The 72089-nt window shown below is 41.4% G+C and overlaps 3 long non-coding RNA genes across 4 annotated transcripts; 2 read left to right on the forward strand and 1 right to left on the reverse strand.

The window, feature by feature from the left end:
• The first annotated feature begins 6455 nt into the window (after nt 1–6455).
• Nucleotides 6456–45160, forward strand: LOC134807125 (uncharacterized). 2 transcript variants are annotated; one of them, XR_010146774.1, is made up of 6 exons: nt 6456–6865; nt 12961–13098; nt 29900–30056; nt 33092–33530; nt 36537–36717; nt 43985–45160. It is a non-coding gene; the product is annotated as an uncharacterized LOC134807125 (long non-coding RNA). The 2 variants fall into 2 exon arrangements; XR_010146773.1 differs by lacking the exon at nt 33092–33530 and adding an exon at nt 32849–33053 and having other exon boundaries at nt 6459–6865.
• LOC129136242 (uncharacterized) lies at nt 18607–33427 on the reverse strand. The gene is made up of 3 exons (XR_008537654.2): nt 33247–33427; nt 22891–23023; nt 18607–19152 (listed from the first exon to the last, which is right to left on the reverse strand). It is a non-coding gene; the product is annotated as an uncharacterized LOC129136242 (long non-coding RNA).
• Nucleotides 45161–55308: 10148 nt separating the features above from the next.
• LOC134807126 (uncharacterized) lies at nt 55309–65484 on the forward strand. The gene is made up of 6 exons (XR_010146775.1): nt 55309–56018; nt 60711–60812; nt 61705–61758; nt 63657–63743; nt 64043–64178; nt 64636–65484. It is a non-coding gene; the product is annotated as an uncharacterized LOC134807126 (long non-coding RNA).
• The last annotated feature ends 6605 nt before the right edge of the window (nt 65485–72089 follow it).

Genomic DNA, 72089 nt, shown 5'->3' on the forward strand with positions numbered 1-72089 from the left:
GAGATGACAGAAATGATTTTTAAATCTGCTGGTTTTTTTTTTTATTCCCCAACAGCTAATTTGGTGATAGAACTCAATTGCATTTTCATTTATTTTTAGGTATGTGGGAATTTTTACATTTTACATATTTTTTTTGAAAAAAATATGCTTTTATATCAGTTGCTTTTTCATCAGTGGGGGAAATTTTGCCCCCCCCCCAGGAGGTATTTGGAAATGTTTAGTGATATTTTTGGTGTCAGAACTGGGAAAAGGATGCTTCTGGCATCACGCAGGTGGAGGCCAGTGATAGAGTATCTGACAGTGCACAGATAATCCCCCCCAAGGAGAAATCTCCTGGTTGCAAATGATGCCAGTAGTGTTGGCGTTAAAAAATCCTGACATGCATGTGAGTGTGTGTGTGTGTATTACATGATGTGCATATATATATGTACAATATACATCTGTAACTAATGCATATACATACATATAGCATATATATGAAATCATGTATGTGATATTACATGTATTCATACGCATGTATATCTGTGTGTACAGTATACATATATAACTCATGTATATACATACATATGTATATTTGGAAGAGGGAGGGAGATTGGAAGCCCCGTTCTTCAACTGTCCATGGGTCCACAAGCAAGTGCTAAATTTTATTTCCTGAGAAATTAAAACATCCTAAGTTCCAAAATAGCGGGAATTAAGAATAGAAAAAATACAATGTGCACTTCAAATTTTTTTTTTGAGATGGAATTTTGGTCTTGTTGCCCAGGCTGGAGTGCAGTGGCGTGATCTCAGCTTGCTGCAACCTCCACCTCCCGGGTTCAAGGGATTCTCCTGCCTCAGCTTCCTGAGTAGCTGGGATTTCAATTTTTTTAAAAATTAATTCAACAAAAGCCCAGACAAGAGAACTTTAAAAAGTACGAGGCAAGGGCCCGCGATCGGAATCTCAGAACCCTCCCTGGCTGCTTCACCCACCACCTGTTCTGGGAACTCTCACCTTCTGAGCCTGGGATGCTTCCCTTTTAAAATGACGCAAGTAATGAGCATCAAATTGAAACAAAAGTGGGCAGTCACTTCCTAAACCCCAATGTACTTTAGAAAGAAAATATTCAAATAATCAGGGAGTGACGAAAGTTCAAGGAAAAGGGCTTAGGAGGGAATCAGAAGACTAATAATTTTACCGAAGAGTGAGAAATTTTGAGATTTTTTTTTCTATTTATTCATGTATTTATTTATTTTCTGAGACATGGCTCACTCTGTCACCCAGGCTGGAGTGCAGTGGTGCGATTAGGGCCTACCGCAGCCTTAACCTCTTGGGCTCAGGCGATGTTTCCATCTTGGCCTCCTGAGAAGCTGCAACTACAGGTATGTGCTACCATGCCTGATTAATTATTATTTTTTAAAATTTTTAGAGATGGCTGGTGTTGAACTCCTGGGCTCAAACAATTCTCCTGCCTCGGCCTCCCAACATGCTGGGATTACAGGCCTGATTTTTTTTTTTTTTCTACAGTTGTTGCTGAAAGACTCTTGAACTCCCTTTTAATTTTTCAGAAACAGTTTCAAGAAAGAAAATTTATTTCTAGGAATAATCTTTTAAAACCTTTGCCTTTATTACTGTGTTTGTTTCTGGTTCCTTTAATTTTGGCGGGACCGTTTATCTGCCTGGAGCTGCCTTATTCTAGGGACCTGCAGTGGTGCTCCCCAACTTAGGACAGATGTTCCTTCATGAATTCGAAAGCAAGTAGGGGTGATCTCAGAATGGGTTTATGGGCCAGGCACAGTGGCTCACGCCTGTAATCCCAGCACTTTGGGAGGCCAAGGTGAGTGGATCACCTGAGGTCAGGATTTCGAGACCAGCCTGGCCAACATGGTAAAACCCCGTCTCTACTAAAAATACAAAAATTATCTGGGTGTGGTGGCGGGTGCCTGTAATCCCAGCTACTCGGGAAGTTGAGGCAGGAGAATCGCTTGAACCCAGAAGCAGGAGGTTGCAGTGAGCTGAGATGGTGCCACTGCACTCCAGTCTGGAGTGCTCCATCTCAAAAACTCTGTCTCAAACAAAAACAAAAACAAAAACAAAACAAAACAAAATGCGTTGTGATTGAAAAGTAAGGAAACTTGACAACAGTAATTTAATGTGCCAGTTTCCCTCCTTCCATCTCAAGAGAAAACATATCATCAAGAGTTACTAACACAAATGCTCTCAATCATTTATACTATCGCAAATCCTCACAATCATTTAAAAATAAAGTTGGAAGTGGCATTCTAACACAATCCAGGCTTCCTCATTAGCACAGTCACTTGGTTTACCGCTGTGGTTGTATGCAGTCTGTGCACACCACGGGGCTCTGCACATATGCTCACACCAGAGCCTGTGCTCTGAGGTGCAACTTTCAGAGTAGAAACTCACATTGCCATAGTGCTTAAGCCCTCCCTTTTCTCCACATCCTCACCAACACCTGTTATTTTCTTTTCTTTTTTTTTTAATAACAGCCATTCTGACTGGTGTCATACGACATCTCATTGTGGTTTTAGTTTGCATTTATCTGATAATTGGTGATGCTGAACATTTTTTCATATGCTTTTTGGTCATTTGCGTGTCTTCTCTTAAAAAATGTCCGTCCACGTCCGTTGCCCACTTTTCAATGGGATTATTTTGTTGTTGTTGTTGAGTTGTTTGAGTTCCTTGTAAATTCTGGATATTAGTGCCCTATTAGATGCATAGAGTACAAGTATTGTCTCCCATTCTGCAGGTTGTCTGTTCACTCTGCTGATTATTTATTTTGCTGAACAGAAGTTTTTTATCTATTTTTGGTTTTGTTGCCTGTGCTTTTGAGGTCTTACTCATAAATTCTTTCCCTAGACCAATGTCCAAGAGAGTTTTCCCTAGCTTTTCTTCTAGTATTTTTATAGCTTGAAGTCTTACATATAAATCTTTAATCCATCCTGAGTCAATTTTCATAGAGGGAAAGTTTCAGGGACCAATTAAGTCATAGGATGGAACCGAGAAGACTGTCTGCAGAACCACTAAATGGGAGAGAAGGTGAAGAAAGCAATAGCCCAGAGTGAAACCAAATATAGAAGGAACTGATTGAAGGTGAGGAGAGAAAATGGAGCCCATATTGAAAGGGTAGTAGCTCAGGTGGTCTCAGCAGTGAGAGAGGATGAGAGATTTGAACTGGTGCCACTGAAGTTAGGATGACTGAGGCCAAGTCTGAGCACCAGAGGTTTAAATTTGTGTACCTGCGGATTTTTGCCAGATAAGGCCAGATTCCCAAAGGAAACAAGGTGCCTGGACATTGACTTGGTCTAATGTTCATTCTCCAATGACCTATTGGCGAACACCCAAAGGGTAAAGGAAGAAATGGGAAGATGATTTTTCTAACAGTGGACAATTAGAGACAAGTACACAGTCACAAACCTGAACATGTTGGCCATTTACATTTTTGCTATATCTTTAGATATTTACTTAACTTAAAATTGTTTCTGATGATCAGTCAGAAAGGGAATAAATAAAAGACAATCTTTACTTCCTCTAACTTGTCAATTCCTTGAATTTGTTATTATTCCATCTAGGCCTAGATAAATAATACCTGTAATCAGAATGTTTCCTTTGGGGTAATTTCAAAAATTCCATAAAAATAGAGCAATTGTAACACAGCTCAAAAACACTGAAAGTTTCTTAAATTGGCATCAGTATCCAAGTGTTTGACAAACTGAATTTTCTTCCTGCTTTGGACCGGAAAGTTGGGTGGTCTATGAAGACCCTGTCATTTTCCGTGAACGTTAGGAACAACCATTCAATTTTCTGCTTTCTCTTAAATGTGATTTGTGGCTGTCTCTTTACTATATACCTCAGTGAAATCAAATAACCCTAATTTAGATAAATATACTAGCCTAGACCATGATTTTCACTGGAACTGAAGATAGACTATTCTATATTATTATTTGAAGATGTGAAACGGCACACGTAAACAAAATGTGCATCCTAAGTGTTGCACAGTGAGAAACGACACTGTATTCACAGCAGAGGACATTCTGGTTTCCCGGTAAAAAGACTGCATTTTAAGGACTCGAGTCACACAGAGTCTGCTGCTTGCATAAATTTTTCAGTACCCAAATGGTGGTGAAAAAGGAATAATCTGGACATTTACAAGGTGGCTCTGGACATTTCTTATTTAACTAGATTTTCTTTTCTTACAGCCTAGGAATAGGAAAGTTAATTGCGTTCTAAACTGGGCTGTATTCCAGTGGGGTGAGAGGTCATGACTTCTCTAACATTTGTCATATAAACCACAGAAAAGGATACACTAGGCCAGGCGAGATGGCTCACGCCTGTAATCCCAGCCAGGAAAAGCAGATTATTTGAGACCAAGAGTTCGAGACCAGCCTGACCAATGTGGTGAAACCCTGTCTCTACTAAAAATACAAAAGTTAGCCGAGCGTGGTGGCACATACCTATAATCCCAGCTACTCGGGAGGCTGAGGCGGGAGAATCACTTGAACCCAGGAGGCGAAGGTTGCAGTGAGCCAAGATCTCACCACAGCACTCCAGTCCAGATGACAAAACGAGACTCTGTTTCAAAAAAATAAAAAAAAAAAGGAAAGCGTACCCTGAGATAGCTTTATTATTAGAGGATATAGTGGGAAATGGACTAATTTCTATAGGTTTGGAACAAATTAAAATAAGAGCACTTCTTTTGGCAGATAAAAGTAAGCCAAAGTTTCAGGTAATGATGATATAATATAAAAGCGCCTTCTAAAATGGAAAGTCTTTACCGGCAAGATAAAACATAAAGTGTTTTTTATTCGTTGAAATTGTTTTTCTCTATTATTGGACAATGAACAACCTGTGCTTTGGAGAATCTTTTGTTGGTAGATAGAGAAGACTAGTGCTCAGGAGGTTTTATTGGAGAGATCCAGGAAACCATTTCCTCTATATGACAATGTGCCCCTATCACAAATGCCTCAAAATCCACAGCTGGAAATATTCAAGCCAGCAAACAGCTAGTGAATGGCACAGCTGCACACTGAGGTGGGACTCTGCGTGTCCTCTCTCAGCAGCCACCAAGACTAGAACGGACGCTCACTAGACAGCCCACAGGGGAGAGCTGCCATCTCAGCTGCAGAGCTCTCTCAGGACAACACACTGAGCTGCAGCTTCTAATGAGCAAATCGATGGCTTTCCTGACAAAACTGGACAGACGTCTTATGGGGGACGGTGAAGGGGTCCAGTGTCGTCGGCCACAAGAGATTGTTTCCACAGTCTCCTGCTTTATCCTAATATTTCTGCCAAACTTGCATTCTAACTAATAATATAACTTTTTAATTATTAAAAATGTATATATTCTCTAAAACCTCAAGTAAATTTCATTCTCAGAGATGAGATATATCTCTTTTTTTCCACAGTTACGTTTCTTTTTTTTAAAAGGAAACCCATTACCCCTTGATTTTCCAAAATTATCATGATGAAATCGAAATCTATAAATGTATAGGTGCTAAGTGAACGTGTATATGTACAATCTCCAAAGAAAAAAATAAAGTTCTTAAAGGACTGAAATAAGCAAAGCATGTTCTTAGTTCCCTGCCTGTTCCATTCTGAACCGAAAACCCCAGTCAACTTCTTTTCTTACGAATTTCGCTGAATCTGGCTTGAATGGACATTTCTCTTCTGAATGAAGACTTCGACGATGGATGAGTCAGCATTTCATGTGACTAATTGAATGCCACTTAGCAGACACGGGGGTTCAGAATAACAATGTCTCGCAATCAGCGCGCTACTCCAAACTCAAAATCCATTTCGGAGAGCAAGTTGTACGCGCGCGAGACTCAGCAGGCAGAGAAACCATCAGCCGCCATCACCACTGGCACATCGTCTGCTTCCTAATTACACCATAATTAGATCAGGGATAATCACCTTGATTTCTATTATTATTGCTGAATCTTAGAATCATAATGTTAGAAGGAAATTTCATGCTCATCAATTTTAACATCCTTATTCAGAGAAGGTAAGAGAGACCAGGGAGTTTAAGTGACCTGTCCAAGTTAAGATTGCACAGATATTTATTAATACGATTTAAATTAATTAGATCCCTAAATAATGAATGTACTTAATTGGGAACCAGTATTTTGACTGTAGACTATCCACATGCACCTATGTATTGGCCTGTGCAGAGGGAACACCAGCGATTTTCTGTTTTTCTGGCATGCTCCCATCATGCACCGTCTGGTCCCTCAAATTGCTATTTATGCGCTTCTTTCTATTTTAATCCTGCGCACTTCTATTGCAGGGTAGGCTCAGCGAACAGCCGTGCCTCTATTGCATGTTTTACTCTCGGAGTCTCTGTGCAGCGCCTTAACCCTGATGGAAACTTAAGAATCCTGCGTTCAATGAATAGTGAACTCTGTGGTTGTGACATCAGCTCTGGGTCCCAGTCTACATTCCGCGGTAGCCTGGCTCCAACATCCCAGGGAATTGTGTCACTCCCATTGAGCAGGTGTGGGGGCCTCTCCCACATGGTCCAGGTCCACCACTCTGTCAAAGGTCGCACAGCCCAGACAAAAACAGGACACAGCAGTGTGTGAATGAGCCGGGCTTTCTCCTTCCCTCCACGTAATAAAAGGTGCCTGAGGTTGTTGAAACACAGTCCATTTCTCCTGGGAATGACAAGAATTTGAGGGATGCTGACTTTCAAGGAATACTGCATGACAGGCATCAAGATAAACCTGATGAAGAAAACATAGGCCAGAATCTCGGAATCGGGAGCAAAGTAATACAGCTTCGGGGACAGGCACGTAATGAGGTCATGATGTAGCAGACTCCCTGCAGGACTGGCGGCCCCTGTTCCCTGGGCTGTTCTGGCTCTTTCAGGTGAGAGAGAAGGATACAGACAGGAAATGGCACTTCCTAGAAGGGCAACCCTCTGTTCCTGGGGTGTGTGGCATCTTCCAGCGTTGGGTCTGAGGTTCTAGGTAAGCCTTTACCTCAAAGACAGCCACATATTGCTTTCTCAGTTGAGGCCTCCCACGAGGCTGAGAACTGCAATGATTTTTGCAAATATGTCAGTCATTTGGATGGTATTTTAACAGGCTGTTAGTGGAGGGTAGGTAAACCAATGTCTAAATGAAAAGGGAAACTCTTGCTGCTATTTTTAAAGAGATGTTTCCTGAACAGATTCTGCCCGGCTTGCCCAGGAGGGCTAGCCTGGATCCACGCTCCTCAACCTGCTCCTCCTCAGTAAAAATGTTGAGAGAGGTTTATTTTTTTTATGATTGGCCATATGGCTCTATTAAGTTCAGAATCAAAGATATATTTTTTGACTTATCCATAAGAAGCATAAGAAATTTAAATAGGGGCCAGGCGCGTTGGCTCACGCCTGTAATCCCAGCACTTTGGGAGGCCGAGGCGGGTGGATCACGAGGTCAGGAGATCGAGACCATCCTGGCTAACACGGTGAAACGCCGTCTCTACTAAAAATACAAAAAATTAGCCAGGTGTGGTGGCGGGCGCCTGTGGTCCCAGCTATTTGGGAGGCTGAGGCAGGAGGAGAATGGCGTGAACCCGGGAAGCGGAGCTTGCAGTGAGCCGAGATCAGGCCACTGCACTCCAGCCTGGGTGACAGAGTGAGACTCCGTCTCAAAAAAATAAAATAAAATAAAATAAGAAATTTAAATAATACTTAGGTGTTTTAGGTTAAGACTCTGTCCATTTTGCATAAAAAAGGTTCACCTGAGTGTTTTATTGTAGGTAAAATCTTTTTTTTCAGTAGCAAAATATTTAACGGGGTGGGACAATATTATCATGGATTTCTTTTGTTTAATCTGAAAACATAGTTTCACCCTTGCTACCATGATACTTCAGTCCATGCTAGATAGTTAGAAATGGCCAGTGCAGAAACATCTTCTCAGGATGCCTTTGGCTTGAGATCTCTCCAGTGAGTCAGTTTTCATGCTGATCATTTTCAACTTTCTCTTTCTCATCTAATTAGTTTTACTCAAACATTAATATCAATCCTAGCCACTAGACAAACACAATTTGGTACAGTGTAGACCTTGATGATTGAAAATATATTAATTTCTCAAATGTTGAGCTCTCCTTGGTTATTAGGATTCAATTCATTAAGCTGGCAGCCACCTCCATAGGCTTTCTGAATGGACTAGCCACGAGATAACATGTGCGTCCTGAGGTAGGAGATGGGGAGACATTGGGGTAGTTACAGAAAAGAGGTCAGCTACCTTCAACAGATGCTTCCAGACTTTCAACAGCAAGTTAACTCACTCTGGGATATACCAAGAGCCTTTGAGGGGCTGCAGAAATAAACTCAGATACAGGAACACCGAGTGGGATAGGTGGGAATGGCTGTGGCAGTGCATTTATGGCTTCAGTGCAGGGACACAAACACAGGAAGAGCCCCCATGGCCCTCACTGGGAAAGACGGGCTCACTCGTTGCACGTGAGCACTGCAGACCAACAGCATCACAGAAAGGAGGCTCTCCTGCCGTACTTGTGACACACGTCTTAAAGATACCCCAAGAGAACTGAATAAAGCTCTATCATGAGATCCTTCTGAGGAGAGAATAAAAAGGAAATATGTATTTTACTTGTGTACATGGAATTTCCTTTTAATTAAAATCCTTGGTGATTTTAAAATATCAGGTTCCTAGGAGGGTGGCTGTGCGTGACTCGGCTCACGCTGCTGCCGTGGGCTCCTGGGCGCTGGAAGAGCACTTTCAGGTGAAACATCCGAGAGCCGAAGGTTCCAATCCCAATCATTTTTTGTTTTGTGCAGCCCGTGGCTCTGCCTTTAGTCCCTGTTCACGTCTCAAAATGGATAATGAGTGGCTTTCCCCTTCATTCATTTGTAGCAAAGATGTAATAAATTATTGAAATCGGGGGAACTGTACCACTTCATTTGTACTCCCCAGGGGCAGATGCTAGGTGCTGAAAGTACACAAGCATTTTCTTATTGTATTCACATGAAGCATTTGTCATTCTCTGTAAGTACACATTGGAGGAGACATTGCTGCTAATTCCATATTGAAGTGGGTAATACAACCAATGACCAAGTAACCTCGGCAAAGCAGAGACAGCTAGAGTGGGAAGAGTCTTCTCTTCTTGGAAGGAATTTGCAAGGAAGACAGGTCCAAAATTAAGATGAGGAAACGGCCTGCATTTCTGAGGGCTTTATTTGCTTTTTTTTTTTGTTTTAAATCATTGCTGGTTCTACAGGTTTCCCTGTTGGAATTGCCCTTTGGGACTCTCAGGTCTGGATAGTTCTCTGAGGCTGATGAGCCTGCTGGGTGGTGGCAGCCTGGTGCCCCTGGTGCAGGCAGCCGAAGAACTGGAATCTGACTCAGGGGCAGAGAGATGGGTTAGTGGGTGAACCCAACATCTCTGCTCACTGTTGGTCCTTGAAGCTTTTCTTCATCTTATCATGGGGACCTCAACGAGGAAGGTGCCCAAGGCAAGGATGGTGGTGGGGGACCTGAGTGCCATCCCCACTTCTGGATCCAGTGTTCAAACACCCACAGTGGTGACATCATCTCTGCATCTGTACAGTGCACGGGGTGTGTGGTTAGAGCAGGAGTTGGAAGGAACGGGGAGGGAACAGTCATAGCTTCCAGTCCCATCTGCTTCTTGTCTCTATGCCCAGAACCTGACCCTGGAACAGGACTGAGCAGGTGCCTGTGTGCACAGAAGATCTTGCGTGAGTCCTCTGGTACCATGTTTGCTGCACGAATGTCTGAGACACCTCACAGTCGCTTGGTTCAGCCTCTCCCTCCTCTCTCTGCTGGGGAACACCATCCCTCATCACTGGAAGAAATTACAAGGATTGTGTAAACAATTACAAGTATTCTACAAACAGTGAGCATGCTGGTTTGGCCCATCTATTTGTAAGAAAAAACATGGGGTTTTATGGCAATGAGTTACAGCTCTGAACTCCTGGCACAATCACAAATATCCTCAGCACAAAACACCAAGTGTATGTCTCCCTTCTGTCCTAAAAGGGTAGTGTGTGCAACTCATTGATGGGGCTCCCATTTCATTTTTGAAAGATCTGCTCACTGATAATACCAGTGAGATTGTTTTAATCAAGATCTATGACATACAAATAAACTGTTGTTTCAAAAGCATCTAGCGGCCAATTGCTGATCATCCAAGTGACAAAAAGCTATCTACTTCATTCCTAATTATTACTGCACACTGCTCAAAAGCATCTCTCAATCCGTTACCAATTTTATCCTTGACTCCTGATGAAACACAAATCCCTTTGATCAGGTTATCACATGGCATAGGTGAAATGGTGGTTGCTTCAGAGGAAATAATTTAATTCAAGTACTTTGCAGTTTGCTAGGTGCCCTGGGGCATAGTATTCTTTGGGCCTCCTAAGGTTCTGATGGTGATGAACTGATTTAACGTATAGAATAGTTTTTAAACGTGAAGTGCTACAGGGACCACTATGCAGGGAGCTGAAGGGCTATTGAGCTGGACACTTGAGCATTGGCTGCATTGAATGATAAATATTGCACAATATTTCTCTTCCTCAAAATAGAAAATGACAATGGAAAACTTTTAATAATGTCAACATTGGTGACTAGAAATACATATGTGCCTCCTTATGAAAGCAGGGGTGGTGACTGAATAGAATTGTTTTGTTTTTAGAGAACGATGTTTTTCTTTTTGTTTTTTCTTCTTTTATAGTATTTTACTTAAAAATCCAAGTAATAGTATTCTACTGTATTGCCTTGAAGAAGCAAATTGAGAAAAGTCAGAACACTTATGTATTTTTATTTAAAATACATTTTATTAAAATACAATGCAACAAAAGCATACTAGAAATTGCATGTCAGCAATAAAATAACCAGGTTCTTAGAAGGGCGGCCTAAGTCAGCTCTACAGATTCTCACCTTTGCTGATTTAGCCGCATGGAACCTAATTAATGGGTAGATTATACATTTGCTCAACAAGTATTAATGGAGGCACTTGAATGAACTGACAGGGCCCAGCCTTATGCAGTGGTCCTCAAAGGCTTGTTCATGTCTTGATTTGGACATCAAAAGAGAAGGCCGTCGCAGGAAATCAGAGACCTTGAGCCTTTACATGTCCACCTCCGAGACTAGACGTCAACTGCCTGCTAGAAATAGTGGCGTGAGGAATGCGAAAGGGAGAAGTTGTTTGAAGGATCTCAGACTCCATGCCGTGTACTTTGAAGATGAGCTTTAGAAATTGCACATCAATAGTTACTGCAGAAGGAGCGATAGGAACTGAGAACATCTCACGCGGCTTAGTGCGACCGATAAACACCAGCTGAAGCTTGTGTCCTGCACAACAAACCTTATTTGCTGATCTCTGAAGGTGCAAAGCAGGGCACTACTGCTCAGCAGCCACTGATGACGGTGAGGAAGGCAGAATGGCATTGGTGACATCTGCGTCCAGCAGGCCAGGCTCCAGAGATTCATGGTCCCAAGTGCAGATCCAAGTCCAGACGCTTGTATGAAGCCTGCTCCCCGCTGCTGGGAAATCCCAAACTTAATTTTGCAGGCCTCCGAGATTTAGATAAGCGTTTGTTTATTTCAAGTAGCATCCTTAAGTCTGTACTCTGATCGGCACTACAAATATTTTACCAGACAATGATACGCTGTGTTTAAGTTGCATGTAAACACTGTGGAATCCATATTTATTTTAGTTTATTTCTTCCATTTGTTGATAGAGTGATGCAATAGGAAGATTCCTTCTTAAGAGGAAAAAAAATCTTTGAATTTATTTTTATAACTTTAAATTAAGTCCACTTTAATAGAAACAATACCTTATTTAAAACCGTAAGTTATTCTTTGTAAAAATATCCTTCTCTTCATTTTCAAGCAATTGATATTACACACGAGGAGATCTCAAGTTAAACTTTTATTCCAAGAAATGAACTGAAGGGTTATTTAGTTTATTTTAGTTATTTGCTGTTACGTACTATGTGCCTCTGTTTCTAAATCATGATTGCTGCCTACAGATAGAAATATTTATTATAAACTAAGCAATAAGCTGCACAATTTGACCCATTTTGATTTTATGTATCTATTGGAAATGAATGGGATATACTGCCTAATTTGGAGGAAAGCTTGCTGATTAAATTCTAGTAATAGGGACTAGTCAGGCACTAAGAATAATAGTCTATGATAAATATAGAAGAAACAACAATTTTAAAATCACTGGAAGTAAGTTAGTCTTAGTCATTTTTAAAAGGATACCACTAACATCAATTTCTAGTTTGTTGATTATGTCAAAGCAGTTTCCTGTGTCATTGTTGATCTCTTTAGAAAAATAAAGGAAAAAACCGATGTCAGGATATATTTTCAAAGGTAAATTATTTCCTTAATATTTTTGTCTCTTGGCCAGGCACAGCGGCTCACACCTATAATCCAAGCACTTTGGGAGGCAGAGGCAGCCAGATCACCTGAGCTCAGGAGTTCAAGGCCAGCCTGGCCAACATGGTGAAACTCTGTCTCTACTAAAAATACAAAAATTAGCTGAGCATAGTGGTGGGCGCCTGTAATCCCAGCTACTCAGGAGGCTGAGGCAGGAGAATAGCATGAAGCCGGGAGGCAGAGGTTGCAGTGAGCCGAGACAGTGCCATCGCACTGCATCCTGAGCAAGAGCGAAACTCCGTCTCAAAAAATATATGTGTGTGTGTGCATGTGTGTGTGTGTATGTGTGTGTGTGTGTATATACGTATATATATACACATACATATGTCTTTTACTTTTTACCCCATATTAAGCATCCACATTTTAATATGTCAGACAGAATATTGAATGCTTTTAGTTTTTTTCACTTTCTCTAACCCCTACATAAAGAAAAATATCTGCTTTTTGTAATACCTTTATATGTTCAGGGTAAAATAATTATTTAGTTCCAATCATCTTTGTACACAAAGATTTATATGTTAACAAGCTGAATTCCTTCTTCATCTGCAGGACTGCACAGTGTATCTGAGAGAGGATTTTCAGGAGGCCAGAAAATCAAGCTGGAGGGATTCTCAGCGTGTTGGGCGATTGCTACCTGTTTTGAGTCAGACCATTGCCACGTCCTTTTCCCCACCTTGGAGACTTCAGGTAAATTGCTAAATTTCAGGTAAATTGCTAAAATTGTGCTCCATAAGACTTTTCCTACCAGGAAACTGGTAGATTTAATTAACAGGGATCCATAAGGAGATTCTATTCTCACTGGTTTGTGTTTTGAATCTGATGTCCAGTATTAGAGAATCATATTTCTACACTTTTAGGAAGCTAAGCTAAACAAGTTTGGAGGATCTTATTTATCCATTGTTTAAGAGGGTTTCCAGTCAGCCAAGTGTTCAAATCAGGACAGTGAGAAGAGGCAGTGCTGAGGAGTACCCCAGGGGTCAAAGTTTGCATCCTGGCTGGCACTGTGCGTTCGAAATCAGGACCAAAAGACAGCTCTGTGTTGGAATGAAATGTCACTTGGACATTTTATATACTTTATCATATAGAGTTTCATATTATGCATCCTAATGCATAGAGATGGAGGTAGTCAAAGCAACATATTTTTGTAAGTATTTCTATTTCTGTGTTGAAACAGAGTGTTATGAGTCTTAGTAGTGGTAGTATTAGGCTGAGAGTGAGCCGGCAGAAGGTGTGCTAGTCAAGTCTCTTTGGTTGCATATAACTCAAACCAGATCATGTAATGGTTAGCAAAGGAATGGGTCAAGAGAGGCACTGACTATAGGGACAATCAGATGCCAACAGGAATGAGCTGCTGATTACTCAGATTTTGACTTCTGGGTTGGATTTTCTGTAAAACTACATTGGTTCATAGCTGCCAACATCTCTGGACTCCTAAAAGGACCTTTTTTGGGGGATGGAATCTCACTCTGTCACCCAGGCTGGATCTCTGCTCACTACAGCCTCCACATCCTGGGTTCAAGCAATTCTCCTGCCTCAGCCTCCTGAGTAGCGGAGACTACAGGCATGCGCCACAACACCTGGCTAATTTTTTTTTTTTTAATTTTAATAGAGAAGGGATTTCGCCACGTTGGCCATGCTGGCCTCGAACTCCTGACCTCAAGTGATCCACCCGCCTTGGCCTCCCAAAGTGCTGGGATTATAGGCGTGAGCCACCACACCTGGCCAGGACTTCTGAGTTTCAATTTGGAAATTTCAGAAAATCACAGGGCAGCTTCCCACTGGGACATGGCCCTGTGGCCCCTGCAGTGGACAGCTACCTTGGGGAGAGGGGCTGTTACTGCTCTGTTGTATGAAGTGCTTACCTTTCCTCCAATTACTATAGCCAGACACGGGGACAGCAGAGGGTGAGGTGGAGGGTTGACTAGTCCAGTCCGGGATACCAGGACACCCTTGTGAGAAGGGGAGCCACTCCCTCTATTTCTCTCTGCAGCATATCAGAATGTCACTCATCTCCCACCACGCTTACCCAGGATTCACCATGCAGCTTTCTTGCTCCTGGCCTTGCTTGAGCGCTCTCTGGCCTCAATATGCTCAGTGCAGAGCATTAACCCCCATCTTCCAAGTCTTGACCATGCAATCATAAGAGACATGGAGAACCTACCATGAGCCAGACACTTTTTCTACCCGTTTCTGTGCAATACCTCATTTTGGTTTTACAACATTCCTTCTGGGTAGGATGCACAGTTTATTTACATTTTATAGATAAAATTATTGAGGTGTCAAAAGGCTGAGTGGTTTTCCCAAAGCTACAACCTTGTACATTTTGGAGACAGGCCTGAAACTTTGTTGGAGGGGTTCAGAGCCCACCTCCTTCTCTTCAGCATCACTATGCACCACGGCTGGGCCAGCCCTGGTCTTGAGTCTCGTAGAAGGTCTCTATTTGCATTAAATGCTAACAAGAAGCCATCATAGAAGATCCTCCTTCTGTTGGTTTCTTTTCTGCTGGACTCTGGCATAGTAAAAAATTCACACACAACTCATTTTGAAAAACCAAATGAAACAAAACAAAGGTCCTCTTAGTCATAGCATCAAAACTGAAAGTTAGTGAAGGGCTTAGAAATTCACCCTGACTTTACACAGGAGGTAATAGCCACTGGGAAAACTGAGTAACTCCCCTTCCACCCACACCAGATGGTTTCTGGTGGAGCCAGGACAGCGCTCCTGCCCCAGGACCTCAGGACGAGGACGAAGTCCTGGGCTCTGTGGGAACACAGCATAGGATAATTCTCACAGCTGGGTGGGCCTGGGAGGCAGGAGGGAGATGTGTGCTGAGGGCCACCTGCCAGATTTAGAGATGGAGCACGGATGGATTGAGAAGAGGTTCTGAGACATTGCTCTAAGGATCCGGCATAGACAAATAGACCCTCCTTGGAAAGATGAGTGGCCCCGGGGTTGTCCCCAAATCTCTGGACCAGCCCAAGCCTATGACTCCCTGCACAAGGGCACCTGCTCTCACTGCCCAAGGATCTCTGGACTTTCTCCTCCAAAGACCTGCTCCTGGAACACAGAGCCCCTCTTCTCCTTCGTATTGGGACCCGCCTGGCCTCACACTAGGAATGTCCCCTGGACAGCAGTTTGAAGGCCCTATGCTCACTCACTGCACTAAGGATTCTTGAGCGATGGGCGACTTGGTCGACACACAGCCCGGGCCCACTGTGCGGAATTGCGTCGAGTAAGCTTCTCCCTAGGGCAGAGCCCCTGCCTGTCCTTGCCGCCCCCGTCCTGTTCTCGTCCCTCTATCCTCCAACCCTCCCCAAGGCCCTTTCTCCCCCTACTTCAAGGCTGGGGCCCTTTTCCGAGCACTTTGCTCATTGCAAAACATAACCAAATTAAACAAAACAAAGCCCATTTTGGTTTGGGCCTCTAATGTTCTCCTAAATGCTCTCTGATTTTCCATTTGAACCTTAATTTTTCTCAGCCTATTTCTGCAATAAATTATCACTGTGTTTTGAGAAAGTGATAGATTTTGAACCCTTTGGCCCACATTCTTTAATGAATCCTCTTTTAGATTGTAGAGTTTCATCTGAGCTTCCCAACCTTAACTCCTCACTCCCCGCCTCACCCCATAGGGAAGTTAGAAGGATCCGAAGAAGTGGGTTCCTATCAGAGAGTCTGGCGTCTCCACTGTGGACATGCCACTTAACATCACCTGACCTCTGGATGAATCAAGTCAGTCAGCTTAGCAGGCTCTAAAACCCCTTTAATTCAAAAACTTGGAGCCTGTATTTTCTTTTCCTTAGGTGCCCATGATTTTTTTTAAAAATAGGGATTCTAGTTTTCCATCCAAGACCCTTGCACCCTTCAGTACACTTAGTGTGGGGTACACTTTCCAGACCCGGTCTCCAGGTGCTGTCTGCTTCTCCAGTCATGTTAGCCTGAAACGGCGACCGATTCCTGTGCACACTTCGGCTCCCCAGGCCAGAATGCTGTCACTCTGGGGAGGAATTATGGTTTCACTTTTTGCTTCATTCCTGCTGTAGAGAACAGGCACCCAGCAAAGTCCAGAGTAAACAGACACTGTTTCACGTGCAGCAGATGGAAGTCTTTATCCATGATTACTTTTTCCTATGTCTTTCATGTCCCCCTGTTTTTTTGACGCCTCCCACTTTTCCCTTTTAAATACTCTGGGTGATGGTTAAAGGCAAGATGACTGCTGGGTTATTCGTCACACCGGAAGCAAGAAAAAGTTACATGCAGGCAAAGGAGCTGGATGCAGGATCTCATCTGAAGGACAAGATCACTTAGCCATGCACAGGCAAGAAAGAACTGAATGTTTCTGAATAGAGGAAACGTTAGTCCCGGATTTCAACCGAGAGAAGGAATGCTGAGTGTTCTTGACAGCGAGGGCTTCGGCAGGGGTGACACGCCTTTGATTTAGAATGGCTAGCACATACCCACATGCACACATGACCTTCTGCCTTAGTTTCAGGATATGGAAACTTCTTAACAGAATTGTGGGTACAGCTGCATTTACACATATTTACTGGGCACTTATCACATATAGCAAAATATCCTGAAGAGTAAATTACAATCCTCTCCCATCTTGAAGGCACTTATGAAATTCTGTCTGTATTTACACTTTCATTAGGGTTAGTGAGCAGCAATGTGTTGCTGATAATTCTAATGTTGCTCCTGGAAGTGTGTTATTTTAAGAGATTCACATCCTCCATGTGGGGTTGGAAACATCTGTTCAGAACAGAACGTATCAGTTAAGATTATATTTTGCTCCTCCCAGTTTGAGTCCAGATGGTTACATCTACGCGCTATGTACTACAAGTTTCAATTATCTACTGTAATTTAATTTCTTTTCTTTTGTATGTCTAATGAAGCTAATATTTAAAATAACTCCTAATATATTTCTAATGTGCTAAAAGCTAAAGGTCCTTAAGTGTGTGCGTATGTGTGTGTGTGTGTCTGTTAAAATGTTGTAAGATTACTAGATGCTAAGAATGCCATTTTTAGGCCAGGCGCGGTGGCTCACTCCTATAATCCCAGCACTTTGGGAGGCCTAGGCAAGCGGATCACTTGAGATCAGGAGTTCAAGACTAGTCCGGCCAACATGGTGACACCTGATCTCTACTAAAAATTCAAAAATTAGTGGGGTGTGGTGGTGCACGCCTGTGATCCCAGCTACTCTGGAGGCTGAGGTAGGAGAATCGCTTGAACCTGGGAGGAGGAAGTTGCAGTGAGTTGAGATTTTGCCACTGCACTCCAGCCTGGATGATAGAGACACTGTCTCTAAAATAATTAAATGAATGAATGAATAAATAAATACATATTTGTAAAATGCTGTAAGATTACTGTTAAAACGTGTATAAAGCATATTATTAAAGGAAAGGTAAACATTCCCTCCGAGTGGATTTTCTAAATCCAAACAAAGTGAACTTCATCAGAAATAATAGCTTCAAGAAAGAAAATCATTTAAAATGGTGATGAATTGTTATTTAATTCAACAAAATAATACATAGTCCATCATAGAAACATATAATAAAGCGAATTTCTCATTGATCACTATTTTGAGAAAAGTGACAAAGCTATTCAAATGAATAAAAAGTATGTGAATTTTCAGGTAATTTTGTGGGAGAAAGGATGTTTCAGGATGCTTTAGAACATTGATCTCCAAATGTTTGTCACTGTTCTATCCTGTTGTTTTGCAAAATGCAAACTCTCAGTCATTTTTAACGGACATACAAAATTTTTCTTCATATGCTGAAATAGTTGCAAATGACGCAAATTTCAGGATACTATGGACAGATAAAAATGAAACTATGAACTTGTTCTACGAAATGTAGTCAGTGGAATGTCAATAACGAAGTGATTTGATACGACCACCACCTATTAAAAGAAATACACAAACAAGCTCTTCAATTACAGGAAATTGGACATTGTTCCTTTTTCTCTTTGAACTTGTATTCCAATTTTATTTCTCCATAGGTTTTATCTTAATGTAATCTTTACTCAAAACATTCTTATTGATTGTTTCATAATTCCTTCTGTGAAGGAAATACATAAATTGAAAGCAAAATATTTTAATTTTGCCCATGCAGCTCTAAGTGTTACATTTTTCTATATTGGATTGTCATTATAATTACTATTTGTACAAGGCTGATCCCAATAACACACATATACAATTTTATATTTAGCAAATAAAAATATGCAGTTTGATTTGAAATTCCTATCCTAATAAGATAGATGAAATTTTTTTATTAGTTCATACAATTAACACATAGTTAACAGAATGCAGTAAGTGTATCATCAAACCTATTATTGACAACTTTTTAAAATGTAGGCTTTGAGAAAGTTTGAAGTATTACAGAATTTCGCTGACGTATTCGAAACGTTTTCTGAATTAGATAAAAATATCAATCATCCGTTATTTAAAAAATGTAGTCTACCAGCTGACAAGTTGATTAGGTTCTCTTTGAAACCAGATAATCAGAATTACAGAGAGGCTGTGTTATCCATTTATTGGAGTCTCTAGAATGTCTGTATTGTGGGTTGATCATGTATGGTTTGCTCATTGTCTTCATGGAGCTTTATCTCGAGTTCCTCTGTGATATTATAAAGCTTGCAGAGACGGCCACATCTTCCTTCTTTTTCCATCCTCTCTTTCTCCTCATCACCCTCTTCTTTTTCTTTTTATGTTTTAGCTCCACTTGATATTTTTCTAAAATGCTTCCGCTGTTAAGCATTTAATAAAGTGTCACGTATCTCAAGCATATGATAGGTTAAGCAGCTCATAAAAGAGAATTACACTTAAAAAAATCTTTATAGAAAAACATGCATTAGTGTTCTTGTTGATAAGTTCCAGCAGTGATGCTACAATATATCATATTCACTCTAAAAATATTATCTTCAGTCTATTATTTAATGTGAAAATCAATTTGTTGGCTTGGACCAAAGCAGAGATTCTTGTTATATTCACAGCATGGAACTATTTTAACGACTGTTAAAAGCCCTCCCATGGGAAGCAACCATGTAGCTAAATTCTATGGCATCATCCACAAAAACCATTCTATCTAGATATAACTTTTCTATCAACCAGAGACTTCAACCCGACTTCACATGAAAGTGGCCCAGCTAGTCTTCAAATGCCTCGTGTTAGTATTGTGGTGTGTCCCACATCTGCACTACTGTGGGTCTGGCCAGGGGCAGCCAGCCCATCCTCCCAAGGTGAGGATGATTGGAAAGATTCGGTTTGGCTCTGAGGGGATTGAAAAAGGCTTCTCATCTCTCCTTTTTCTTTTTTTTTTCATTGAGTCTAACATCCATATCCCTCCAACCATAACCACTTGGGAAGTATTTTTTTCTCTTATTTTGCCAGATCTTTATTCTTGAATTGCATATTACCTGAAATAAATATGTCTTATGTCCTCATTTTTGTTGCTTTTCTTATTTAAAGAGATCCATACTTTAATAATTTTGCCTTTACTTTAAAAAAAAAAGGAGTTTAACACAGTATAATCTATTTGGGGGAATTGTAATGCATTTTTAAATAGCTATAAAACAGTAAAGTAAAAAGATAGAGTGAAGTAACTCCATTTTCTCCATATATTTTTTGAAAGTGAACCAGTACCTAGTCATAAATGTTACTTTGCACTGTGGATTGATTCCATTTTGTAGGGCCAGAAACACACATTTTTGAGGACCCCCTTTAAGATGACAAAATACTGAAAGCATAGGCCAGGCACGTGGCTCACGCCTGTAATCCCAGCACTTTGGGAGCCCAAGGCAGGCAGATCACCTGAGGTCAGGAGTTCGAGACCAGCCTCGCCAACATGGTGAAATCCAGTCTCTACTAAAAATATAAAAAATTAGCCAAGCATTGTGATGCATGCCTTTAGTTTAAGCTACTCGGGAGGCTGAGGCAAGAGAATCATTTGAACCTGGGAGGCAGAGGTTGCAGTAAGCAAAGATCATGCCACTGCACTCCAGCCTGGGCTACAAAACAAGACTACATCACACACAAAAAAAGTATAAAATAAATTATAAAGTGAAATTTTATTTAGAAAGAAAAATAAATCAAACACATTGCAATCTTTATAAAAGTATACAAATATGACAATATTACAAATTTCAGCAAAGTAACATAATTTTGTAAAAATTAGCTGCCTTACCTAACCGAAGAATTTTAAAAAATTGTTAGAATTCTAATTGAGCAGCTTCTCAAGTGCAAAAGTTTATTGTATCTTTATTTAATTAAATTAATAGTAAAATTTAATTTTTCTGAAGAATATAATATTTTAAAATTAATAGTTTCAAAAAAGTCTTTTAGTTTTATAACTTATTATTGGTAATGGCATGTAAATTTAAGGCTGTTGTTCAATTTGTGAAACCTTCTATCAAAAAACTTATACTACAAGTAAAATATCAGTTATCTGTTATAAAAATACATAATTTATAAGATTACAAGGACTTTCAAGATTTTTTAAAAAGTTTTCATTTACTTACCATTAATTAGATTGATTAATGTGACTCATTAACCCATTTATCAAAAACATCCCATTTCTGGTGGCCTAATATGTTTCATTTTAACTTAGTGCCTGTATTTTATGTAAATTCAGCAAGATTTTAAATCTTTTCACAGTGGGTGTCTATGATCCCCTCCTCTTTCTTCTTATTATTATCAAATAATTCTACAGCCTTTTCGTGGCTTCTCCTTGAAATTTATTTCTCAGCTGCAATAAATTACTGCTTTTGGTTTGATCTGAAAAAATGGGTTTTACATTTTAGTCTCATTGTCAGATGGTAAAGTATTTTATTCTCAACACATATCTTTTTATTTTGTTTTATATTCCATTAATATTGTGCCTGTATTTCTCTCATGTTCTATTTAATAAATACACTTAAAATGGTTGAAACATGACCATTCTATGTGTATAAATAAGGAGCTCATAATTTCCAATTTCATTGCAACTTTCCAAAACATCCTTCAAATTAGATTATAATGGTACATTCAGGCTTTATGTATCTTTCAAATAAACGTATTCCATCTTATTTGTGTTTGTCTTTCTCTTTTAAGTATTAAATATATATTGTATATCTGGGAGTCCTTAAAACACTGCGAAACCCAATTTCTAAGGCTTGAATACTGTAGTGAGCAGGCCATTTTGTGATACTTAGTCTAAAGAAAAATTCAACTGTTCACGTGCGTTTTTAAATCTAGGAGACAACCTCAAAATGAAAACACAAACTTGCAAAATGCTGAAGAGTTCGACACCTTCAGATGCTATTAAAGGGGTTACTTTCTAAACAAGATTGAGAAGCTGAGCTGGGCATACCATGGCCTGCTACACCTGGCATCCTGATGTCAAGTATTTGACATGGTTGTAGAGGGGCACACTTCCGAGGCATTCCTCTGTTATTGCTTGGGTGAGCAATCGCTTATTAGATTTGACAAAGAGCCATGCACTTATATCCTAGTAAAACTCAAACTGAAAGTACCTCTAACTCAGTCTTCCTTCAGCTGGATCCAAAAATGCCTTAAACTTTATAGCTTCACGGTAAAAGTGCCTTTGTTACATCGTGTCCCCCGTTAAAACCCAGAGGCTGACAAAGTCATACGGTTTAGGAACTACGGCCTCAAAACTCATAAACAAGCTGTGATGAGGCCCAAATCATCATTTCTTTTATTCTCAAGGATCTTAGGGGTTTCAGATTAATGATATCACTGCCGGAACAAAATACCAGACTAGGGGGTTGCTTAAACAACATAAATTTACTTTCTTATAGCTCTATAGCCTGAGAAATCCAAGGTCGAGGTGCCTGATAATTTGGATCCTGGGGAGGGCTCTCTTCCTGGCTTGGAAATGGCTGCTTTCTTGCTGTGTTCTCATGTGGTGGAGAAAGAGGGAGTGAGCTCTCTGGGGTCTCACAGGGACACTAATTCTGCTGGATCAGGGCTCCACCTTATTCATTAATTTAACCTTAGTTACTTCCTTATTCCAAGTAGTTACATAGGGGATTAGGGCTTCGACATATGAATTTTTGTGGGGGCAGGGAATTCTGTTTAATCCATACCCCCATGCATATCATAAACGTCTGTAATAGAACACTCTAAAGCCAAATTAGAGATATTCCAGTTTATAAAAATTTGATTAAAATTTATTTCCTTGGCTGGGCATGGTGGCTCATGGCTGTAATCCCAGTGTCTTGCAAAGGTGAGGTGGAAGAATTGCTAGAGCCTAGGAGTTTGAGGCCAACATGGACAACATAGCAGGATCCTGTCTCTACAAAAAGCTTTTAAAAAATTAGCTAAGTATGGTGGCACACATGTGTAGTTCTAGCTACTTGGGAAGATGACTTGAACCCAGGAGTTTGAGGCTGCAGTGAGCTGTAATCCTGCCACTGTATTCCAGCCTGGGCAACAGAACAAAATCCTGTCTCTAAAAAAATAAAAGAAAAAAATAGAATTCTTACCTTGGTTAGAAAAAAAAAAGTATCCTCTTGCATGCAAAATACACTCAACTCACTCTCTTTCCAAATCTCGTTGGTGTTGTTACTGAAGTTCAACTGCTTAGGTTCAGCCTCTCTTGATCTGAAGACCTATGAGCTAGAAGAACAACACAATGGTAATGTATAATGGTGCAAGGGGCACAAAATAACCGCCATGGTACATTTCCATTTACAACACAAGCATATGGCAGCTACTGCTCCATAGCAGTTCTGAAATTTCCCAGGACACATACTGGTGCTTCCTTAAGCAGGTCTCAAGCTGTGTGAGTAATTCCACATGCCTTCTCTCTGCCTTCTTGGATCTTCTGAGTCATCTTTTCTTCCCCCCATGAAATGTGGCCAGTGCTCCAATCCGAGTAGTTTCCTCAGCTGCTTTTTACTTATAGAAATTTATGGGTCTTAAGAAGCCATTTCTTTTTGAACTGACTCTTTCGTTTTCAGTCAAAGCTAGTGGTTCATCTGCTGCTACACTTGTCTTGAAAAATTGTGTGGGTCTCCCATGAACCTTATTGTAGTGTATTCCATCTTACCAAAGCCATACCTAGAAATGTCTTTAAGATAACCCATTTTGACCTTGGCATCCTGTCTAAACTACTGAGGAACAATAGTCTTATGCTCCTTAAAAGCTTTATTGTTTGAGTGAGTGATTTTCTCAGACTTCAACTAGATTTTTCTGAGGCTTTAAAAAGAATTTGAAAACCACACCTGGCTTCAACTTTTTGCCATGTGTTTCTGACAGTACTCTGGGTTTTCTCTTTGCCTGGGAGTCATTTCTTAATTTTATCATTATTTATCATCAGGGGAGGCTGATAATTTTCAAAATTAAGGAGTCCTTGTTTCTTTTTTGGTATCTGTTCTTCCTTTAGTTGATCTCTGTCTTCTTCCAAGAAGCAGCCCAATAGCATTTTGAAAACTCTACCTGGAAATTTTAGCCAATCACCAGATTTATTAGGTGCATTTTCTATTTTTCACATTACTGCAAGTGCAAATATTGGTAAACTTTCTGCCACTATGTGACAAGGATCCAGTTTTCTTCCATTTTCAACAACATTTTCTTCACTTTACATTAAGCCTTCCCCTGTAGCCTTCTCATAGCAACCAGCAGATATTTATTTTCGGTGTTTTCAAGGCTCCTCTGGTTGTCACTTACACGTTCCTCAATATTTTCCCAACTCCTCACTGCTTGTGCATCTATTTGTGCTACCAAAATCTACAATAGTTATCTCTTGCTGCATTAAAAAAATCACCTCAACATGGAGAGGTTTAAAGTTTTAATGCAATTATTATCCTCTCAGTTTCTAAGAATCAGGAGTTCAAGATCAAGGTAATTGGAGTCTCTCAAGACATTGCAGTTCAGGAGGCCACTGGGGGATTCAGGACCTGAAGACCTTACTGGGGGTGGAGGATCAGCCCCCAGGGTAGCTCCTCCCATGGTGGCCAATGTGTGGTGGTTGTTGGCAAGAGGCCCAGTTTCTTCCCACACTGGATTGCCCTTATGGCTTAGCCATGGTCTTCCCCAGACTGTGTTATCCAAGAGAGAACAACGTGAAAGTGACAGCATTGCTGTGGCCTCACTTCAAAAGCCACTTTCACCTCTGCCAGACTCTATTCACTGGAAGCAGGTCACTCAGTCCGGCTCACTTTCAGAGGAAAGGAAAATTAGACTTGGAAAGGACAAGTGTCAAAGAATTTGTATGTGCATTTTCAAACCACGGCACCGTAGCTACATGATTTGTGGAACTGGCAAGTCTCTAGGGAGGACGAGATTCAAAAATGATTTGAGCAGGCACCTGCCACCAGTGCTCTGTGATTCTCATGGATTTGCCAAACCCCATGGAACATCTTTATCCTCATGATCATTTCCCTCATGATGATGAAATGGCTGCAAAATTCCCAGGAATTGCATTTGCATCCCGTGCTATCCAGAGGAAGAGAAAGAACTTTTCTCCTAGAAGTCCCAGTGACACTGGAGAAATAGAACCTTGGCAGGAGACAGAATGATGCTTAGTTGTTTCTGGTCAGGGAACATATACGATGCCTTGAGTAACAAATATATGAACTGTTTACTGTCATCTTTAGGGGGGTCTTATACGGTGAAAACATATTTAATCTTAATTTGTAATGTAAAAATGCAGACAACCTGACTCTACAGTCCTATTTCATAAGGCTGCACTGTGTCTATGTGCTAATAGTCAATTGTAAGGATGAAGATTTTTGTCTGTTTGGCCCACTGTGCAGCAGCAGAGCCAAGAACAAGGCCTGACACAGAAGCAAAAGAGGTGTTGAAATATTCAATAAAGGAAAAGGTATCCATAGATAATAACCATTGCATGAACCCAGAAGCAGCATCTCTGGTACAAATAAGTTGTTGATTATTGGCGACTATCAGCCTGTTGATCACTATGAGCCAGGGCACGTTCAGCATTGGTCTCTCTGGTCCTGCTCTTCTCGTGGACATTATTTACAGTTCTTCCAGCTCCAGGCTTCCTACCTCCTTCCCCTGCGAAGCCCTCTGTGCACCTTATCTTTCTGGAGCAACGAATACAGACACTTCCTTCTCTGCAATAGGAGGAAGTGATTGCATGTGTTGGGACCCTTTGCCAATTGCCAAGAATTTCTAATTCTGTCCCTTTCATTCATCAGTAAGAAATATGAAAAGTAGCAGCACCTTCTGAGCATTTTCTGAACATTAATAACAAATTAGCCTGTTGATGAGGTCACGTTGGTCCACTTGTATTTGGTAAATGAGTATTTTTTAAGAAAAATAAATAAATAACAGGAATATATTGCTTGAGAGTACCTCTGTGATTCAGAAATATCTGGAGTTTCTGGAGGAAACATGAAATCATATTTCTTTCCCATTTGTTGAGCTTTCTAAGGAGGAAGGAAGTGACAAAATTTGGAAAGTTCAGAAAACATTAAAATAAAAATCATCCAATTGTTCCAATGCATGAAAGAAAAGGAACAAAACTAAAATTTTCATCTTTTGATTGTCACTATGAAACACTAATTAGGAGGGAAGTGAAACCAATCCTAGTGTTGGGATACGACAGGTCAAATTCCATTTATAAGAAAAAAAAAAAAAAAAACTTAGCATATCAATCCCTAAGGGTCTCCTTTAAAAAAGACAGAAGTTTCCATACTAGTCTATGGATCAAGCTCAAGTAATTTCTTTTCATTGTCGGAATTCTGATCAACCAATCTGTTCCCAGTTTCCCTGAGGTCTCTCTCCTTGATTCGTGAACAGTGTCTCTTCCTCGTGCCTCTTCCCACCATCTTTCCTCCATGAGTGTCTGTGTCTTAAGCTCTTCTTACAAGGACACCAGTCATACTGGACTGGGGCCCATCCTAATGACCTTATCTTACCTTAATTACCTGTAAAGACCTTACCTCCAAATATAGTCACACTCTGAGGTGTTAAGGATGAGGACCTTTAACACATGGATTTTGGGGAACATGGTTAATTCAGTCCATAACACCAAAAATTATTTTAAATCAGAGTTCTTTGAAAGTGAAAGACAATCTCTTGTTTGAGTCCCCTACCCCACCTCTCTAACCAGGTATGGAGTTTTAGTAAGCCTGTCCTCGTGTATCCCACATGGACCAGAGGTGACTGGACACACTGTAAACAGCATACTTTACTCATGAAGAAGTGCAGCAGCCAGAAGAGGCTGTGGGAAACATTACATCCCTGCGGAACTAGGTCACTTTGGATGAAATATTTATTTTCCATTTTTTCCACCTTCGGAGACATGGAACATTTTTTTTCCTGTTTTTTGTTGGTTTGCTTTTTTTTTCTTTCAGATGTTGAGGTTCTAAAATTTTAAATATCCTTAGCTTAGCTTAGCCAATAGAAAAAAAAGTTTGTTTTTTTTGTTTTTGAGATGGAGTCTTGCTCTGTCACCCAGGCTGGAGTGCAGTGGTGCAGTCTCGGCTCACTACAAGCTCTGCTTACTGGGTTCAAGCGATCCTCATGCCTCAGCCTCTCCTGTAGCTGGGATTACAGGTGCCTGCCACCACAGCTGGCTAATTTTTGTATTTACAGTAGAGACCGGGTTTCACCAGGTTGACCAAGCTGGTCTTGAACTTCTGACCTCAGGTGATCTGTCCACCTCGACCTCCCAAAGCACTGGGATTACAGGCGTGAGCCACTATGCCTGGCACAAAAGTTCCTTTTGAGATCAAAGAAGATAATGGCTTGTCATTAAAATTGTATTTTTTGCATTGAAAAAAAAAAAAAAACTGCTACCATGGATGGAAAACATTCGAATCCCCTTTCCACCCTCACGAAGTATTCAGATGAGGGAAGCAGGCTGGGTATGGGACATCTAAGTTAGAGTAGATTCTGGCTCTGTTGAGACTTTTTCATATTACAATAGCTCTGAGCTTCTGGAAACTTAGGCTAAGGGACCTGATTTTCTAAGACTGCATGTTCTAAATAACAGATAAAACAGCTGAGTCTCCATTTAGCCTGGTCACTTGTGTCTCTTCCGTTTCTTCTTAGGAAATGCAAAATGGTGGTGCTCTAACAAATAGGAAGCATTTTAGAAAGCATAGCTACTCTCAATGCATTAACTAGCAAGATGGAAATAAATACACGCAGCTTGTATCTTCTGATAAAACTCTATGACAGAGAGAAGGGAGCAGGCCTGGGTGCATAGGGAAGTGACACCTCCTGAGCAGCCAGGGTGTCTGATGCTGCCTGAATGTCCGGTGGTCACATGTGATTGGCTCAGGAAAGTCCCAGAATATTTTAGGGTATTTAAGATTTTGACTGGCAAGTAAATTTTTAATAACGTTATTTTCTTACGTGCAGCAAATCATCTTTTGTTTTTTAAAGCATGCCCTTTTAGAAAATAGCAGTTCACTTAAAACTGAACTCATGGCTGGGCGCCGTGGCTCACGCCTGTAATCCCAGCACTTTGGGAAACCGAGGCGGGTCGATCACCTGAGGTCAGGAGTTCGAGATCAGCCTGGTGAAAGTGCAAAATTCCGTCTCAAAAAACAAAAACAAAAATAAACAAACAAGCAAACAAAAAAAAACCTGAACTCACATGACAGATTCGAAATATAGATTCTCAAAATAATTATTAGATATTTCCACTCCGAGGAAGACTATTGCTCTCACCGATGTTTGCATCTTCTTATTTGAAGGGTGACTTTATAGTATCCAAATAAATTGGCTCAAAAAAAGATGAACGTTTAAATCTAAGCTTCCTTTCTGCAGATCTGTATACTACATCATTTTAGGTTATTTCTTACTTTTTGTGTTTTAAGAAACAAATTGGGGTGTAGTGTCTTACTAAGCTATTTGGACTTGTTCCTACAAATACTTATGTAAGAGTTCACCAAAAAGAGAATTTATAGGGAGCGCTGCCAGCCTCCAACATTGCAATGTAGAAAAACAGAGTTACAAGTGAAACTGGTCCTTGCCCTTTGTTTTCACTCTTCTGTTTAATTAGGGGAGGCATAGCTGTGGATAATTTATATTCAGTATCATGCACCCTATTAATTATCTTTTTATTCCCAACAAGGCCTTCAGACAACACTCCCGCACTGGGTTTATGAGAGTAACCCCCACCTTCCCAGGAAGTTGGAAGCATTGCCCCAGCCTTTCCAGAAGCTCTGCCTGCCGTTAGCTTGGATCATGAAAATTGGCTCGGCCAGGAGAATACATTATAAGGCCCCAAACCGCGCCAAATCTTAAGGCCTCAGAGCATAAAGATAAACTGATTTACAATTATTTTCATTAAAATGTCATTTTAGGTATATGAATGAACAAGACCCTGGTAAATATTTACTATCTATTCTGCACTATAAAAAGTAGGGAAAGAAAGACTCACCTACTTTCAAGTTGTATTCAGTATCTGGGAAGATAATTTTAAAAGGAAATCTTTAAAAGACCTTATCTATAGAGGGATGTTTTGGGCTCTGAGCCCCCTGAGAATAAAGGCTGGGTTTGTCTTGTTGACAGCTGGAACCCAACCTGTGAGATACCAGCTAGCACACAGTAAGCATCTGATAGATAACTGTTGGGTGGAGGTTGTTGATGGAATCCTAATAAACAGACCATTACTTTTTTTTTTTTTTTTTTTTTTTTTGAGACAGAATCTCGTTCTTTCGCCCAGGCTGGAGTGCAATGGTGTAATCTCAACTCACTGCAACTTCCACCTCCTGGGTTCAAGTGATTCTCCTGCCTCAGCCTCCCTAGTAGCTGGGATTACAGGTGCCCGCCACCACGCCCGGCTAATTTTTGTATTTTTAGTAGAGACAGGGTTTCGCCATGTTGGTCAGGCTGGTCTCAAACTCCTGACCTCAGGTGATCCACCTGCCTCGGCCTCCCAAAGTGCTGGGATTACAGGAGGGAGTCACAGTACCCAGCCCAAGAGACTATTACTCTTTACAGTTCTGATCTGTAAGTCTTGACTATCACTCTTTACAGTTCTGATCTGAGAGTGGTATGATTGTTGGCAACTTCTAGCTGAGAGTGGTATGATTGTCGGCAACTTTTGGAAGAAGGATCTGGAGAAGATGTGAAATTCTGTATGAGATATTTGTTGTTTTGCAGATTAACCTAACACAGAATGATACGGAAGTATGTTTTATTTAAAATCAAATGGTAAGTATATAGGTAATGGGGAATTTTCAAAGTAACCAAAGATTCCTTTAGGATTCTGCTGATGATTTGTGACCAGAGCCTCTGCTTCCTTTCCCTTTAAGTACGGCAGACTAAACAGACCCAAATAGAGTGATTTATTGATTCCATGGAAAGAATTAAAATCACATATTCCAAGCAAAAAATATCTTTATCATTATGCTAACCACTAAGTTGTGTTATTTCCCCTCACATGATACTCTGAGTGTGTCTTTTTGGTGGAGTGTGCAACTGTCATACCTAGATCATTGCAACACTTTCCCAGATGAATGACCTAACATGGACTCTCCATATTCTTTTTCATTCTATGCACTACAGCCAGACTAATCTTCCTTAGAAATTACTTTCATCTGTCTCCTTGCTCAAGCATTTCCGAAAGCTCAGTGCACTGCACTACGTCAGCCTCTGTGTCCTCCAGGATCTGATCCTGCTATTCTGGAGAACAAACTCCTCCCACCATCCAAGTGCCCCTCAGGTCAGTATGATTTATTCCTGGACTCATCTGACCTTGGCCCAAGAGGGCCTTAGTTGCAATACACTGTCCTATCTCCTCTTCTTATCCAGAGCAATATGGTCCACTTAGGCAATTTGGTCCAGAAGGTCTCCCTGAATCCTGACACCCCAGCTGTCAGTGTTACTTCTCTTTGAGTCCTTAATCCTTCAAGTTCACAGTCATAAAACCTGGATTCATCTTTACCCTCTACTTGTTTCATGAATGTGAGCCTTGGGACCTACGTAAACGGTGAACTCTTAGAAGGCTAAGACCGTGATATTTTGTCTCTTCAATAACACTGATCAAGATAGCAACAAAACAAAAGCTATGACAAAAAAAGAGGTACTTTTAAAACTCTTGGCTTGATACTCAGAAATTACATATTTAACCAATCTTTGACCAATATTCTCAGTAACCTAAAACAGTCTAAATTCAACAACGGGGAAACCAAAAAACTGAACACAAATGCATTGATTTTACAGCCTTGTTTAGGGTTTTTGTAGGCATAGAAATAATATGACATTACATAAGGGTATGGATTTCAGGGATAGAGATCAGTCACCAGCACACCGGGGAACACGTTTTGTCTCATTCCATGATCTATCAAAGAGCTGTTAGAAATCCTAGGGCGAGCACACGGCTGGTGGCCATTCACTGCAAGGAAGGAGAACTGTTCTCTTATTTTTACATGCCAACATCTAATTATGAGAACATTAGCCATTTCACTTATAGAAATCTGTAGATAGTCTTATTTTATTCTCTAATCACAAGTAATATTTCCCATGGTATTAACAGAGTCAAATTAACTATGATTGCATTCTCACAGCCTGGGAGCTAGACTCCACTCGGGACATCTTTGACGGTGCTGGATAAGAGCTGCTTATTCATTCTGCCTTCAACTATTGTCTGCTATTTTGTAAAGTTTCACCGAAAGATTTGAACGTGGTTTTGGAAATGAAACACCTCCATGCTCAAGCTTGAAAGTTTTCAATACGTGCATATGAACTGAGAACAGGGAGCCTAGGAGAGGCTGAGGATGAGGAAGAATGGGCGGTGTCTTCTGTGATCGAGTTTCCTTAGCGGGGCATTTGTTCCTGGGGGCAGAATTTAGGCACCAGATCAGACTTCTCTACAGAATCAGCTAAGCTGGCTGAGCTGATCTTGAGTAAAGTAAATGATGAATTTGTGGATGAGAATCAGCAAATCTAGTCCTACCACTTCATTCCTACTAATCCTTGGCTGGGCTGGGAGGACTTTGTGTGGTAGGGAAACCCATTGCCATGGTCCTAATCCTCACATCCTGGATGTGCATGGTGCATGCGGCTGCCTTGCCTGGAACATGTGTTCATAGACTGTTCCACATCCTTGGAAAGTTAAGGGGGCTTTACCTAGAGTCTTGTGCCATCTGGATGTCTTCCTCTGACTTGCTTCTCTTTAATGAAATTCATGACATGTGAAGTAGTGACCGCCGATTGATGCCAAACAGCAATTTGGGCCTCATTACTGACAATGTTTGTAAAAGCACAAAGTGAACCATTGTGGAAAATTAAGGGAAATGGTACTTATTACGTAATAATAAGAAACTTACACATTATTTTTATTTGGTGGAGATACTTTGGAGGGATTTGTATGAGTTAAAATCACATTTTTCCCTTGACCGGTCTTAATCACACTCCAAGTCTTTGCACTTTCTCATGTTGTCACAGAAGCATCACAGTCATCACTGGAGCAGGCAGGGATTGCTATCCCCATTTTACAGATGATGAGACTGAGATGTGAAGCTCTTTATGAGCATCATAACAACTAGCACTTACTGAGTGCTTATAACACGGGAGGCATTATTCAGAATGCTTATGGGTATCAACTAATGAATGTAATCCCAAGGTCAAACTACGAGGTAGGTTCTAGTATTATTTCCATTTTGTAGATGAGAAATTGAGGCACAGAGAGTCTGAGCAACTTGCCTGTGGTCACACAGCTAATAACTGGAACCTAGTTATTCTGTCTTCGGAGCTTCCATTTTAACCACTTTGCTATGCTGTCTTTGTCATTACAGTTCTATAACTAATACTCACTTGCACTTGTCTGTTTATACATCTGCCCTTCCTTTACAGAATTTGAGCTTCTTGAAGGAGATCATTTGTTTCATTCACATTTTAAAATTTTGGTGTTGACATAGTATCCCGGCAAAAGGCTGGTTTTCAATCTGTGCTCACTTGAATATATAAGAATAATTAATCTGCTGCTGGTTTCCTACGAATAAACATTCATGCTACAACTTGAAATCAGCCTTTTGACTTTTAATGCTTTTGAAATGTGATTTCAAGGTTTATATTTTCTGTCTAAAATAGGTCAAATTGTTTTTTGAACAATGTATTCCTTGTCTCAATTCCAACTGTGAGTATGGGTCAGTTTTCTGGAATGGTCAAGAATAGTTTGACCACACACAAATGTTCACAAGCAAATGGAAATTTGTTTCTAACTTTCCCTTTGCCAAATCACATGCGACACTGTCAGTCCAGACCCTCCTTTTACTTCCTGCTCTCGTTTTCCTCCCCAGCTCCCAGCCTATCTGCTCGAGCTTCTGTGTCCTAAATAACTTGGGAGTTACCAGTCTTCTTTAAGGATCTGGTGTTCTAAAAGGTTTCTAAAGAATTTTATGAGGTTTTTATTACTTAATTGACAAGAATTTATTAGCTAGAGTGGCAAGTAAATAAGGACGTCTTAAAAACAAAAAGTTGTTTTACTTCCCATTTCACTTTCTCTCTCTCTAGCTGTTTTCCTTCACTAATATTTCCAAAACACACGACAACAGTTGGCATCGCTCGCATATAAACAGCTCTTCCATGTCACTGAGAAAACGAGCAAGATCCAGGGAGGAAAAATGGATACAGGATATAAATAGAAAATCCTCAAAACAGGAATTTCAAAATGTCAACAAACAGGCAAAACTTTCTTTCAACAGCACTATTATGACTGGTATGTTTCACTTGCTTTTTTTTTTTCTTTTTCCCCAGCAAATTGCTCAAATGTCGGTGTGCTCTCATGAACAGAAACGATGGCACAGTGGGTCCTGCTCAAGACTTCCTCTCAATTATTCATAGGTCTTGGGGGTTTTTTGTCTGAATATCAGGCAAAGAGGAAGGACAGCTACGATGGAGGAGTCTCCTACCTCCCTTGTGGTCGTCACTGTAGTGCTCAGTTGAATGGTGTGTCCATTGGGGTTGGAGTCCCCATCCTGTTCTGGGTCCTGGCCCCCCACAGGCTCCAGGGACATAACCCTTCCAGTTCAGGATCATGTGCTCGGGCACTGTTCCCTGAGGTGGGACTCTGGGCTGTAGCAGCTGCTTTTGAAGCATGTTCCAGCTGCAACCACGTGCTTGGACGACACCAGCTCTTCCCACATACTCTTCCCCAGCTCTTGTGTTGAGTTTGGCTTCCACCTTCCTTCAGCTGGTAAGGTTCTCTGTTTCTCTTTGATGTGTGGGTTTCAAATCTTGGTCATAATCCCTTCACCTGCCATGCTCTGTTCTACCTTGAATGGGCTTTCATATTTTGAATTCTGGACCAGAGATGGGTTCTTGATACGCATCTTTTCCAGAAAATTTTGCATTGCTTTTGCAAGCAAGCCTGAGCCAACAGCAGAACTCTGCATCGCGCTGTGTTTCAGGGTGGGAAAGCCTTGGCCGCAGGGTAGGGAGTCTCATTCAATATCTGCTGTGGTGACACTGTCTCCCGCCACATAGAGAAGCTGCCAGCATAATGTTACATATGCTGCATGGTTGCACCCACTTATACTGGCAATCAAAACTACATGAATTACTGCAACAAAGAAAGTATTTTTGTCTATTGAATGATCCAAAATTACAAAAAAAAAAGTGAAAAAGTGGCTACACTTATGCATCATTTATGGGAGTGTAAATTATATATATATATAATATATAATTTTATATATATATATATATATATATATATATTAAACAGGGTCTCACTATGTTGCCCAAGCCATTCTGGAGCTCCTGTGCTTAAGTGATCCTCCTGCCTCAGCCTCCCAAGTAACTGGAATTATAAATGTGAGCCACTGTGCCCAGCAATTACAAAATTTTTGGAATGCAATTGGGAAGTACAGCTGAAAAACTTCAGCAACGTGGGCTGTTTGATTGTACAATCGCACTTCTTGGAATTTATCCTACGGAAATCAGTAGTCAAGTTCACAAAAACTGACAATAGCCATTACAGAGAAGCAGAAGAAAGGGAAATAAAAACATTCAAACCTACCAACAGGAGATTGGACAAATAAATCATGTTATAACTATACAATGGGCTATTATGTAACCATTAAAATGATCATCTATTCTAGATCTATACTTATTGCCATATAATAATAACCATAATATATAGTTATTTGATAAAAGAAGGTACTACATGTGAGGTAGTATATCTCATTTCTATTAGAAAAAACTACACACAAACACAAACATCGAAGAAAGGGATCTGGGAAGAGAAGACAAGAAGCTCCCGGTGCATTGCTCGGGAGAAACACAACCTATGTCGTCAGTAACTAATTCCCAGGGCGACATCATTGGCAATTTCACTTATTTATGTTTTTCAATATTGATTATATACATATATATATACACATATTTAACCAAGATATTATAAGATTATTTTTATTTTTTTGATTACCATTTGTGTGATTGTGGTTCCCAAGTGCCAGGCTCCACAGAAAGTTTTACAATCATTTACAGCTGAAGTCTCAAAACTGCCTCAGGTCAGAATCACCGCGATTCTGTGCTTTTATAAATGAGGCATACAAGTTCATAAAACTAGTGACCAGTGGAGCTGGTATTTGAACCCTGACCGTCTTGTATGATCATGAATTATTCTCATAGTCAGAAAAAGAGATGATAAAAATCTACTTATTGAAAAAGAAGAAAAGAAAGTATTTCTCTCATCTTCATAACACTGGACAATACTTAACCTCTTTATTCATAAAATATTAAACAAATGCAAAGTGAAACAAGAGGTTGCTATTTTTTTTTTTTTTTTTTTTTGCTTTTTGTTTTCTCTTTCCACCCAGAGTCTGGAGTATTTCATAGTTAATTTTCTGGTTATTAAAGATATCATCAAGCCAAACATTCTTTCATTACAAGGGATAATCAGCTGATTTCTGTGTTTTTCTTCTCTGTGAGAAACATGCCCACAGAAACTGTTCTTTCCAAATCTACTCATGGACATATCAAAAAGAAGGTCTGCTCCCCTGTTGATGCAAGAGGCCCAAGAGTCCGAATGGCAGACCTGATCAAGTGGGCTTGATCACAGGGGCCTGGCTGCTACGAATGCTTGGTGGTGTCCATAGATTGCAGAGGTAGACAGTGTTTGTGTTAGTCTGTTCTCATACTGCTATAAAGATACTACCCAGACTGGCTAATTTATAAACAAAGGAGGTTTAATTGACTCAGAGTTCTGCATGCTCGGGAGGCCTCAGGAAACTTACTGTCATGATGGAAGGGGAAGTAGGTACCTTCCTCACAAGGCGGCAGAAGAGAGTGTGTGTGCGAAGGAGGAACTGTCAAACGCTTATAAAACCATCAGGGATCTAGTGCAAACTCACTCGCTATCACGAGAACAGCATGGGGGAAACTACCTCCATGATCCAATCACCTGCCTCCCTGGACAGGTGGGAATTACAATTCAAGATGAGATTTGGGTGGAAACACAGAACCAAACCGTATCAATGTTGATTAGCTATTGGGCAAATCCATGGCAGAAAACTTACTATAAAAACCAGATATTCACAACATTTCCAGCTGCACAGAGAACACTGACAGATGCATGAAAGAAATGTTTTCTGCCACCACGAGCTTTCTGCCATTCTGGAAATAAATAACATACACAGAACACACACAAATACACATGAAATACTATCTCATTATTCCTCCCAGAAAATCTTAAGGCTCATATCCACACACATACATGCATGCACACACATACACTGTTGCTGGACTGTCAAAAAGTAATTTAGGATCAGAGTTCCACCACTCTCACACCCACAATAAAGGACAAAGTCAGATGTAGGCTGAGCCCCAAAGCTGCCTTCATCTCCAGGGAATCTCAGATGACAGTGGAGGGTCTGTGGGAGGAGAGGCCAAGGCTCAGAACCACCAGGCGGGGTCAGAAGGAGACTTCGATGGCTGCACCTTCCGCATGAGAGTGAACTAGAAATAAACACACCTGACAGAAGGGAACACCAGAAAGATGTGCATTCCATCATCCTGGCCCTGAGTGTAGGGAAATGAATCAACAAAGCACTCCTGATCATAACCAGAACATGGCCCTCACATCAAATTGTAATGCTGTCCGAATAAATTTTCAGCAAAATTTTTGGTCCAGTAAACCTTGAAGACAATTTTGAAGTTTAAAATGATATGCTTAAAAGAAGCAAATACAAATGTTTTCTAGAGAAATAGACCTAGAACACAGCCTCAGATAATTCTCACGGTGGGAGGTTTCAAAGATGATGAAAAACATCATGATACCAGACACAACACCTCAAGGAAGAAGGCACAGTGAGTGAGACACAGCAGACACGACTGACTGCAGAACCAATCCTGCACACTCTTAGACACTGGAATTGTCTAAGGTATGATACAGCTATAGTATATTATATAATGTTATATATAATATAAATGTATCATATACATAAATACTATGTTTATTTATAATATTACTTGTAAATAATTTATAATTAAAATATTTATAAAGGTACTATCATATATTACCATTATAAATTGTTATAATTATATACCATATAATTATATATTCTTATAAATTATTATCATTATGAATTATATTACTGTTACAAATGATATATTTATGTAATTATATATTATAAATAATAAAAGGTAACATGTGTATATTATATACATGCTTCATAAAGTTAAATAGAGGAATTGACTAAAAAATGTAAGCAAATAATTACGACTCTACAAAACAGCCAAGCAAATTTGAAAGGAAAACACCAAGTGGAATTTCGTTTTTCTTTTTCTTTTTTTTTGAGAAGAAGTCTTGCTCTGTTGCCAGGCTGGAGTGCAGTGGTGTGATCTCAGCTCACTGCAACCTCTGCCTCCTGGGTTCAAGTGATTCTCCTGCCTCAGCCTCCCAAGTAGCTGGGACTATATATGTGCATCACCACACCCAGCTAATTTTTTTTGTATTTTTAGTAGATACGGGGTTTCACCATGTTGGCCAAATCGGTCTCGATCACTTGACCTTGTATTCCACCCACCTCGGCCTCCCAAAGTGCTAGGATTACAGGCATGAGCCACCGTGCCCAGCCCCAGGTAGGATTTTCAGAAATGATAAATAAAGTGTCTGAAGTTAAAAAATAATAATTCAGTTTCAATTATGAATTACACAGTTGAAGAGACAATTAGTGAATTGGAAAGTAAATCTGATATAATGATATAAATTGTAGTAATAAAGCAAGTAAAATTAAAGAGGTGTGATGAAGAAGGCGAGTTCTAAAATTCATCTACTCAGATTTCCAAAAGAGAGAATTTGAGTAGTTAATATGTAAGGAGTTTCCAGATTTGTTGAAAGACGCCTATTCTGAAGTCGAATATCAAGTAGGATACAGTAAAAAGAAAAATCAACAGCTATATTACTCAAAATACAATTTCAAACAAACAGCAGTTACTTAAAGCCCTTAGTGAGAAAATACAGATTAATTTCAAAGGAATCACAATAAGAACTAATGTTTCTTCCCAGATGCAACAAGGGAAATCAAAAAAGACTTGAAATTACTTCCTATTTGTGTTGAAAAATATCAATAGTCAACCTGATTTTATGTTCACTAAAACTGTTTTTCAAGAATGAGTGTAAAATTAAGACATAAAATCTGAGAGTTGCCAAAGGAACCTAAATAAAGAAAAATTTCAGTTTATGGAATTTAAACGTTATAATTAAGATACAGGGCACAAATGTTATAGACATTCAACATGCATAGACCTTTGCGTTGTAATGGAGAAGGGAAGAGATGGTGATTAAATTTTGACTTCTGTATGGGAACTGTTAAATAATACTAAACACTAACATAATAGAAATAGGGACTGTAAATTCAACTTGGTGGAAAGTTTTTAAATGTAGGGAGAGGAAAAAAGCCTCTAAATTCAAAAAACGCCAAGAAGGAGGAAAAGTCCAAAAGAATGATAGCAGGCATGAGAAGAATAGAAAGCACAATATGAGATAGTAAAATAAAAGTCAAATATGTCAGCAATCCAAAAGGTTCTGATGGAAGAACAGGCTGAGCTTCTGTAAGGAAGAGAAGAGGAGTGGATTTCTCCCTCTCTGGAGAGTCCCCACGAGTGGATATAGGCTTGTGGACGGCCCTGCACACTCTTCTCTCGGCCTGCTTCACTGGCTCTAAGGTGCCTTTTCAGCTGTGACCATACCTGGGTCTGCAGGAACGGGTGAAGGTGGACACCTAGGAGCTCCTTTCTCAGACTGAGACCCAGTCACCCCCAGCAGCCTGCGCACCTTTGCTCCATTCTACTTCCCCCTGCTCACTCATACGTAGCTACGAGCACTCCCAGGACACACTCAGCTCAGGGAAGGACCTGGGAGAAGGTTCTATGAGTAGAAGGAAGACGTGGAGAATGGAAACTGTAGGCAATTAGCACTCTTCCCTTCAACATTAAATGGGAATAGACGCAACATTCTGGTTGAAAAGCAAATATTTTCATACTGGATTAAAAAATATCTAGCTAAATGCTATTTACGAGAGACACATCCAAATTACAAGAATTTAGAAAATTTGGCAGTTAAAAGAATTTTTCTTCTTGTAAACTGATTATCTATCTATATCTATCACTGTTATAAACTGATATACATATATAAATGTTATGTAAATACACACACTTGTACACATATGCGTGTACACACAGACAAACAAAGGAAAGCTGATTTAATCCTCTTATTATTAGGCAAAAGAGACTTAAAGGCAGAAACCACTACTAAAGATAAAGAGAGACGATCATTATATAACACAAATGTTTCAATTTTCTCAAGGAAAATAGAACTAAGCTTACATACACTTACTAATAAGGTTTCAAAAGCAAATATTAGCAAAACAAGGAAAAATAGAGTTCAGCATTTTATTAGGGAATATTTAATAGAATGGGCTTGCTTCACACTTTCTAGCTGTGTGACATCGGGACGTTTCTTGAGTTGTCTATGACTCATAATGGCAAAATGGTACAATAAGATAAATACCTCCTAACGTATTAAATAAAACAGTGAGGATAATGTACTTAGCAAAGTATCTAGTGTGCAGGAAATAGTCCATCAAAATTCAATACTGTTATTATAACATTTTTGATGAAAGTGGTAATAAGATAAAGCAATATTAGAGAAAAAAGACTTGAATTACTTTTGCACCAACCCATAGCAAATAATAATTTTTTCATTTCTGATTGCTGCTATGATCACAGAAAAAAACAGAGCCATGAGGAAACATGAAAAACAAATAAAGAGCTATCTGATAGTGGAGGCTATTGCTCTATTTCCCTTGGAGGCAAAACAGATTTTCAAAACAATTCTTCTTTTCCTCCAAATTCTCCAACTTTTATTTTTAAATATACGTACTGCTATGAAACCCACATATTATTTTCTGCCTGAGTAATATTTTGAAATGCAAGCGACCATTTTGCTATTGACTCATTATGCTGCAGTTTTTTCGATCTATGTGAACATGTGTAGAAAGCTATGAAAACAGAAAGCACAGCATCACCAAAGGCAAAATAGAACCCACGGTTGGTATTGGATAGCGTTGCCTATATGATCAAAAATGTGTCTTCGATTAAGTGTGAAACGTTTATTCTGGTCAATGGGTTCCCAATTTAGTGTAAACATATAATTCTATGCTGATTCCTCTGGTTAGAGCCATAGTATATCAATGTGGTCTTCTAGACGCCTTTGCGTTTACTTTGAGTATAGACATGATTGGGCTCGAGCTAAACTCAGTCGTCTTTGGTTTGGTTGCATGCGGAGCCAGTGCTATCCATGCCACTCAGCTTCAGATTGTTTCTAAGTATCCCTGAAAAACATCAGGCACACACAGAACCACTATCTTACCCTTGGGGTTTGTCAACTCACAGCCCTACTGCTTTACACAAAGAAGGTGGTTAAACATGCATTTCTTTTAAAGGCATATTTGGTCCCTCTAAAACAGCGCAATAAAATTGCACAATCTAAAGGAAGGAACAGTTTGTTTTGCCCTTTTTATTGCCAGTTAAATGCCAGAAGACTCTTAAAGTAACAGCAACCCGTGTAAAGGGAAAAAAAAAAAAGCAAATAAAATTTTTATGAGTTAAAAATAAACCTAATGCTCTTTCCTCTTCCATAGTTTTACAAAACTTTCTATACCTTTTGGCATAAGGAACTGCATATAATATATAATATTTTTGCTCTGCAAATACCAGCAAGGCATCATATAAAATTATAGCTGTAGGAATGGAGATGCTGTAAAACCAAACAGGGAAACAGAACATTTTCATACAGAGTAACACAGTTGATGTTATTTTCACTCTAACAAAGCAAAATTTATTGTAAGAGTAAAAGAGGCTGGGTGTGGTGGATCACGCCTATAATCCCAGCACCTTGGGAGGCCGAGGTGGGCAGATCACTCAAGGTCAGGAGTTCAAGACCAGCCTGGGCAACATGGTGAAACCCTGTCTCTACTAAAAACACAAAAATTAGCCAGGTGTGGTGGCTCATGCCTGTAATCCCAGTTACTCAGGAGACTGAGGCAGGTGAATTTCTTGAACCCAGGAGGCAGAAGTTGCAGTGAGCCAAGATCATGCCACTGTACTCCAGGCTGGGCCACAGAGCAAGACTCTGTGTTTAAAAAAAAAAAAAAAAAGTGGCGTTGGCTGTATGCTTTATTTTGCTTGTATAAAACCTCTTAAAAATAGCATTCATTATAAGTGGCTCTTATTTTTAAACAGAGCAGTTGCTGCTTCTGTTCTGTGTCTGATTTAACACCTGAACGCCATGTGACCCTTTTCAGGCATTTTAGCTGTAATGGTGCATTGGAGTCATCTGGAAGCCCAAGGGATTCTGATCCAATTGGCCTGAGGTGCCTCCGGGGTCTTTTCTTCCAGGAGTTTTCAAAGCTCCCCAGGTGACTGACGGGTAGCCAAAGTTGAGAACCACAAGTTAGATGACATCTAACCACAGCTTAGATGAGCAGGGATGCACAAAGTCGGTGGTAATGTGGAACGCCCGCCAAGAGGAAGCTACACTTCAGTCGTTAATGTCTAGTCTCCGTCCTGTTGCCCTGAGTTTAACTAGCTGTGATGCTACTCTTGACCCCCTGGCCCAGGGCACCACCCTCCTTCCACCAACCCTAAATTTCACCTGAAGGGACCAGTATAACGATGGTTTGGGAGTGGCGAGACAGGAACAGGGGAAAGGGACGCTTTTGATTTCCATTTTTTCCCATCTTAAATGCTGACATATGCTCCAGAAAGTTTGTGTTGGTCTCCAAACACCAGCCAGGAGGGTTGCTTTAGCGTCGATGGCCTTGAGTTTGTTTGTTTCATTTTGTGGGTCCAGCATATCTTCTTTCGTGCATCAACAATTGTGTATAGCTTGCCTTAGGCTGAGCAGCAGGAGTGACAGACTTTTTTGGGGGGCAGGGGGCATGCATCGAGGAAGAAGGGGAACCAGGAAGAAGGGAAGGAGCCTGCAGAGGGGGTTTGGCTGGCATCACTTAGGCTAACCTTACCCAGGGCCAAAGATGTGGCACAGGCTGGCACAGAGTTGGAAGCTGATGCATGTTCATTATTTACTCTCAGCTAACGTCCAATGCAGCTGCTAACATCCAGCACAGCTCGGCAAATCAAGCTGGCCAGAGATGGAAAATATTCTTTTCAAAACTTGATGGAATGCTAAGGGTGTCCCGGCATATTATCTGGAAAAATGTCATGGAAGGACTAGAAATTAAGCTGGATAAGGAAGACCTGATCCCTCCAGTTTAGAAACCTTACCTATTCAAAATAAGAGCTGCTGTTTCCTGTTGGATTCATAGACTATAATAATAATTTGTAATAATTTAGTTATAGTAATAGTTTCTTGTTACTATATAAATTGGTGATAATTTGCTGGTAAACAGTAATTTTGTATTAGATACTAATAATTAATTCATATTATGGTAAATCTAGAAATTACTAAATTTTGTAAATAATAAAAACTGAACCCCAAATTAGAACAGTGATGACAAAAGTAATAACGATAATCACAACAGTGTATATAATATATATATATATATATGTTTCCACATATAACTATATGGCGTTATCTTTATTATTCAGTTGCTCATGTATTTATCTGACTGTTTATTAATTACCTGGCTTCTAGGTGTTAAGCACTTTGTTATATGTTAAGTATACAACAATAAAGAAACAGGGTCTCCATCCTCAGTAATTTGGTAGACTAGTGAGAGACAGGCATTAAACAATTAAAAATTCAAGGGTATATATTATGGCAAAAATGTGTTAAGGAAAAGAACCGTGACATGAGATAATTTATCCAAATTCCTACTTGGGTTCCAGTGATCTGAGGATACCCTTTAAGACCTTTAAGAAAATGACATTTAAACAGAATCTTGAATGATGGGCAAGAATCATTTTGGTTAAGAAATGGAAGGAGTTCATTTTATGCAGGAAGGGGAATGTGCAATGAGGTAAAAATACTTCCTGAAGAAGGAGCACTGACACATGCAGGCATGTGCAGGCACACCCACAACACGCCCTCACACATGACAGTCCAGCACGCAGTGTGCATAGACAGTCACGCTGGTGTCTGGCCCCCTCCCAGAATCTATGAAGATAGGACAAACTAACTGGGTGCCAAGGACCACAACTTTCAAAAACAAGAGCAGGGAAGTGCTGAGCGTCTGGGCAAATAAGTCTAGACTCTGATCTTGAAGATATGAATTCATTTCAGAACATTTGCTTGGACTATCTCCTTGTGCTTGCATAATCTTGCCTACACCACGATGTGCTAAGTTTAGACGTTCCTCCAGTCTTCCAGCAGGCAGTATGGCAGAGAGGGAGGGAACGGGCTCAGCCCAGGGCTCCCCAGTTCTGCTACCACCAGGGAGAGGGAGGGGCATTGTTCTTACTGGAGAAAGTGCCAAGACTTGAACCAAATGTTTATATTGTGTTTTTGAATTTCTGCTTGGGGAAGAGACAGCCTACCAATGACTTCAAGAAAATATGTTGGCTCTTTTTCTGCAAAAAACCTTTCTGGGTTTTATGGCAAATAGAAGAAACGTCTCTCTTTAGTCATTGAGCCACTTTGTCGTGATTTTTTTTCTAAAGTATGTTGAAAGTCATGTGGATATTCTTCTAGGTGTTGTGAGCTGTGCTATTTTCCTGCAATGTGGAGTTTCTCTCATTCCAAGAACAGGGCGATAATCTGTTATTGGAAGATGAATAATGTAGTTTCTTGACCAGGAGAAGGGGAGCAAGATGTTACTGAAGCAGTTTACAGTTGAGCCAAACTGCATGTTCCCTGAGTCACTTCATTCATGTTGTTTTATTTTGATTGATGGTGTATGAATTTTTTTTAACAGCTTTGACCTTTGTCCAAATGCTTCTAACTGATCCTCATCCTGAATCTACAGTGAGGCCATCAGCTGTGTCTCCCCTCCCTGTCCCTTCTCCTTCCTGTCTTTCCACAAGCCCTTCCTGCTGAATCTAGCCCTAAATCTGGTTTTGTATTTTTATCCATGGCAGACCTTAGATTATTTCTGGTTGGGATTATTGGGATTATTTCTAAATATGCTGGAATTTCTGCTTTTGTTGTGTCCATCCCAGCGTTGATTTAGATTTTCCTCATTTTAGCATCAGAACGGACACGATTGCTAAGAATTCCTTCAGATCTGCCCATGGCGTGGAGCCACTTCTTCAACGTTCCAGAGCCTAAACCCTGCGAATCATGGGTTGCTGGCTGGCAGACGCTTCTCTTGAGAGTTGATAGTGTCCTTGGGCCAACACTCAACCAAGGAGCCCTGCGGTGAGATCACCTGTCACTCTAAGGAGAGAAACTGATTCCTACAGAACAGAGCTGGGCTGCAGTGGCCTCAGGGCAATAATGTCACAGGCCTTTGAACGCATTCAACAAAACTCCCAGTCTCTGGTTAACAAGCAAATGCGCCTGAAAGAATGGGACAGATAATGACAGGTGAATGCCCCCCGACCTGTGTGGCCAATGGCCCGGCAGGACTGGCATTACTCCAAAATTGTCAGAAATGCAGGCTCTCAGGCCCCGCCCCACCACCCAAACCAGAAACCATGTGGACAAGATCTCCAGGTGATTCAAATGCACAATAGGCCTGCATGAGTAATGCATATCAAGAAATCTTCGCTTCTCTTAACTACCTAGGGGGACACCAAGGGAACCTCCTAGAAGAAGTCATGGATGGGATGGGGCTGGATGCCACCCCCTCAAAGGAGCACAGACCTGCTGGCCCCCCTCCCTCCCTCTGCAGCCCAAGCTCATGAGCTGTGGGGAGTGGGAGCAGGGGGTCCCTCCCACATCCTCAGGAAGAAGCCACCATGTCATTGGGAGCCTGTGTTACACATCAGTGTGTGAGGAAAGAATCTGGAAACAACTGACTAAGAGGATGGCATGATCTCAGCTCACTACAACCTCTGCTTCCTGGGTTTGAGCGATTCTCCTGCCACAGCCTCCCGAGTAGCTGGGATTACAGGCGTGTACCAACACACCCGGCTAATTTTTTGCATTTGGAGATGGAGTTTCACTCTATTGGCCAGGCTGGTCACAAACTCCTCAACTCAAGTGATCCACCCACCTTGGCCTCCCAAAATGCTGAGATTACAGGCGTGAGCCACCACTCCCAGCCAGGTAGTGACAGTTTTTAGAGGCTCTGGGTGCTTGGCCCTTGCCTTAAACTGAATGCTTTAAAAGGCCTTTGATCTCTGTCAATAAAATTGCAAGTGTGTACACACATTTGACTTAACAATCATAATAATAAAACCTAATGAACAGTCAAGACATTTTTTAAAAAGACATTTTGCTTGAAAGGCTTCTCATCTGATCATAGAACAACAGTGGCTGAGAGCTGGGGAATCATGTCTGTTTCTGTCCCCGAGCAAGTGCCTGCCATATCACATGAGAAGGCATATCCATCGCTCAGGGGGTCTCCTGCCTCCTGCTGCCCTCAGCTGTTTTGATCTATTCTGGTCATCTAGGGACTTGGCTGAAACTAGAAGGCAGACACAGTCTGAGAATTATTTTATCCCTTTATCATCTCCCTGGGCAATCTTTACTTTTAGGTTAAGAAATAGCATGTTCTTTTCCTTAAAGTTTTAAAATTCCATTTTCTTTTCATTTTATTGGAAAGACTATTGCAATGGAAAAGAGGGGCAGTTTTCTTAGATGTTCAATGCCTGTCTCCACTGGCCAGATAAATTCCAGTCGTGCTCCGTCATTCTGTGATTCTTCTTCGAGGCTACTGAGGGTGGCTATCTGAGTTGAGGAGAATAAACTTAAACAGGGCTGGGCGTGGTGGCTCACGCCTGTAATCCCAACAGTTTGGGAGGCCGAGGCTGGGGGATCATTTGAAGTCAGGAGTTCAAAACCAGCCTGGCCAACATGGCGAAACCCTGTCTCTACAAAAAAATACAAAAATTAGCCAGGCGTGACGGCATGTACCTGTAATCTTAGCTACTTGGGAGGCTGAGGCAGGAGAATCGCTTGAGCCCAGGAGGTGGAGGTTGCAGTGCACCGAGATTGTGCCACTGCATTCCAGCCTGAGTGACATAGCAGGACTCCGTCTCAGAAAAAAAAAAAAGAAAGAAAGAAAGAAAGAAAGAAAGAAAAAGGAAGGAAGGAAAGAGAGAGAGAGAGAAAGAGAGAGAAAGAAAGGAGAGAGAAAGAAAGAAAAAAGAAAGAAAGAAGGAAAGAAAGAAACTTAAAAGGGAATTTGTTTATCTCTACAAAATTTCTCTCATGGAAAATCACTTAGCTGAAGGGTAAAAGGAGACGCTCCCTTCAGTAACCTTCAGAAACGGCCCATTTTCTACTCAGAAATCACTTCACTTTCACTTGAGAAGGGTTCTGGCCCCGCAGTTGTAAAAGCCTGGGAATGAATACTCTAGGTTTTCCTCCTGGTATCAACACGGCATGGTTTGGTAACCCCTTTCCTTGTGCCATCTGTAGAATGGTGGTAAACGTGCCCTACGTAGATGTAGGTTATACCTTCAGTGCAATGGACTGAATGTTTATGTCCCTGTAAAATGTATATGTGAAAACCGAATTCCCAATGTGTTGGCAACAGCAGGTGGGGGCTTTGGGAGGTGATGCGATTATGAGGTTGGGGCCCCATGAGTGAAATCACTGCTCCCATAAAAGAGACCTCAGAGTGATGCCCCACTCCTTCCACCCTGTGAGGACATGGGGAGAAGATGTCATCTATGAGCCAGGAAATAGGCTGTCACTAGACATCAAATCTGCCAGCATCTTCATCCTGGACTCCCAGCCTCAAGGAATCCATTGAGGATACAGTGTGTTGTTGATAAGCTACAGAGTCCTGGTCTTTTGTTACAGCAGCCAGAATGGACTAAGAATGCCGCGAAACTGTCTCCCTTCTGGCTTTCCCTCAGTGGCCTCTCCTTTCGTTTCTCATCATCAGTGTCTGCCCCTGCATTGACATGGCGGCTTGACATCATACTTCCTATCAAGGTGAGATTAAATAGAACTTCATACCTACTCCCTCTCCGACCATCTCCTGTGGGCCCCAGCTCCTCTGCTGCCTGGTGAACAAATGCAAGAAAAAATGATCTCCAGCCCCTCGGCATGTCTGGCAAAGTCAGGAGTGAGAACGCAGGGTGGCAACCGTGGACAGGCTGGCCTCCGAGGAAGCACTAAGGTCCTGGGGTCCGTGCCCCGCACAGCACATGGAGCAGGCCCACAGGCTGCTGTCATGAGCACCACGGTAGAGTTGCCACACAGAGTCTTAGTGTAAAATACCATGAGTTTATTAGACAAAAGGTAGCCCCAAGAAAATGTTTCAAGCAGGAAAACGTAAGTGCAGAGTCTGTGTTTATGGATCTTTAACCCAAACTTTCCCACCTGAATGTGATTCCTGGATAAACCTGAGACGCGAGTGTGAGTTAGGCTGGTTTTAGTGAACTATAAATACGAACGGTTTTCATTGAAATAGTACAGGATGATCATTTTTATTAAGCATGCAACATTGTATTATTTAATACCACATTAATTTGAACTTTGGAAGCTTTGATGATTGCACCCTATATTCCTAGTCAGCATTAATAGAGTAATACTATTTTTTTTCCCTAATTTCTTTGGTGATGGGACCGCCTATATTTACATTGCTGGACTGGGTAATGGAATGTGGCTAAGAATACTGGCCTACAACTAATGAGAGGTGATATTGTTTAATGATCTAGGAGTTTTGGATTGAGAAAAACCCAGATTCAAGCTCAAGACCTAGAATCCAGATCAAATTCTGCTACTTACTAACTACATGAACTTTAATAAACGTTTTTCTTTAATGCCTCTGAAAATAAGACTTATCAGATGCAGTAGTTCATACCTGTAGCCCCAGCATTTTGGGAGGTCAAGGCTGGAGGATCAAAGCCAGGAGTTTGAGATCAGGAGTTTGAGGGCAACATAGTGAGACCCTGTCTCTTAAAAGAAGACTAATAAAGAGACCCACCTCACTGGTGGTTTGTGTTTGAGACAATGGAAGGAACAATGAACGCTGGGTCAAGAGGAAAACACGACAACACGACGTTGACTGATGCACAACATTCATTGCCAGAGAGAACAGAACGTTTTGGGATTATGAGCAAAACAAGCACACTGCTTCTAAGATGACACACCAACAGTGGTTTATGCCATCTTTTCATCATTGTGACAAACGCCACTTCATTTAGCATTTTCTTGTGTTCACTATGAATACTACTCAATATTTTAGTAGACCAAGGACCCCAGATATTCATGCTCCCGGCCATGATGTCAGCTCCCTTCTTCTGGGCAGTTGTCCCCAGAGCACCCCACCTACCACCAGCAGCCCTGGGGCTCTCAGAGATGCTCACACCAAGTGTCTGCCCGGTATCTGATAAACAAGTTAAGTGGGATCTGTCAGGGAGGTATCTGGAGAGAGGTGGAGTGGGGCAGGGGACATGCATATTTACTCCCTTCTAGCACCAATCCATGTAGCTCACAGAAAGCAAACTCAGAGTGCTTAAAGCAAAAAGGGGCCACTGTCCTGTCTGATCCTGCCCTGCACAGTCTTTGAGTTTATGGCAGCAGCTCCAGGCAGATAGTGGGCTGAGCACAGTCCCTGGAGATGAGGCCCTTTTGAGAAATTGCCTCTGAGCCCAAGAGTGACTCCTGTTTCTCAGTTGGTAGCTGATTCATCTGAGACCATCTCATTGCAGAATTGACTTAGTAGCAAAGTCCTGTCTGAGAACACAGGCTTCTGGGGGAGAGGCCTCCAAGCCAAGTGACTCCTCAAATAGGACATGAGTTGCATAGCTTCTCTGAGCTCCTGTTCTCTTGTCCACGAGCTGAAGACAGTAAGGGAAATGGCAGGGTTTCCACGAGGATTGAAGGAGCCCAAGGAGGGGGTCACAGGTGTTGCTGTGTAGGAGTTTATTCCCTGCCATGCCTAGGAATTTATTCCTGTAAATCCATTTCCTTACCCACTTTTAAAATTCACTATTTCTTCATATCCTTGTCACTGTTACTACATGTGGGTCACTCTTCTGTGGCCCTCGAGGACTTTGGGGACACTCGGGTTTCCTCTGATATTTCATGCCATGACTCACCTGTGTGCATGTCAACGGCCCACCCGGCACCCTACCTTCAAAATTTATGAACTTCCTCCACGCCCACAACTTTAACCTTTGTTTCACTTCTAGAATCCACTCAAGGGACACACCCTGGCCCTCCCCTTTACCAGTAACTCCTGTCTTTCTCTATCTCAGAAGTTCCTTTTTCTTGGGACACATGCCTGAGCCCCTTCTCCATGCCAGTGTCCTCACCCTGGCAGAGCACATTGCTCCTTTTCACTGTGCAGCCAGTCTTTAGGTCACCCGGCTCCTCCTCATTCATCAGCCCCCTCTTGTCTTGCTCCCCTCATTCTAGTTCTGGACATAGGATTCTATTTAAAAAGCCACTCCCACTATCCCTTTCAATATTCTCACTCAACGAATGTTTACTGAATGATAACACCCTTCCAAATAACCTCTTTCACTTCCTTCTCTTTCACCTTCATATCCACTTAGAGAGTTTCCTCTCTTTAGCTTAGTCACTCATGACCCACTCATATTTTATGACATCTAAAGCAATATCACTAACAAAATGCACCATGGCATTATGCACCACAGAGAAAGCAAACATGCTGCCAATTAAAGTAGAAAAAAGCCATCAATCGTAAGATGCATTCTGCTTTCAAAGCTGTTAAAATATGAAAATACATGCATCCTATAATATACAAAGTAATGGCATTTTTTAGATCCCTGCAAAGATACTTCCTAATCTTCTTTTCTCTTTGATATTAAATTTCATGAAATAGACTGAGCTGTGAAGCCCTGACTCTTATTTCCCAGAGAGTCTTTATTCTACTACCATTTGGATCCCTCTTCTAATAAAACTGCTCTCTTAAAAATCCTGAGTCACGTCACAATTGACAGCCCTGAGGCAGTGTCTAAGGCTGTCCTTCCCAGGGCCACAGCCTGAGCTGATGCTGCTGGCTGTCTTTCCTTCCTACAATGCTGCCCTTCATTCTGAGGATACATCTTCTGGTTATTGTCACACGTTGGATAATCCTTCTCAGTTTTCAGACTAACTGACTGCTTACCTGCATTATTTCTTCATGGTCCCATCTTCTATCCTTGCAATCTGTAGTTCCTCTTTTTGAAACCTCCCAAATCAGACTTTTTGCCCTCAGGACATACCCTCAAAGCAAATGGGTAGGTCAACCCGTAGCACTCACGTTGATAAATCAAAACATCAGGTCCCCATTATCCTCAGCTCTGAACTGCCAGTAGAATTCGGCCCGGGCATTCATTGTTTATGTGTGAAGATGCTTTGCTTCAGTGCCATGCACAAAGCATGCTCTCTTGCACAGTCTCATGTCACCTAAGCGGCTACATCTTCAGATCACTAATTCCTACACAACTCACAAAAATGCTTGAGCCTAGTCTTTAAAACTTGCTCTCTTGCAGGTCAGATCTAGCCCCTTTACATTGAGTAGAGTTGACTTCTCAGGTTTAGACTCCAAGTTTATCTCTGCAGCTTTAACCTTCACACTAACCCTACCCTTAATTCTAATCCTAACCTTAACCCTAACCCTAACCCTAAACTTACCCCAAACGCTAACCCTAGCAACCTAACCATAGCCCTGACTTTAGCCCTAACCCTAACCCTAACCCTAACCCTAACCCTAACCCTGATCTCCAGGCTTGTGCCCTTCATCACCTGCTTGCCATTGCCTTGGTCACATAATCAGCATCTCACACATGTGACATCCAAAGATAGATTCCCAGTGTTACCAGACTGGCTCTTTCCACTGTCGTCTCCATCTCAGGAACAGACAAGTCTCTCCTTCCTGTTCCAAAGACCAAAGAAGAGGAGGCTAGCCTTGATTCCTCTCCTCACACCTCTGAGTTATCTCCCTCCCAGTGGCTCTAGCTATGAAAAGAGACTCAGAATCCATGGCATGTCTCCACTTGCATGGCTGCTTTGCTGGGTTCATGCAGGCATTACTTGCCCTCTGGACTGTTGCAGTGGCCCTTGACTGCCTTCCCACTTTCTTTCCCTCCCGACACTGCTCCACCACAGGCATCCTCCACACAGCATCCAGAGTAAGCAACTAGAGTTCCATCATGCCACTAGGCTTAACCTCTGCAATCTCTTCCTGTCTCAACACAGGAAATGCCAGAGCCTGTTCAGGCATCTCAGGCTTGTTCTCCTACATTCTCTTTCCTTCCTTCCACTCAGCCACACCGGTTTCTTGATGTTCTCAATGATGGCAAAAATTGGTCACTTCAGGGCCTTTCCCAGGACTGGTCTCTCTGCTAAGAATGTTCTTCTTCCAGATTTTCCTGTGGCTCATTCCTTTGTTTCTTCACATCCTTTTGCTTCTCCTTAAAAGCATCATATTCTCATCCCCTGACACGAGGATAACTATGCCTCTTTACTGTGGTTGCAGTGATTTAAAAGAACATGCAGGAGAGCCTGTCACTCTGTCTAACCTGTCATATATGCTCAGTGAGTGGTGGCTATCAGTGTTTTTAAAAAATTATTTTTAGTGTAACAACTATCTTTTCCCTTCATTTTCTGATTTTTGTTTTAATTCTTGATGACCTTTAACTTGCATTGATAGCTTCCTCAATCACTTTTTAAAGGTAAGAGTAGCAATTATCAATGAAAAAACTAGGATAAATAAGGATTCTGAAATATACTCATCATAGGACAAAGTATGCTGATAACCAGGACTCAGAGTTTGAGACTTTATGCACATTTCCCAAAATAAACTTCCTTAAAGAATGATTGCTTCTAACTTGTAAGTTTTCAGACCCTGGAACTCATCCAAAGTCCTAAGTAGTAAATGTGGGAAAACATCCATTGAGTTTTCCTCTCGTAGCTAAACATATCTCCTGTATTCCATGGAGAACTATCTTAACTTTTTTATCAATTAAAGAAAATGATTTGTGAGTAAAAACTTTTGATGGCATATATGTTGCAACAGTGAAGCAACTTAAAATCATAAAGCACTTATAATCAAATATCACTAAGTGGAACCACTGTGTCCTCTGTAGATGCTCTGACATTTTAGAATAGGAAAACCTACCCAGTAAAACAAACTCTCCTTGGAAAACACATTCTCTTCTCCACTTATTTGAGTTCATTTACAAACATTTTTATCTTTTAATTTACACAACATTGAGGTAAAGTAGATTTGGACTTGAGCACTTTAACTGGAGGACCAACAGCTGCATGGTTCCAGTGGCCAAGTGAGGCAGCCACGGGGCTCCTCCAGGGAACACCTCTGTGTTCTCAGCACAGACACAGGGGCTGGCAGATATTTTTGAAGACAGCCCAAAAGTCTTTTCCATCAGCCTTGTTTGGGTTCCATGAGATGATTTTTCACAGCTTTCAAAAGGCCAAATTAATAAAACCCTCCATTGTAAACATGGGCTCTAGTAAGAGTAAACCAGACCCACCTCCACCAGCTTTCATCACAGCTCTAGAGCAAGGCCAAGAGAAGCATCTGCCGCAGCCAAACCCACCTATGTACTAAGCCATGCAGCCACCCACTGCCACACCCACCTATGTGCTGAGCCACGCAGACGCCCACTGCCTTATCTTAAGTCCTAGGGTGGAAGGTTCTAATCACAGCCCGCCCTTCACCATTCTCAACAGACCTTAATGACCCACAGGAAGCTCCATGATCAAGTCTTCTTCTGCCCTCTTTCTCTAACTGCAAAAAGACTGCATAAGATCAGAAGCATGACAGAAAACATCCACAGGGGCATTTCTGATGTTTTTCTGCGCATGGTTTCTGGTGGTCTACATTGGATAATCTTAAAGGTTTCAGTAGACATCTAAAAATATGAAAGCATCCTGTGGAGGAATTCCAGAGGCTTGCATTTCTTTTCCCACATTCTTCTGTAGAGATTCCTTCCATGTTTGCTGTGTTTGTGTGTGTGTTTGGATGTATGGCAGGGAAACTTCAAGCTTCTTTGAATTATTTTGCATTTCCTGCCCTGATAGAGCTGCTACAGGGAACGCTGGGCAGCCATTCACATTCGTGATGTGCTCCAGTGCTCTTCAAAGCATAGTAGAAAACAAAACGGGAAAGCCTTCCATTCATGTTTTATTATCACCATGTCTGAATTTCTAAAAGCTGAGGTGTTGTCTTTTATCATGCCTTCTATGAAACACACAACATATGGATCTGTTCATGAGATGTAAAATTTGACAATACAATTTCTTAGCTTTTTATAGAAACCTGACTGTAAAGAAACCATTTTTGGCCGGGCACAGTGGCTTACCCCTGTAATCCCAACATTTTCGGAGGCCAAGGTGGGCAGATCACTTGAGGTCAGAAGTTCAAGACCAGCCTGGCCAGCATGGTGAAACCCCATCTCTACTAAAAATACAAAAATTAGCTGGGCATGATGGTGCATGCCTGTAATCCCAGCTACTTGGGAGGCTGAGGGAGGAGAATTGCTTGTACCCAGGAGGTGGAGGTGGAGGTTGCAGTGAGACGAGATCCTGCCACTGCACTCCAGCCTAGGTGACAGAGTGAGACTCCACCTCCAAAAAAAAAAAAAAAACAAAAAGACATCATTTTTGGAGTTTTAATTTTATATTTTAAAACTTTGCCAAAGTTTTCAATTGTTTATCATTTTTGAAAGGATTTTCAGCTGGATGCAGTGGCTCACGCCTGTAATCTCGGCACTTTGGGATGCCAAAGTGGGCAGATCACTTGAGCTCAGGAGTTCAAGACCAGCCTGGCCAACATGGTGAAACTCCAACTCTGTCAAAAATACAAAAATTAGCTGGGTGTGGTGGCACATGCCTGTAATCCCAGCTACTTGGGAGGCTGAGACAGGAAAATGTCTTGAACATGAAAGGTGGAGGTTGTAGCGAGCTGAGGTTGCACCACCGCACTCCAGTCTGGGTGACAGAGCGAGACTCTGTCTCAAAAAAAAAAAAAAAAAAAGTTGTTTTTTTTTCCCCAATCATCCCACCCTCCACCATGACCCAACCCAAAAAAATCAGGAATATTTGGAAAATAAACAGGCATTCAACTGATGCAGGACAGGCCAGCCCCAAAGCTGGGGCTTAGCCCAGGAGGGTTCTGGGCTTAGCCCACGAAAGGGAGGCAGAAAGAGAAATAGAAATGGAATCTCTCCCATTTCCCCTGTGCCATTTGAAACTGCCCAAGGGGATAAGTCATCAAATATTCTTGGCAATGACAGATATGGTTGAAATAAAGTTGTAGAAAGAAGAACAGTTTCATCTTAGCATCGAGAATACTGATCATAATTCACAATGCAGTTGCCCCTCCATCACAGGAATGCTCTTTCTGGGATGTGAACTTGGTCTACTCTTGGCTTCTCTCTGCATCCCTGGGCATGTTCTGGGGCACTGACCCTTAGGCTTGCACTGACTCACATCGTGCGGTGAAATCTTCTCCAACACTGCGTCTGGAAGCATGGGTCTGCCCCAGCAGAGACCAGTGGGTGACCGATACTGACCCATCACTGACAGATTATTTCATTTGCTTTACCAAAAGCCTTTTTGTTTTACCTCTAGCTCTTTCTAGATGACCTATTAAGTAATAATTGTACCTTTGTAGCTCCCCAGACATGCTTTGTTCTTATCACAAAGACCACATAAAAATATGTAGGTTAGAAAGATTCCTTTGTCCTATTGAATGTCAGATTTAACTCCTTTATTAGAACCATAGCTTTTACTTCTTTAAGCTTTTATTTAAGCTTGCTTGAGTTAGATTTCTATTACTTACCACCGAAAAAAAGGTGTGATTATATATCTTACCTTACCTGATATTTCCTCTCTTTGAATCCCTTTAACATTCTAATGGATTGGGCCCCTGACTGATTCACATGAGAAATTATGCAAGGATATAGAGTCATTACAACAACCTTTCCCAGAATTTTTTTTGGTAAATAAGGTATGGTGTTTATTGCAGCCCCTTCTTTCTTTTCTTTAAATATGATAGTGAAAGACTCTGGAGGAAACATATCCATTTCCTAAAGGTAGGGCAATGGGCTGAACAGCTTAAATGTCACAGTCTTTCTTTAAATCTTGGTGTTTTGAAGATTTTTGAAGGCCCATTTAAACCCTCCCATTGAGTACCTAAAATGGCGAGAGTTCTATGTTGTCTGTACGACATCCATTTATTGTCAGTATCTGTTTAGTCTATACAGTTTTCTGATAGTGCTTTGGAAAACCATGTAATATCATGTATGACATGATGCAACATAAACATTCTTCCTAGGGCCTTTTATGCTCATGAATCATGGTGCTTTGCTGAGGAATGGAGGGAAGAACATATTGAGAGGGACTGGAGCTTTTGCTTATATGTATGCATGCATCTATCATTCCTCTATCTATCATTTTCCTTCCTTCCTTGCAGAGATTGAGCATTCACCAAGAATCCAGAGAGAAGCTTAGTCAGAAGGAATAAAAAACAACACTGGGAGGTGGCACTCCAAATTATTTCCCAAATGCAATCTAACAGGAAGTGGAATAATTCCCATAAATGGAGTTGAGATCCAGTGTTTTCCAAAGGTCTGGTGAGGACAAGCCTGGTTACTCAGCAGGCAACAGAGGCATCACTTGAGGCCATTGCAGCCCAGCTTTGGAAGCCTGGATGAATGTGTCAGTCCAGAAGCTGCCGCCAGAAGTCACACCCAGAGGGGCAGCTTAGAAGAACACATGGCAAGAAAAGCTGCTTTTAAAAACTGGAGGCACGGATGACTTCTATAGGCCTCTGCTGAGAGCAAATGCCTTATCAGGCTGGGGAGAGATGCTTAGAGAAAGATAGTGCAGTAAAAAGTCAATATTAAATTGTTTTTCTCTGAAGTGTCCAATTAGATGACTTTGAACAATTGTATATATTCATGTTAGCAAAGCCCAGAATGAGATAAGGGACTTTTTCATTTTCTTAGAAAGTTCCTTCACGGACTCTTCAAACACTGCCTTTGCCTGCATTTGTATTTCATATCAACAGAATCACACCATGTGCACTTTACGTATGACTCCTTTGATTTAACATAGTGAGCTTGAGATTCATCAGGGTGGCTGCCTGTGCATGTGGCTTGTCTTCACTTCTGGCTTGTTCCGGTGAGTGTTTGTCCCAGTTTGCTGATCTCATGACCACTTAGTGCACATGGGGTTGTTTCAGGTTGGGGATATAAGGCACGGGCTTAGGGTGGAGCTTCGTCTCACCCTTTGGATACTCAGGGCTGTGATTGCTCCCTGTGGAGGTGCTTGGCCCAGTCTATGGGTAGGTAAGAAAATTGTAAGCTGCACCCAAAAGGATAGGATGTTTCAGGTGCAGACAGGGTGGGAAAGAAATGCTCCCGGCAGAGGCACACCAGTGTTCCCAGTGCTGAAGCTGGCAAGTCAAGGCACATTCCAGAAACCCAGACAGTGAGCAAGGCCAGAGCTGAGTGTGCAGAGGGGAATGCATGAAGATACAGATAGAGAGGTAAACAGGAACCAGGCCATGGAGAGCCAGGCGCCCGGAGGCAAGGGAAGGCATTTGAACTTGATTCCCAGGGCAATGACAAGCAACTGAAGTGTTTTAAGTGAGGAAATTATTTGATTCGATTTTCCATTATAGAAAGCTAACAGTTAGGTTACTTTCTGTTTATTTTCTTGTGGTTTTCTCTGGGTATATAGTAAGACTGTTTCGCTTTCCTGTTGTTATACATTAAATTTTGTCCCCCCACCCCCGCAAAAAAAAAACAACATATATTGGAGTCCTAACCCCCAATACCTCAGAATGTGATTTTATTTGGAGATCGGGTCTTCACAGAGGTAATCAAATTAAAAGAGGTCAGGATGCTTGAGCCGGGGAGGCAGAGGTTGCAGTGAGCTGATAATGTACCACTGCACTCCAGCCTGGGCAGCAGAGCAAGAACCTGTTGCAAATAAAATGAAATAAAGAGGTCGTGAAGGTGAGCCCTAATCCAATATGACTGACGTCCTTAGAAAAAGGGCAAATTCAGACACAGAGACAGACATGCACACACCCACAGGGAACAGACAGAGTTCAGAGTGATGCTTCCCCAGGCCAAGGAACGAAACAGATCATCAGCAAACCATGAGAAGCCAGGAGAGAGCTATGAACAGATTCTCCTGCACACCCTCGGGAAGAGCCAACCCTGCTGACACCTTGATCTTGGACTTCCAGCCTCCGGAACTGTGAGACAATAAACTTCAGTTCTTCTAAGACATTCAGTTTGTGGTACTACATGAAAGCAGCCCCAGGAAACTAAGACACCCTCCCCTCCTTTCCCTTCCGTTCCTTTTAATTAGGATGACCTAAGAAGAAAATGCTCTCACAAATACAAGTTCTCTGAAAGGATGATCTTTACTGGCAGTCATTTCTTGAGATCCCTGTGAGTTATTGAGATAATACTAGTTCCTTGGAGATTTTGTGTGTTGAACACATACCTGTTTATACCATTAGGTGTTGAACGGCATTGGGGTTCAAACTTTGGATGGACTGCTTCAGAGACATGAATTTGTTTAGTGCTTAGATATAGTGAGAGCTTTTCCAGAAGATGCAGGCATAGGAAACACAGACCTGAAAGGGATGTGACAGTCCTGACTCTTATGTATGTATTTATTTATTTATTTATTTTGAGATGGAGTCTCCCTCTGTCACCCACTCTGGAGTGCAGTGGCATGATCTCAGCTCACTGCAACCTCCGCCTCCTGGGTTCAAGTGATTCTCCTGCCTCAGCCTCCTGAGTAGCTGGGATTAGAGGCACTTGCCATCAAACCCAGATAATTTTTGTGTTTTTGGTAGAGACAGGGTTTCATCATATTGGCCAGGCTGGTCTTGAACTCCTGACCCCAAGTGATCTGCCCGCCTTGGCCTCCCAGAATGCTGGGATTACAGACATGAGCCACCACACCCTGCCGACAGTCCTTACTTTTAATCCAGATAAGTCTGAGGCTCAACTCCCACCTTCAAGCATCTTAACCATTGACTCTCCATCCTGAAGAATTCTTCAAAAGAAGCTGAAACCTCCCTGAGAAGTTCAATTTTATTTTCAGAGAATACTGGCCATTATAGAAGGTCCTTCCTTGTATTAGCCAGAAAATCTATTTGTGCACAGCCTGAGCTATTCCTCCCAGTTCTGTTTTGTGGCCCCAGAACAAGCGGGGTTCATCGTTGTCATGGCTACTTGCTGGCTATCTGAAGTTAGGTATCAGGTGCCTCTAAACTTCTCTTTCTGAGATCAAAGACTTAGACTTTCTTTAGTCATCTTGCGCAATACACTTCCTCGTTCTCTCTTTAGTTCTGTTTTTCTCTGAACAGGCCCCTGAGCCAGGGTTCTGATTCGATTGTCTGCTCAGAAATGAACATGATCTTTCATTGGCTGTCTGAGTGGCACTCAGTGGCCCAGACATCTCCTGTCTTGTTCTGCTTCCATATTTCCATTAATCTAACTCTGGCTTATATCGAGTGTTTTGGTGTACGTATCTCAAAGCTGACTTAAACTGAATTTGGAATGATTGCAGTCTAACCCAGACAGATACGACTGTTAAAACTACTGAACAGAGGCACTCTGGCTGGAGTCCGAGAGGCAAGCCTCATGGCACAGGCGGCAATGCCAGCTGCTTGCATGCGACAATAGCAACTTCCTCACTTAATCCTCAGCCTCCAAGCTCTATTCCTACCTAACGGCCCGAACAGGCTGGGAGAGGGTGGTCAGATAGAACTTTCTGCGTGAATGGAAATTTTCCCTATCTGTGCTTTCCCATATGGGAGCCACTTGCCACATATGTCTCTGGGACACTAGAAATGAGATGAATGTGACCGAGACACTAAAACTTTAAAATCTTTAAAAAATTGTTTTCAATAGCTATCGGTGGTTAGTTGTTAGTGTGTTGGACAGCGCAGGTATATAAAGCCACTCCATCACCAAAACAGAAGTAGGGGTGGTAGGAATGTTGGAGAACGACAGGGGGAGAGAGAGAGAGGAAGAGAGAGAGAGAGAGACAGACAGACAATAAGAGAAAGAGAGAAAGAAAAATCAAGTGTTTCTGAGATAATCGGTTTCAGGGCAACTTGTAGAACAAACATTGGAAGAGAAAGAATCTTTCACTCTCCAGTATTATACAGATCTTACTGGCAAATTAGGAAAAGCATCCATGTAAATATTCAAGTAGAATTGGTAAGAAAAATGAGCTCCTGGCCAGGCACAGTGGCTCTTGCCTGTAACCCCAGTACTTTCGGAGGCCATGGCAAGTGGATCACTTGAGGTCAGGAGTTTGAGACCAGCCTGGCTAACATGATGAAATCCCATCCCTACTAAAAAAAAAAAAAAAAAAAAAAATTAGCTGGCGTGATTGTGCATGCCTGTACTTCCAGCTACTCAGAAGGCTCAGGTGGGAGAATCGCTTGAACCTGGAAGGTGGAGGTTGCAGTGAGCCGAGATTGCACTACTGCACCCCAGCCTGGGCAACAGAGCAAGACTCTGTCTCAAAAAAGAAGGAAAGAAAAAGAGAGAGAGAAAGAGAGAGAGAAAGAAAGAGAGAAACAGAGAAATAGAAAGAAAAAAGAGAGAAAGAAATAGAGAAATAGAAAAAAGAGAGAGAGAAGAAAGAAAGAAAGAGAGAAAAAAGAAAGAAAGAAAGAAAGAGAAAGAAAGAAAGAAAGAAAGAAAGAAAGAAAGAAAGAAAGAAAGAAAGAAAAAGGAAAGGAAAGATGGGGGGAGGGGAGGGGAGGGGAGGGGACGGAAGGTAAGGGAAGGGAAGGGAGGGAAGGGACTCCTAAAATGAGAAAGAAGCTGGAGCTCCCTTCTGGTTAAAACACCTGCCCCAGGGCAGAAGCTGTGGCCACCCTGATGCAGGCTGCACCCAGCAAAAGACACCCAGGGGCCTGGAGACAGAGCTGAGCAGTTGGAGGCTTTTGGAGGAACAGGAAGGTGTGTTCCCCTTCCTTGACCTATTTAGGAGACTCCCCTTCCTCTAATGAGGAGAAGAAGGACTAAGGGGAAAGTGTATCTAGGCAGGAATCACTATTTGCCTGGCACTGGGCTGGCTGCTTACAAAGATTCTTCATTTTTATCCTGGAGTAATTGATTATCCCCAATTCACAGATATTGGAATTATTTATCCAAAAGATGAAGAAACAGTGATAACACAACAATAATAATAATTAACATTTAACTATAATTGAATGTATATTATGTGACACATGCTAAACTCTTCACACCCATATTTATTTTTCACAGAGATATTTTCATTAAGCAGTATTATAATTTTACAGATGAGAATAAGTGGAAACTAATTGTCTCATGGCATGTAAATATTACATAGCAGAACCTCAATTTTAACTCAGATTTATTTAACTCTAAACTTAAATTGTATATACGTGTCTGTGTGTGTGTGTGTGTGTGTATATATATATATATATATATGATGCTATCTATAATGTCCATAATATCGGCCTTAATATATCATATATTACATGTATGCATAGAACCACATGTGTATGTATAAATATATACATTTACATATATATTATATGTCTTTAACTGGGGAAAGTTTTTTGGTTGGCAATAATGTTTTCTAAATGAGAAGCCATCTTTCTGTATAAAAATGTGGTGATCGGTAAAGTCATGTCCGAGACCTTGAACAGGGTCTGAGCACAGCTGTAGAAAGTGTATTATGTACGTGTACATGCAGTACTGTACCACATAGCACAGTTTGAGTCCAAGAGGGACGGCATATACAAGAGTGGTTCCATATGATTCTAACACTGTATTTTTACTGTACCTTTTCCATGTCTAGATATGTTTAGACACACACATCCTCACCGTTGAGTGACAGTTGCCTGCTGTATTCAGTACAGTTGCATGCTGTGCAGGTTTGTAGCCAGGGACAAGAGCCCAGGTAAGGCTGTTGTAGGCTCCCTCTATGGTGTTCCCACAGCAATGAAATCACCTAATGACACATTTTGCAGAACTCATCTCTCCTATCTCTGTTGTCAAGCAATGCATGATGGTATATATTTTTTTCGTTCAGAAGTTGGTCGCTAATTAACACATTTTTTTTCTTACCAAACTTGAACTCCATAAGATAAAATAGAAAGATGTTTTTCACTTGGTCAGCATCCATTCTTCCATGTTTAACTCTTTTTTTTTTTTTCTTTTGAGATGGAGTCTCACTCTATTGCTCAGGCTGTTTAGTGGTGCGATATCTGCTTACTGCAACCTCTGCTTCCTAGATTCAAGTGATTCTCTTGCCTCAGCCTCCCAAGTAGCTGGGATTACAGGGGCCAACCACCACGCCTGGTTAATTTTTAGTAGAGATGAGGTTTTACCATGTTGGCCAGGCTGGTCCCGATCTCCAATGTTTAACTTTTTATTCAGTCTTTGAACTTCCTCTCCAGACAATGGCTATAGCTGACAGTCATCTAGTATGTCACTGCTGGAGTACCGGAATATCAGTGGATGTTCTTGTTTTGCTACTTTAAGTGAGGTCTTAAATACCAAGCCTCGGAATCAGAGATGAAGGAAATTTTAGAGACTCGACCTAATTCCATAATTTAGAGACGAGGAGGCTGAAGTCCTTTAATGTGAAATGATTTACTAGACCTCAATAGCTCATATGGTGAGGGTAGGCTTTTATGATATAGTTAATTTTCTAGCTGTTGGTGCAGATTCTTATATAATTTATGGTTGATTTTCATTTCCTGGTACAATTTTATTTTCTTCCTCTGTACAAAAAAAATTTAAAGAAAAATACTTTGTGGATAATAATAATAAAATTTTTGTAAAAACAGGAAACTTAAATGTGACACTCTTTGCAAGGATGAAGTAAACAGGAAGTGAATAAAGTGAGTTGCAACTTGAATTACAAAAATCTCTCATCTTTGGTCACTAATGTACAGTTCAGAGCCAACATTCTTCGCTACCAATGAAAAGCTGTAATAATCATGGTGAACATAGCCTCTGTGATTTGTTGAGCACTTATTCTGTGAACATCTGTGCATCTGTTTGCTAGGCTGTTGTAACAAGGCACCAGAGATTGGGCGACTGAAACAACAGAAATCTATTTCCTGACAATGCTAGAAGCTGGAAGCCTGAGATCGAGGTGTCGGCAGGGTTGTGTCCTCCTGAGGCCTCTCTCCTTGGCTTACAGACAGCCATACTCTCCCTATATCTTCGCGTCATCTTCCCACCACGTGTGTCTGACATTCTGATCTCTTCTTCTTACTAGGATACAGCCATGTTGCATTAAGGCCCACCCCATCGCCCTGATTTTACCTTAATTACCTCTTTAAAGACCATATGTCCAAATACAGTCACTTTGTGAGGTCCTGATGACCTCCTTTAACCCAGGAATTTGGGGAGGACGCAGTTCAACCCATAATAGGCTATACATATCTAGCATGTATAATTTTTATGATAGAGCAGGGAGAAATGTATTGTCCTCATTTTACAGAAATATGAATTCAGAGAGATTAGTGACATGCTCAAGAGCACACATTCTTTTGAATGAAGCGAGGTTTATGTGTTATATTGTCACCCTTAGGTTTCCAAATCCTTACTTTTTCCACTATATCAGCAACACCACCTTTCTGACTGGAAAGAAAAGAGGCAGGGATTACATCGCAGTGGCTTAGGCCTGTAATCCCAGAACTAGGAGGCTGAGATGGGTGGATCACCTGAGGTCAGGAGTTCGAGACCAGCCTGACCAACATAGTGAAACCCTGCCTCTACTAAAAACACAAAATTAGCCAGGTATGCATGCCTGTAATCCCAGCTACTTGGGAGGCTGAGGTAGGAGGATCACTTGAACCCGGGAGGTGGAGGTTGCAGTGAGCCGAGATTGCACCACTGCACTCCAGCCTGGGCAACAAGAGTGAAACTCCATCTGAAAAAGAAGAAAGAAAAAAAGGAGTGCTCTCAGTGGACTTTATCTGATCCTTTTAAGTGAGAACCATCATTTAAGGGGTGTTCCCATACTCCCCACAACTTCAGGAGCAGATACCCCTCTAGTTAGAAGTAGAACTCTGGAAACTTTGTATGTATTTTAGTTTTCCAAATACATGTGTTTGGAATTAGTAGTAAACCCTTGCAGTGTGTGTGGTGAGTGTGTTTGTGTTGGTGGGTGTATAGTGTTGTCTGTGTGAGTCTCCCTGCAAATCAGTGGCTGTGTGGGTAAGTCAAAGTGGTCTCCTCCCTCATGCCGTGGGAGAGGCAACTAATGACCTCATGACCACTTCCAATCCCGTTTTGTGTCAAAGCCTTTAGGATCTAGCCAGTGACTGCTGCATAGAAGGCAGTCTAGAGATTTGGCCAGAATCGCAGCAAAACCCAGGCCAAGAGTGTGGAGAGGGAGCAAGCCCACTCGAGCTGTGGCCCTGCCTTGCTTATGAAGTGACCTCAGATCACTGCTGCTCTCTGGTCCTCCACTTCCTAATGTGTAATTAAGGAAGTCGCACAGTGCAACCTCTATCTTTAAGATCTAAAACATTTGAGTTTTCTTGTGATGAACAGCATTTCAATCCCACTTACACAGAAAAAAAAAAAAGCTCTGGCTTTAAAAATAAAACATCCAAAAAATTAAGACTAGAAAGATGATATTTAAGAGTAATATTTTATTACTTTGAAAACATCTGGTATGAATTTGAAATTTCATTTTACAATTTTTAATAGATTCCTCATTCTGTTTCTAGAAAATAGGTTAAAGTGAGTTGTTATGAAACCATGTTTCTAATTTTTATTTCAGATTCTATATTTCAACTGAAGCTCGCACTTGGGTGAAATCTTTCAACATATCTTTTGTTTAAGAAAAGTCAGAACAAGAATTTCCAAGGTACTGCTTATTTATTATAGAAAACATAGAGAAATGTACAGAAGAAAACAAATTCTCTCAAAATCTCAATTCATAGAGATACATACAAGGCATTTTTTAATGTATGTAATTTGTAATTTGCGTGCGTATGTGTGTAACAGGGTCTCATTCTGCCCCCCAAGCTGTAGTGCGGTGGCATGATCATGACTCACTGCAGCCTTGACCTCCTGGGCTTAGGTGATCCTCCCATCTGAGCCTCTTGAATAGCTGCGACTACAGGCATGAGCCACCATGCCAGCTTAATTTTGTATTTTTTGTAGAGATGGGGTTTCGTTATGTTGTCCACGCTGGTCTCGAACTCCTGGGCTCAAGTCATCCACCCACCTTGGCCTCCCAAGGTACTGGGATTACAGGCATGAGCCTCTGTGCCCAGCCATGATGTATGTAATTTGTAAGGTGAGATAACTGTCTTGTTGTTTTGCTTTGTCATCTATGTTTATATTGTTATCTGTAAATCCTCCACTGGAATAGTTTTTCCATCCAGACCTGAGTCTCATGAGCTACGGCTAAGATGTAATCACTCCCAAAGAAACATGCACTCTCAACAACATTTTTGACATACTTTATTGTTTACCATTGCTTTGCATGGAGGGGAATGAAATGGACCTTTTAGAATCAACTTGCCCAACAGTGGATCTAGGCCAGGCTGAGAAGAGTGTGCCAAGGCTGACATTTGAGTCTAGACAATGATGTCTCTCAAAATGCATTTTGCCCTGTGATTTTTCCCCCAGCTCCTTAGTTTTCTAGCATAATTGATGGCCTTTGTGGGCCATAATCCAAAACCACTACACACAGGAAAAGGGCTGTCAAGCGGCAATAGTATAATAATTCATGCGTTATTATTACCATTTAGAGAAAACACCTATGCAGAATTGCAAGTTGTGATGGGCCCTTGAAAATCAACGTGTGTGCCGAATCCAGGTGGATGCTGTGACCTCACAGAAGCTGTGAAGGTGTGCTATCGCAGAGTGGAGGTGTGGCAAAGTCCAGATTCGAGAAAAGGCTGAAGTCAGCTTGTGTCCCTGACCTGGGATCTCAGCCTTAATCTCATGTTTAGAAGTGAGGCCAGTGTCATTGGCCATCGACATCCAGAAGAGAAACTCTCATGGAATGACAGCTGACAAACAGCAGATGCCTTCAGACTGGCAGATTCTTCTATCTTGTGTTAATGCATCTTTATGGGAATTCACAACGTTCTCTAGGCAGGGGTCCAAGTGATAAGCACCAGAGCTTTGAAATAAGATAGTAGAAAGCGGGGTAGGCTGTGCTTTTGAAGTGCATTTTCCTGGCAAACGGAAGATGGCCCTCCTCATTCTGCCAAAGGGAATTCTAAGAGCCAAGATTACATAAGAGGATTGCATTTTGGATGTTGTTAGGATGTGAGCTGAGGTAGGCTTAGCTCTGGCTCAAGGATTTCAAAGTAACTGACTTGTTTTGTGTACTTTCAGCTCTCTGCAACTCTTGCTGAATTTTGGCATCTTTAGCAGAGCAGGAGCAATTGGCATTGATAAACAGATTTCCTCTTGTATGGGTGCCTCGCCAGTGCAGGGATGTGCAGTGATCTTTCACCCTCTCAGCTTTCCTCTCGATACTGCATTCATCATTTCAAGAGCTTTCAGGAATGTGGGCCGTGCTGACATTTTGTAATGTCTATCAGGAATTGAGATTTTAGGGTAACAACATAAAATGTTCCTAAGGTGAAGGTTTTGTTGTTGTTTTTCTTGTTAATTGCCTACATTATGACAGTTTTGTACTTAATTATCACCACATATCTAGCTGCTTGAAAACTGTTTCTTTTTTAAAAATACAAAGCAATAAAAATATAAACTTAAATTTCTTTAGCTTTAATATATCTTGGTTCACCTCCTCTAATTAATTTGCCATTCAGCTCATTTCATTAATGTATAATAAAATAACAATTAGATATTTGGATAAGTTAGTGAATTTGGGGCTTACGCTTTTCAAAGCTGATACTTGTTTTCTCTTAGGTTTTTATTATTGTATTAGAGCCATATAATAAAGGAAGAAAAAAGAAATAAAAAAATCCATGGGATTAAAGAAGAAATTATGTTGATTAAAATGTGTCATTTGAGCCAGATGTTCTAGAAGGAACTGCATGGGATGTGTCTTTAGAAATGCTCTGTGTCCTCCACTGTGAGAGCAGAAGACATCTCTGCATAGCCCTCTGTTCAAAACCCAAACTATAGATTGACCAGTACTCTCACATTAAAAAGCAGGGTTTGAAGGATACACTTACCCTCAAGAGGTAACTCGGCACTCAAAATTTATAGATCAGTCTTACCCATGACATAAATCCGTGGAGGAATAAAACTTAATCTGTAACTTAGGGGATGCAACATTCAGGTTAAATGTGATAAAAATATGTGATGATGGACTCCCTACGAAGGAACCGGTGAGAAGGTACCCTAGCTACTGAGAAGCATTTTGTGACTAAAGGACCTTATGGGTTATTGATGATTATTTACATTCTACCAGAACTGTTAAAGCCCTGAAAATTACCTTTACACTTTTTTTTTTCTTTTAAGACGAAGCCTTGCTGTGTCACCCAGGATGGAGTGCAGTGGCACTATCTCAGCTCACTGCAACCTCTGCCTCCTGATTCAAGCAATTTTCCTGCCTCAAGCAACTCTACTGCCTCTCCAGTAGCTATAATCCCAGCTACTCCTGTAATCCCAAGTAGCTGGGATTACAGGTGCCCGCCACCCACCATGCCCAGCTAATTTTCTTTTCTTTTCTTTTTTTTTTTTTAAGTAGAGACAGGGTTTCTCCATGTGGGCCAGGCTGGTCTCGAAATCCTGGCCTCAAGTGATCCGCCCTTCCTCGGCCTCCCAACATGCTGGGATTACAGGTATGATCCACCATGCCTGGCCTCTTTACACTTATTTTTAATTATAATTACACTAAGAAATCACCATGACTCCCACTTATTAAGCTATTTTTATAAGCCATATAGTGTGTTAAACACTTTACATGTGTTCTTACTTAACTGTTGCCCCAACTCCATGGAGTCGATATTAGTTACCGCGTTTCAGTATTATAAACACTGAAACTGAGTTTCGGAGGGAGTAAATAACTTCCCCTTCCGTGTGCAATCAGAGGTAGTGCTAGGATTTGATTGAGCCTTATGGCAATCGAAAGCCCATGTTTCTACCTTTCCTAGGCTCTGCCTCCTCTGTCGAAAATTCAAGGCAGGCGGAATGCAGTGCTGCCCCTGAAACACACCGCAGTAGCGACTCCAGTCTTCATCTGAGATGATGGCACAGGTGACGTCTTACTTGGGATTTTGAATTTTATGCACTATAATGCCTGCACATGATAGAAATAATTGGCATGTTGCAATATTCCCTGAAGGACTGTGGTCCCTTGTCTTCCCCCTATATATTGATCAGGGTCCTTAACAATGCCACTGCATTAGATTTAATTATAATCCAGATATCTATGGACATAAGAAAGATAGTTGTTCATTCACTTTAACCTGCACTAAAGCAATGTTTGTAAATCAAACGATGTCTGGAACCAGACAATTCAGATTATTTGGTAAATATTTTGTATACATTGAATTGAGGGATCTGCAAAAAGAAGGAAGAGGTGACACTTGGACCCCTTCTGACTAATTACATGACAGAATTCATCCATCACATTTCAAAAGCAATACAGAGAAAAGTGCATGATTTACAGCCAGAAAATGACGCATGCCTGAGTTGCAAGAAGCCACAGAGGAAGGGGACAGAATGTGAAGGGAGGGTCTGAGGCCAAGAGGAAAAGGATATCACTGACAATGGAATCATTTGGATGGATGACAGGGAGAAAAAATGTCATTTTTAACAAAACTGTTCATTTCTCCTTATATCACTTCCTTTCACCCGAGTTTCCCAACATAGAGAGTGATTCCATCCGATTGCCAAGTCCCAGTCAAGACATTTCAATGGTTTTGAAAATTCATTCTCCTTCTTGACTCTTATCCAACCTGGCCACTTTCCCATTTCCAAGCGTGTGAAAGACGTGTCCCCTTCAGCTTGCTGCGGACATAATATTTGCTTTTCTCCAGACCCTCCCAGCAGACCCACAAACCTTCTCCTTCCTAGGAGGCTCCAGGTCGTTATTGTTCAAGCTTTCATCACTCCCATTCATGAAGCTAAACAATCCCAGCCCCATTCATAAGGCTTCCCAGGAGTTTCTATTTTTACTGCCGCAATTCTCTACATTCTTTTTCACAACCGTGCAAGTCTGTCCCAGGCAACCTCTTTTCTCCCCTGGCCTTGCCCTCCTCCTCCTGTAATCATCCCGTCCCTCTTCTGCCTCCCCCGCTCCCTCATCTCATTCCTTTACTCCTTGTCGGAGCATCGGAGGAACCCCAGCACTACTCCCCTTCCCTAAGCTCACAACGTCTTCTTCTTCTACTCTTATCTCATTTCTCAAACTGCTTTTTTTTCTCAACCAAGATACTCTAGATCATTTAGTAGTGGTGGGTCCATTTCCTTACCTTTTCTGTTTTTTTAATCCAACTAAGTTTGCCAGTCTATGGCTCCCTCTTAGGCATCCCGTCATTAAACTCACCAACTCCCGCTCTCAGTGAGTCAAAAATGCATTCAATATCCCTAACTCATCAAGGTGCGTAGATCAGCCTAGCCTAACTTAAATGTGCTCGGGACGCTTACCTTAGCCTACAGGTGAGTAAAATCACCTAACACAAATCCTATTTTATATAAAAACAGGGTTGAATATTTTACGTAGTTCATTGAATGCTGTGCTGATGGTGAAGAACAGAGTGGTTGCATAGGTGTAATCACAAAGTCAAAACATTGTAATTGGAACTGTCACAAGTCAGAAACTACAACTTTACCATAGTATGCATACAACGCACATGACCATGACCATGCCGACTTTTCTTTCTTTTCTTTTTTTTTTTTTTTTGCAGACAGTGTTTCACTCTTGTTGCCAAGGCTGGAGTGCAGTGGCGCCATCTCATCTCCCTGCAATCTCTGCCTCCTGGGTTCAAGTGATTCTCCTGCCTCAGCCACCCTAGTAGCTGGGATTACAGGCACCCGCCACCATGCCTGGCTAATTTTTTTTTTCAGTAGAGGCGGGATTTTGGGGTTTCACCATGTTGGCCAGGCTGGTCTCGAACTCCTGACCTCAGACATCCACCCACCTTGGCCTCCCAAGTGCTGGGATAACAGAGACCATGATGTTTTTTACTTTCCGCACAGTATTCAATAGATTACATAAAATATTTAACACTTGCTTGTGCTGAATGATTTTGACTAACTGTAGGCTAATCGAAGTGTTTTGAGCATGTTTAAGGTAGGCAAGGCTAAGCTATGATGTTTAGTAGATGAGGTATATCAAATGCATTTTCAACCTAAAATATTTTCAACTAACAATGGATTTATTGTGATGTAACTTTACTGTAAGTTGAGAAGCATATGTATGTGTGTATACAGATACCTATATAGAGAGATATCTATAGATATAAATATATAGACAGATTGATGATAGATAGATAGATAGATAGATAGATAGATAGATAGATAGATAGATAGAGATAGGGAGTATGAGGGAGAGAGAGAGAGGTCAATAGAGCAAATCTTGCTTTAGGAAAATCCGAAACATCTTAATATCCCTTGGAAACAAGATGGTGTAGTAAGCTGTTCCGGCATCACTATAAAGAAATATGTGAGGCTGTGTAATTAGTAAGAAAAGAGGTCTAGTTGTCTCATGGTTCTGCTGGCTGTACAGGAAGCATAGGGCTGGCATCAGCTTCTGGGGAGGCCTCAGAAAGCTTCCAATCATGGGGTAAGAAAAAGGGGGAGCAGGTGTCTTACATGGCAGGAATGGGAGCTAGAGGGTTGGGGGAGGTGCCACTGGATTTAAACAACCAGATCTCACAAGAAATCACTCACTATTGCAAAAACAGCACCAAGGAGGGATGGTGCTAAACCAATCATAAGAAATCCACCTCCATGATCAGTCACCTCCCACCAGGCCCCACCTCCAACACTGAGGATAACATTTTAACATGAGATTTGGGGGAACGAATATCTAAACTATTTCAATTAATAATGGGCTAATAAAGCCAAGTCAACTCTTATGGGAACATCATTGAACGCTTGTCAAGATATTAGGGAAGAATGCTGAGAGAGGGGGTGGAGCGGGCACACGGAAAGAAACAGAGATGGGAGCACTCTCCACCCTCACAGCACCATGAGGGAAGTAGCCTTGACCTTGATATTCCCACAGGAACTCAGGGTGCTGAGCTTGTATTGCCAACATCATCATTTTTCTGAACAAGCCTGGGTAAGTCTCTACTGCCTGTAAACAAAAGAGGCGTGGCTAGAATGAAAATCATGCTAGGTGAAGAATCGTGATGCAAATTGGCTTTTATTTATTAGGCCAACTTTGTAAAAGATAAGCACACAAGAAAGAAAACTAGAAGCATGGCCAGAAAAGATAGCATCAGTTCCACTAGGGTGGGGGGAATAATGGGAGCTCTCCTCCAATCTTTTCCAAACTTTCTGTATATTAATTTAATAATGAAAATAGTTTTGAAAAGGCACAGTATAAAATCTTGTGAAATCCAACAGTGGAAGTCATTTTCCAGATTGATATATTGGCTGTCATTTTATAGGCCAATAAAATGAAGACATCCCCTAGTGCACTTGGATGTCTCTACAAGGCTTTTGGTGGTTGAATATTCAGGGGTACAGAAAAATGTAAGGTGTTAGCAAGCACTGCTCACCGATACTCAGAAACACAGATAAATCATTCTGAAACGATGGCAAAGGGCAGGATGTAAGTGTGACCTTATATTTAAAAAATCTTAATTAAAATAAGTAATATTTCTCTTAAACCAGTAGAAGCATATTTAGAGATTTGAGTGGGATCTGCGTCTTAGACCATCTGTATATGGTGACAAAATAAGAGTCAGTGAAAGGATCAGTTAATTGTTTTATTTGGATTTAATGGGTGTTTTGTTTTTCAGACTCTTTTTTTCTATCAATTAATTTAAGCATTTTATTAAAAGGTTAAAAGTAACTTAATAATTTGTGTTTGGCATTAATTAAAAGTATACTTGGGTCATGCAGCTAATAATCCCATGTATTAGCCTGGACGCACCAATAAGGACACACACATCCCCATTGCCTCCTCTCATTTTTCCGGAGAATGCTCTTCTTTCCTCTCCAGGTTCTACTCCCGCGAGACCCTCATGAAGTCCTGAGGTTGCCTCTCGTGCACGTTCACAGGGAGCTGGAAAGCAGACATACCCCATGAGGCTGGAGGACTTCATCAGTCCCAAGAAACACGTGAGGCCTCTCAGTAGGATGCTGCAGGGCAGAGACCTGGTTCTGTAGCTGACTCCAAGCCTGGCTAAGGGGCCTCTGGGCTGTGGATACACCACCTACAGCTGCTCATCAGGTGCAGGGCACCGGATTCCCGAATTCTGCTGAGGCTTTTACTCTGGTCTGGTCACTGACACTGGTGCAGAACTGGTCCTGAACAAAGTCACTGTTTTACTTTGTCAAGGATATTTTCATGCCCGAAATGAGCTCAGGTGCACTTCAAATCCTCTCCCACAGCCACTGTCCCCAGGACACGGGGCTGGATACCCAGGTGGAGAGAGGCTCCAGCACGCCCACACCGCGGACCCAAAGCCATCCTACTTCAACCTTCAGGCTTAGGGTGAGGCCCTACTCACTGGGTCCTGTTTCTTTCCACCCCAACTGTGACTCCATTTCAGATGCTTTTGCTCCACCTCGGCCTTTGTGTGAGCCAAATCTGTCCACCTCACGGAGTTTCCTTAAGTCCGAATTCTCAAGGAAGCCTCTGGGATCTCGATCTTTTCTGCGCAAAATGCCTTAATTTTGGCCGAGTGAGGTGGCTCACGCCTGTAATCCCAGCACTTTGAGAGGCAGGGGCGGGTGGATCATCTGAGGTCGGGAGTTGGAGACCAGCCTGACCAACATGAAGAAACCCCGTCTCTACTAAAAACACAAAATTAGCCAGGCATGGTGGCGCAATGGCTGTAATCCCAGCTACTCGGGAGGCTGAGACAGGAGAATCGCTTGAATCCGGGAGGTGGAGGTTGCCGTGAGCCAAGATCACGCCATTGCATTCCAGCCTGGTGCACTCCAGCCTGGGCAAAAAGAGCAAAACTCCGTCTCAAAAAAAAAAGGCTTAATTTCTTTATGCGAATTACCTCTCCCAGTAACCAGAATTCTAAGCAATTTTCTTGCAGAATAAAATTAAAATTGTATTAATTCACTAAATATTCCAGTCAATCTAAAT

Source organism: Pan troglodytes, chromosome 8, assembly GCF_028858775.2.
Source record: "Pan troglodytes isolate AG18354 chromosome 8, NHGRI_mPanTro3-v2.0_pri, whole genome shotgun sequence".
Taxonomy (NCBI): domain Eukaryota; kingdom Metazoa; phylum Chordata; class Mammalia; order Primates; family Hominidae; genus Pan; species Pan troglodytes.